The sequence below is a fragment of the Diplotaxodon limnothrissa genome, linkage group LG7 (assembly GCF_057381915.1).
Source record: "Diplotaxodon limnothrissa isolate DT_005_m linkage group LG7, D_limnothrissa_male_GT1.1, whole genome shotgun sequence".
NCBI classification, from domain to species: Eukaryota; Metazoa; Chordata; class Actinopteri; order Cichliformes; family Cichlidae; genus Diplotaxodon; species Diplotaxodon limnothrissa.
Window position 1 is genome coordinate 58,594,091 of NC_140602.1, and position 71,817 is coordinate 58,665,907.

General features: G+C 41.0%; 2 protein-coding genes across 3 annotated transcripts in view; both read left to right on the top strand.

The window, feature by feature from the left end:
• The window catches only part of LOC146629379 (SEC14-like protein 2), a 21,681-nt gene extending 6,919 nt beyond the window's left edge, over window positions 1–14,762 (top strand). Inside the window, exons 3-12 of one of the 2 annotated variants that reach the window (XM_085360049.1) lie at window positions 8,048–8,091; window positions 8,971–9,033; window positions 9,180–9,368; window positions 9,448–9,543; window positions 9,624–9,684; window positions 9,768–9,851; window positions 10,712–10,818; window positions 10,912–11,051; window positions 11,205–11,374; window positions 12,426–14,762. In XM_085360049.1, coding sequence (XP_085216175.1) covers window positions 8,048–8,091; window positions 8,971–9,033; window positions 9,180–9,368; window positions 9,448–9,543; window positions 9,624–9,684; window positions 9,768–9,851; window positions 10,712–10,818; window positions 10,912–11,051; window positions 11,205–11,374; window positions 12,426–12,556 — 1,085 coding nt within the window. In that variant the 3' untranslated portion in view covers window positions 12,557–14,762. The remainder of the gene's footprint in view (window positions 1–8,047; window positions 8,092–8,970; window positions 9,034–9,179; window positions 9,369–9,447; window positions 9,544–9,623; window positions 9,685–9,767; window positions 9,852–10,711; window positions 10,819–10,911; window positions 11,052–11,204; window positions 11,375–12,425) is intronic. The other variant, XM_085360050.1, reaches the window with a different exon arrangement.
• A 1,425-nt stretch (window positions 14,763–16,187) lies between these two features.
• Window positions 16,188–51,770, top strand: LOC146629380 (metal transporter CNNM4-like). Its single transcript, XM_085360052.1, has 8 exons — window positions 16,188–17,682; window positions 27,267–27,410; window positions 28,419–28,553; window positions 28,834–29,003; window positions 32,796–32,892; window positions 40,652–40,741; window positions 42,779–42,954; window positions 51,221–51,770. Exons 1-8 carry the CDS (start codon window positions 16,188–16,190, stop codon window positions 51,764–51,766), a joined length of 2,853 nt encoding a protein of 950 aa, XP_085216178.1. The 3' UTR covers window positions 51,767–51,770.
• The last annotated feature ends 20,047 nt before the right edge of the window (window positions 51,771–71,817 follow it).

Sequence of the window (71,817 nt, forward strand, 5' to 3'; positions counted from 1 at the left end):
AAAACCTTTTTAACCTACATATTTGAAGCATGGGTTCAGTTTGTATCAAAGACTGAAATGTTTTTTATTTCCTGTAATCTGATGGAAAACATGTATTAAAATGAAGTGCATTTACATGCTGTAGCTACAAATGTCACTCTTTTGTTTACCCTCCATTCCATGCAGCTCAAGAGGGAAAAACTGCCCAGAAAAACAGACATGAAACATGTTGTCCCGAAGACACTTGTGTTTTTAACAGAACTGCATTTTAAATTTCTTGTACTGATAAAAGCTGGAAAAGACTCACTGCTCACTGTTGCACTCTTTAACTGAAACATGATGCTCAAACTTGAAAAGACTTTCCGATAGAACATGTCTCCTCCAGCTTCTTAGCACAGACAGGCTACATGATGTATATAAAATATGGGCATGGATAAACCTGGACTCTTTCTAATGGCCAGCAGTGAGCCATTACTGAGTCAGACTCAAAAAAGTCTAAGCTATTGACTCATCAACTCTTGTGATCTGTGACCTCAGTAAACAGTTTGTGGTTTCAGTGGCTTACTGAACACATCATGATGTTTACTTTTAGTTCAAAGGGAGGATAAAGCACAGTGAAACTGACCATTGGGCTTGCAGTGTCCCTCTGTTTCTCAGTAAGATCCACTCAACTTTAATCATGACTGAGTTTAAACACCAAGATGCTGACAGTGAAAAATCTCAGCCTGAGTTCTCTGCTGCTCAGTTTTCTCCTGTGCTTTTCTCCTGTGCTTTAGTTGGTATTTGATGATGTAAAGACAAGAAATCAGTAATTAACTGTCCTGCTTTTGACTACTTGCATCTGTTCTGTGTCTGCTTCAAAAAGTTAACCATATATTTTATACTTGAACCAGAGCAGGATGATGCATTATGATGCATTCAGGGAAACAGCCCCCCCCCCCCCTTGAAAAAAACCCCTGTGAACTCAGTCATGCCATCTGTTGCCTCTCTTTCCGCTAGGCTAATGACCTACTGGCTGCCATCTTTACATGTGACCTGTTGTCTTATGTAATGTTTTAGCATTTAGTTAGATAAGCTTACCTTCCAAAAAAGTTGTGATATACTATTTTTATGTGAGATATAAAGTGGCATATATGGCATAACACTCTCTACTAAATTGCGGTGTAGTAACAACAATACCCTTTGTTTGTTTGTTTTTAATCAGGTTATTTATGAAAGCCTTAGTCGTCTTTCAGTTAATCATTGATTTCTTACCTATCAGTTTTGTCTGACAGTTTAAAGAGAATGAACATGGAGTCAATGCCATTCTCAGTGTAAATGTTTGTTTTCTGCTGTGCAAAACCAGACTTGGTCTTGGTCTCCAAGCTTGATCAAGAGTAAGCTTCAAAGCACTGACTGCTGCTGTTTCAGCTGAGCTACAATTTAATTAAGTTGTCCTGGTGATTTTTAAAAAGACTGATATTTTTTGTCTTCCTGTATTTAACAACACAAAAGTCAAACTGAGTTCTAAATCTTTATGAAGTATCATGAAATAGGTAGAGCTTTGAGGGCAGTCCCTGCGAGAATCTGACATAGTTTCTAATCATTTTGAAACTTGACACTAGCTTTAGGCAGCACGGTGGCACGGTGGTTAGCACTGTTGCCGCACAGCAAGAAGGTCCTGAGTTCAATTCCACCATCAGGCCGGGGTCTTTCTGTGTGGAGTTTGCATGTTCTCCCCGTGTTTGCGTGGGTTCCCTCCGGGTACTCCGGCTTCCTCCCACCGTCCAAAGACATGCAGCTTGTGGGAATAGGTTAATTGGATAATCCAAATTGTCACTAGGTGTGAATGTTCGAATGAATGTGAGTGCAAATGGTTGTCTGTCCCTGTGTGTTGGCCCTGCGACAGACTGGCGACCTGTCCAGGGTGTACCCCGCCTCTCCCCCTATGACAGCTGGGATAGGCTCCAGCGCCCCCCGCGACCCTGAAAAGGATAAGCGGAAGCGAATGGATGGATGGATGGACACTAGCTTTAGTTTTGTCAAATTGTAAACTGCAGTAAAAGTATCATGTCAGCTGGTCAGTGCATTCACTCCTTGATGCTACCATGTGAAAGAACACATCAGACTATACATTAGAGTTTGACTGATTAGTTTAAGGTATGGTTCGAGTGAAGAACAGATTACAGTCTGGGTGATCTGGTTTAGAAAGTTAGACACAGATTAGAATGCTCGTTTGGTGTTTTCACCTTTCACCAACTACAGCACCCATTGTACATGTGTACATGGGTGCTGGACGATGCTTCAACAGAAACCAGAACAGGGCCCTATTTCAGGAAGCCGGTTTAGAAAACCATATGTTCTGGACACTCGGGTAAAGAGAGGGGCTGAGCTGTCAACTGATCACCACCTGGTGGTGAGTTGGATCAGGTGGCGGGGGAAGACGCTGGACAGACCTGGTGCACCTAAACGCGTAGTGAGGGTGTGCTGGGAACGTCTAGCAGAGGCCCCAGTCCGCAAGATCTTCAACGCACACCTCCGGCAGAGCTTCAACAGCATTCCGAGGGAGACTGGGGACATTGAGTCCGAATGGACCATGTTCAGCGTCTCCATTGCCGAAGCTGCTGCATTGAGCTGCGGCCGCAAGGTGGTTGGTGCCTGCCGTGGTGGTAATCCCTGAACCAAATGGTGGACACCAGAGGTGAAGGGAGCCACTAGGCTGAAGAAGGAGTCCTATCGGGCTTGGTTAGCCTGTGGGACTCCGGAGGCAGCCGACAGGTATCGACAGGCCAAGCGGAATGCGGCTCGGGCAGTGGCTGAAGCAAAAACTCGGGTGTGGGAGGAGTTCGGAGAGGCCATGGAAAAAGACTTTCGGACTGCCTCGAAGAGATTCTGGCAAACCGTCAGACGTCTCAGGAGGGGAAAGCGGTGCTCTACCTGCACTGTGTATAGTGCTGGCGGAGCGCTGCTGACGTCGACTGAGAAAATTGTCAGGCGGTGGAAGGAATACTTCGAGGACCTCCTTAATCCCACTGACACGTCTTCCGAGGAGGAAGCAGAGTCTGGGGATGAGGGGAATGACCCGCCAATTTCCGGGGGCGAGGTCACTGAGGCAGTTAAACAACTCCTTGGTGGCAGAGCCCCTGGTGTTGATGAGGTCCGCCCCGAATTCCTGAAGGCTCTGGACGTTGTAGGGCTGTCCTGGTTGACACGCCTCTGCAATGTTGCGTGGAGATCAGGGGCAGTACCCGTGGACTGGCAGACCGGGGTGGTGGTCCCCATCTTTAAGAAAGGGGACCGGAGGGTGTGTTCCAACTACAGGGGGATCACACTCCTCAGCCTCCCTGGGAAAGTCTATGCCAGGGTGCTGGAAAGGAGAGTTCGTCCGTTAGTCGAACCTCGGATACAGGAGGAACAATGCGGTTTCCGTCCTGGTCGCGGAACACTGGACCAGCTCTTTATCCTCTCCAGGATACTTGAGGGTGCATGGGAGTTTGCCCAACCAGTCTACATGTGTTTTGTGGACTTGGAGAAGGCATTCGACCGTGTCCCTCGGGGTGTCCTGTGGGAGGTGTTGTGGGAATATGGGGTGTCTGGCCCATTGCTACGGGCCATTCGATCCCTATACAACCGTTGCAAGAGCTTGGTTCGCATTGCCGGCAATAAGTCGGACTCGTTCCCGGTGGGTGATGGGCTCCGCCAGGGCTGCCCTTTGTCACCGGTTCTGTTCATAATTTTTATGGACAGGATTTCTAGGCGCAGCCAAGTGGCGGAGGGCTTTCGCTTTGGTGGCCTCAGAATCTCATCTCTGATTTTTGCAGATGATGTGGTTCTGTTGGCTTCATCGGGTGAGGGCCTCCAGCTCGCACTGGAACGGTTCGCAGCCGAGTGTGAAGCAGCGGGAATGAGGATCAGCACCTCCAAATCTGAGGCCATGGTTCTCAGCCGGAAAAGGGTGGAGTGCCCACTCCGGGTCGGGGATGAGTTCCTGCCCCAAGTGGAGGAGTTCAAGTATCTCGGGGTCTTGTTCGCGAGTGATGGGAGAAGGGAGCCGGAGATCGACAGACGGATTGGGGCTGCAGCTGCAGTAATGCGGACGCTGCACCAATGCGGACGCTGCACCGGTCCGTCGTGGTGAAGAGGGAGCTGAGTGTAAAAGCGAAGCTCTCAATTTACCGGTCGGTCTACGTCCCTACCCTCACCTATGGCCACGAGCTGTGGGTAGTGACCGAAAGAACGAGATCGCGGATACAAGCGGCAGAAATGAGCTTCCTCCGAAGGGTGGCTGGCCTCTCCCTTAGAGATAGGGTGAGAAGTTCGGCCATCCGGGAGGGGCTCAGAGTAGAGCAGCTGCTGCTCCACATCGAAAGGAGCCAGCTGAGGTGGTTCGGGCATCTGACAAGGATGCCCCCTGGGCGCCTCCTGGGTGAGGTGTTCCAGGCATGTCCCACCGGGAGGCGGCCCCGGGGCAGACCCAGGACACGCTGGAGAAATTATATCTCTCGGCTGGCCTGGGAACGCCTTGGTATTCCCCCGGATAAGCTGGAGGAGGTGGCTGGGGAGAGGGAGGTCTGGGCCTCTTTGCTTAGGCTGCTGCCCCCGCGACCCGGCCCCGGACAAAGCGGATGAGGATGGATGGGTTTAGAAAACTCAGAGTGAAAAACGATACTCAGGGTTGAGTAACCCCGAACTGTCCAACTCGGAATATTCGGTTTCAGAAAGGCTGATAACAATTAGTTCAATCAATGCGGAGTTGCTTTAACCCCAAGTTAAGCGCGCGCACGAGGATACATAAAGCCCTGATCAGTGGAGCACAGATTAAGCGAGTCACCATGGAGACGGAGGGAAAGAAGGCGCGGTCAATGTATTTTACAGCGCTTGAGGCCGAAATTCTGATGGCAGCATATGCTGATAACATGCAAATTTTGCAGAAAAAAAGTAACACAGCCTCAGCTGCAAAAGAAAGGGAGCATGCATGGCAAAACAAAGCCGACAGAGTCAATGCGTGAGTGTTAATTTAAACATTGATCTAGGGATTTCCACCCATTTAACACGTTATTTTATTATATTTTATTTTGTATTTTATACATTTGATTTTGTGATGTGATGTGAGCGCAGGTGCAACCCAACAGGCCCCAAACGTTCCTGGCAGCAAGTAAAAATGAAATATAAAAATATAGTCCAAACAGGTAAGGTGTAATTGTATTATGAGCCATAGTGCTTGGTCTGTTTGTCCGATGTAAATCAATTGTAGTTAGAGGCTACATTAATTTTCTTTCTGTAAGCACTTATTGAAATTATCTGAGCACATTACAAGTACATATTTGCTTACTCTGTATGCTCATATGCGACCCGTTATAGCCAACAGAAAAAAAGCGGAGGCCCGAAAAACAGCTGGGGGTCCTCCACCACCACCACTCACAGAGGCTGAGCAGTTGGCTTCCACATTTGTGATAATGTTGGCAGCATCACATATGATCTTCACAGTGCAGAGAACACAAATTAGCATCCATTACTATAATGAAATAATTTGTTAGTTTGAAATGCTACAGGGAACTATGTACCTGTACATTAATGCTGTGGAAAGACTTCCTGTTCACATAGTCTCCTTCATTTACTGAAGGAGCAATGATTGGAATGTGAGTGCCATCTATACAGCCAATCACGCCTGGGAACCGTGAGAATAAATGTAAAATTTAAGTAGTAGTTCAAGTATCACCACATCATGAATTAAGTTTCGTTCATCCTGATACCTGCAATTTTGTGGAATCCCTCTTTGATAAATCTTGTGGGTCTATGACCGGGGAACACCACAAATGAGTACAGGAGACGTTTCAGTGCAACTGTAACATTCCTGACTGCCCGACAGACGGTAGCCTTGGAAACGTGCTCAGCGTCACCAATATTATACAGAAAGCTCCCGTTTGCAAAAAACCGAAGTGCAATACAAATAATATGTACAGAACTGAGAGAATGTCCGCGATGTGTCACATGAGCAATATTAGGCCTGAGGATGTTATTCAAATGAATTGTTTTTTTTTTTTTTTTTTTCTTGTTTTTTTGTGATAATATGTAACATTTACTTGCTGGCATTGAATACCGAATATATGTAGTTATTGAGATTTGGTCAATCTCGTGAGTTTATGGAAGTGTAGAACTCTTGTGACCTTTTTAGCGCCCCTTCTTTATATCGAGTCCATGAAGAAATTATTTTGTGTAACAACCTGAAATACATATACGTGCGATCTCACATTTATGGCTGCACTGCACTGTGCGTCTGTCCCTAGATCTTCAAAGTGTGCTTTGGAATACAAGTCATTAGATGGGAATTGCACAGATAAGTTGTGCTTTGCAGTACACAAGCGAGGAATAACCTGCGGAAATGACAGCAATCTACAATAATTACTAGTCTTTGAATGCAATTGCATTGAAAGGCGTTAGAGATGAAAAGGCATGAAAACAACATTGATGAAGGAGGGGGAAACTTGTCAATATAAAGTCTCTGTAAAAATGCGGCGATACATGAGAGATGATACATTCAAATGAATTGTAGATTGTGCTGAAAAACGGTAACGTTCACACAGAAAATCATCAGGAAATGATAAAATGTCCAAACGCGCTCTAATCACTCTCTCCCAGCGGAGAGCTCTGCGGAGAATTTGGGCTTCAACATCTACTGGCTCTTCAAGGAAGGAGCACGCCATGTCTGACACTTCCTACAGTCAGGTTTCCGACAAAGAGGCGGAGAAAGTCAGGGTTAGTTGAAGTAAACCTGCTAGGGGGCAGGTTAGCTTCACAGAGTGTGTCGTCATAGTGAATCACTCAGAATTAATCTAAACTCGCTTTGTGAAACCGAAAACCCAGTTTTCGTTAACTCAGGGTATACTTACTCAGAGTTTGCACTAAACCGGCTTCCTGAAATAGGGCCCAGTTCTACAACAACCGCAGTCTGACACTGCATATTACCATCAAGGTCTAAATTCCCTCACTCCACACCACGCATGAATTGATTCCCTGAATCCAGGAGAACATCTGGATCTGAAAGCCTGTGATATGTTCTTGACAACCTCAAGAAAATGTCTCACAATTTTGCTTATTTCAATTTGATATGTATTCCAAAAATGGTAAATAAATCTTTGGTGAATTTGTTGATTAGGATTGCGTCCAAAAGTCACATTGTTACCTTTTTTATTATAATTTTTAAAATAATCTGACAAAGAAACTAACTAAAAGACACACAACACCAATTAATTTCCCTGTTGAAGCTAATAATAGGGTAAAATGTTTGAAAGAAGACACTTTTCTAGCAAAAGTCAGCTCTGACTATTTCAGATCTTTCTGAACAGAGAGCACAAATGCTCAGAAACAGTGTTTTCTTGGTTGGAGATACTGTTACGGCATTTTGAATCAGTGACTTAGGTGATTTATGCTCTGATCAATAATGCAGGGCCCTGTCTGTTCACTCAGCTGTTTAAAGGTCCATAGTTCAGAGGGACTCAGATAAACGGGGTCTCTGTGTCTGCAGTTCAATATTTGTGTTAACCTTGGCCAGTCTCTTTGCTTGAGTAAAAAAAAAAAAAGTATCATAAGGTTTCTGTTTTATGATCATCAGATATTGTTGATGGTCTTTTAAGTTTACTTTCCTCTTCTGTATGCAATCATGATCAATCTACTTAAAGGGCTAATTATTTGTATTAAAATGTTTAATATTGCTTGGATAGTATCATGGCTAACTTTTTAAGGATTCTTTTTGAAAACATTTTTTTCTTTATCTTTTGGTGGTGATTTGTTGAGATGTTTGAGAAAAAAGGGGAGGGTGAAGAAAGATTTCTTTTCAGGTGTCCTATAGTTTTCCATTTAAAAAGTAATAAACTGGCAACCACAAACCAAATTAAAAAAAAAAAAAAAAACTATAAAGGAAGAAATGTATTTTCTTTGTTCTTAGTTAAAATAGGTATTTTATTTTCCCAGAAGATGGTGTCTTCTCATAGTGTCTCACAGTAACCTGGCATTTCAGTGTTACAGAAGTGGCGTTGTCAGTTTGATTGTATGTGTCTAATGTGGGATTTTTTTCTTTTCTTTTTTCCAGCCCGTAGCTTCAATGTTCACAAAGCTGAAAGCATGATCAGGAAGGTAAGCTCTGTGTTGTTCAGACGGTGAGAGCCTGTTTGCTCTTCAAGTACCCAACTAACACCCAACACGTATTTCTACCTGGTGCTGCTTTTCAAATCTCTGTACTAAATGTATTAAATCCATTAAAACTGTATTTACCTTTTAGATATTACATAAAATGACGAGTTTATATAACACAGTGCAATGTTAAAGATTAATCCAGTGTTTGATTTGTGGCCCTCTTTCTAGGGAATTTAGTTAGTGACTCTTTTCATGTTCAAGGACAAAGTAATATAGGACAATGTATAGTAAAGTAAATTCATGGAATTAATGGATCAGACTTTATGCCTATAGTTTTAGGGAACCTAGTGCACATATTTCCAGCTATATATCTTTTCAGAATTCACAGTTTAAAATAATCCTCATTGTGATTGGCTGAGTGATAAAGTGATAAAGGCACAGGTGAGTTGGGCTTATGAAATACACCACCAGAACTGTGTAGTTGAGATGATCATATTAGTGATATCTGCTCTCACTGACATCAAACAAATCCAAGAGTGGAAAAACTTAGTGAAAGCAGAATGTTTAGAACAGTCTGAGGGCAGAGCATTGGGCTCACAGAGGTTACTTAATGGACTCTTTGTCTGAAATTCTAGACATATTTAATATAAGCAGCCAACCATTGTAACAGTATATACTGTGTATATGAAACAGAAAATAAAGTAAAGCATGAAAAAAGCTTCTTCCATTTCAAAACATGAAATCATTTCTAGAATAATAGCTATAGAGTGTCTTTGACAGCTGGAGCATTTGTGGGGAAACACATTACTCTGTGTTTGCCTGGTTTTTGTAAGCTTTAGTCTTTAACTTACCCAGCCTTGTTGTCTTCGACCTCTGCAGCATGTGGTGTTTAGGGAACAGGTGAAAGTAGACACCATCCTATCTGACTGGAAACCTCCAGAGGTAACCTACTGCATTTTCTTTTTAGCTAATATTTGTGAAAAAGTAGTCTGAACTGAGGATGAAGGGGACTGTTGTTAAATGAGCAGTCTTTCAGACTCTTTAGTTTTTGAAGGTCACATTTTTTTCTTTATGAATCCATCTCTCAGGTGATTGAGAAGTATGTATCTGGAGGGATGTGTGGCTATGACCGTGAGGGAAGTCCAGTCTGGTACGATGTGATTGGCCCTCTAGATCCTAAAGGTCTGCTGATGTCAGCCACCAAACAGGACTTCCTGAAGACTAAGATCCAAAACACAGAGATGCTACGGCAGGAATGTCAAAAACAGTCTGAAAAGGTCAGCCAGGAGTTCTCTGTTCTTCCCTTTCCACTCCTCTCTGCTCGTCTCTTCTAATGTTACTGTGTCTCTCTCTCAGTTGGGGAAGTACATTGAATCCATCACTCTAATCTATGACTGTGAAGGACTTGGATTGAAGCACATTTGGAAACCTGCTATTGAGACCTATGGAGAGGTTTGTTATCAGCTTTTGTAACAATCACCCACTCATACACACGAAACATCTATGTGTCATTACTGCTTTCGGCCATGTAGATCCTCACCATGTTTGAAGACAACTATCCTGAAGGCTTGAAGAGGGTGTTTCTCATCAAAGGTACATAAGACCATTTGTCTGCATATTTGATTTCCACGTTCTGTTTCAGAATTTTGGTTGATAATTTGTATCTTTTGCTGCAGCGCCCAAAATGTTTCCTGTGGCCTACAACCTGATCAAACACTTTCTGTGTGAGGAAACACGGCGCAAGATCATTGTTTTAGGAAGTAAGACAACTTTTCTTTATCCCAGTGTTTTCTGAGTCTTTACTTGATCTTGATGCTAACATTAGCATGCTGAAGTAACAAAGTACTTGCAAAAAGCAGAAACGGGATTCTGAGACCACCCATGTGAAAGCCTTCCATTACTTGGCTACGTCTAGAAATTCTGTCCATAAAAATTACAAACAGAATGGATGACAAAGGGCAGCCCTGGCGGAGATCATCATGAACTTATCGCTGGCTATGCGGACCAAGCTCTTGCAATGTTTCTATAAGGACTGAATGACCACAGGTCTGGTGATACAATTATGAAATCGATCATCGACCTACTGCCTAGAGCTTCCTGGTACCATGTTTTAACTTATGCTAAAACATGGTTTTTGTTTTGGAGAAACTGTGGTTTGCACAGAAATCCAACAATAAAACACAGCTTGGGTTCAGATCCAGGAGGCCATTCCTCCCAATTATGCCTCTCACCCAGGGCAACTCTAGACTAACACAGAGTCCATCCCGGCTCCAGGAGACTGGTTCTAGAGCCCAAGCCGTGCGTTGAGGTGAGCCCAACTATATCTCATGAGGATGAGCTGGGACGAATCTCTGGTGGGCTCCTTCCCCGCCAGAGAGTTGACATCCCATGTCCCAATTTTGGTAGCTGGGGATCGATCCACCAGGGCTTCTGTGCTACCTGGCACACATTGCACCTGACCCCTATGGTCAATATGCAGTCTTTCTTATATTTACTATTTAGAGTTTATAATTTTACTCTTTTCATCTACACGAATGTCAACCTATAAAGGAACTAAGGTCATGAAACAAAGCAGTCTTATTAAACTAAAAAGTTTTAAATTACAATATTGTGTTTACAGGTAACTGGCAAGAAGTGCTACGTGAACATATTGACCCAGATCAGCTTCCAGTGGTGTATGGAGGAACTCTGACTGACCCAGATGGAGACCCCCACTGCAGAACCATGGTGAGAACAGAGGGAAAGACTGATTAAATACAATGCTGTTCCTCTAAAATTGGAGACTAAAGTGATGCGTGTTTTTGTGTATTGTGGTTGCAGATCAATTTTGGTGGTACAGTTCCCAAGTCCTACTATGTGCAGGATTCAGTGAAGGTTCAGTATAACAAAAGTGTGACCATCAGCCGTGGCTCTGTCATCCAGCTGGAGTTTGATGTTCCTGCAGCCAGCAGCCTCCTGAGGTACAGCAGGTTTATTCTGTGTTCTGAGAACAATGAATCACTGACTTGTAGTGTGTGTTTGTGGTGATTTAGTGATATAGACTTTAAAATTAAATTAAATTTAAAAAAAATACTAAAGCTGCCACTCATGATGAATTCATTATTGCTTGTCAGGTGGCAGTTTGCCAGTGATGGAGCAGATATTGGGTTTGGAGTGTACAAGAGGACTAAAGAGGGCAGCCAACAGAAGATAGCTGACATGCAGCAAGTTCTACCCAGCGAGCGCTACAATGCACACTTGGTCCCTGAAGATAGCTGCCTCACCTGTCCTGAGCCCGGAGTCTGTAAGTAACTCACAGCTGTGTGTACAGGTACTTTTGCAGTAATGTCTGCAAAATTAGTCTGTAACAATGAAAATTGCTCATTTCATTTTGCTTCCAATGCGCCAGACTTTCTTGTTATTTTTTCTTTAAGTGGACTTGAGCAACAGTCCTCCAGCTTTCTAAAGATCTTTCAAACTCTATTCAAAGACCGTTTATATAGGAATCCTTTTTGTTTGTTTGTTGAGGCACTTTAACAATTGACATGTGAATCATTTAAGCATATTCAAGGCTCCTAACTCAATGGACATAACGGATAACTTAAATTCAATTTTAAATTGTAACTTTACGTACCTCGTTACTAGCAGCCTGTTGTAAAAACACAAAGCACATAATTTATTCCCTTTTCCTTAGCTAAATGTCAGACTGCCTTTCAAACCACCAAAGATAACAGTTTAATAGGCATACAATAGTACTTTTGCACTAACAAGGTGATTCCCAAAGAGCTATTGGCCAAAAACTTGGCATATCTCAACATTGTATGCAGTGGGTCCTTAGAAAATGTGAGGAAACTGTCAAGTGGAGGACAAAAGAAAATGTGGCAGACCTAAAAAAATTACCTACAGCAGATGAGAAGTTGAGGTATACCAAATTACATAAAAACTGGACTGAAAATCAAGTGCCAATAAATGTTATGTAGTGATGACTCCAGATGTGAAATTTTGGTTTAAATTGTCATTGATATCAGGACAGAGGTACAACAGTGAGTGTCTTACAGTCATAATACAGTGAAGGCTCTCGCTAATCCAGTATGACCTTTATGTGAAAGCAGTGAGGGATCATCTGGACAGAGAATGTAGCAAAAGGCTAGCTCTTCTTTGGATGCTATAGGGTGTTCACATATTCAGAATCAACAAAATTCTTATTAAAACACAACCTGTCACATTTATAGAGTGATTTAGAAGTGTAGCTGTAACGCGGTGATTTCCCTTGTGGGATCAATAAAGTATTTTATGCGTTTACAGGATGATAGCTTTTCTTAGCTGTTAGTGACTGTATCCTTTGCTTTGTGCAGATGTGCTGTGTTTTGATAACAGCTACAGCATCCTTCAGTCCAAGAAAGTGAGATACAAGGTTGAAGTTATTCCACCGGCAGATGTTCTGATGCAATATCCACGCAGCAGTGGTGATGGAAGGCTACAGTGAGGACACCCACAGCTGAGAGGACACAGTTCTGATCTTTGTTACTAGTTAGCTATGTCATCCCATCGGGGCTAAATTACCTCCACTTCTTCCACTGCGTTCAGTATGTATGAATTCATGATACACACATGCATACATTTGTTGTAATTTTATTACGAAGTGACTTAAAACCAGGCTGAATTTGGGAGTCACAGCTGAATCTGCAGCTTTCTTTATCTTTATAGAACTTTTCACTGATTAAAACTTGAAGTTTACCTGACTAATTGCTAAACAACCCATGATAGCTGATTCTACTGGTCACTTTGAATCAGCAAAAAAGATGTTTTTGTATACATCTGATTCATTTTGAGCTCTATTTTTGGCATCTACCCCCTCTCAAGGGAATTATCGCTGGGGGGGGGGGGTTCAGCCCCATTTTGATCACAAACTTCATGTAATTCATCTATATGTAGTCTGTGAGTTAAGCTTGTGAGGGAAGTTAAACAAAATATCTAAATCATCAATCAATATATATTTCTCAATCAAACGCTAAATCATGAGATCATTTCTGAACATGTATTTACACATACATTTAGGACACTGTACACATTATAATTAAACACTGTTAGGTGTGTTTGGCTTGTAGTTAATGTAACAGATGAGTTACTTTAATTGGAGAGCTTTCCACAGACTTCTGAAGGTTTACTTCAGCATCTTTTAGTGGTAGCTTTAGCTAGTATTGAGTGGTACATACAGTATTATTAAGGGAAATATTAAACAAATTGAGAGAAATAACAGGGTTGGTTTGCCCACGGTGTAATGTAGCCATTGTTTTCCACTGCAAAGAAGAACCATTCAGAACAACAGTAACAAAAAGAAATGTTTACTTTATACAGCATTTCAAACCAGAACCACAATTAACTGTACAAGCTCATCATTTAATACTGAAGGACCACATTTGTAAAGATTTACTGTGTTCTAGTAATTTTTGTAATTAATATGGTAATATATTAGTAAGATGTTCATATATACGTGCTTTGTGAAATATAGTATAATATAAGTGCTTTGTATAAGTGCGTCAGTTTGGGATGGATACAAGAAAAAAAAGCCCTTAAGTTTTAAAAGGCCCACAACATCATGTTTTTGTTGCCATATTTGTCTCTTTATAGTCATCCTGTCTGTGTAGATGTGTTCAGCTCCTTGTGGTAGTTTTGCATCTTGTACATAGTTTCTCTGTCTTAATATTGACATGTTTTGTTTTTGTAATCTGGGCCTGTTCTATGAAGAGAGTTGAACATATCCAGGGTGTCTTTTTGTAATCTGGATTCATCCACTAACCTGGTTATTAGCTGGTTATCAGCTTGTACATTTCATTATTTTTTAAAAGAGAGTTTTAGGTTTTATTCTGCTGCCTGGATTGTTATTAGCTGTTTGAGAGCATGTAAAGAATAAATATAAAAATTGAATTCAAATGAATGCTTAGAGCTGGAATTTGGAACATATCCTGCTCAACAACAGTACAATTTACCATGGCAATATACCCTCATAAGAAGCTAACTACCTTCATGATACAAAACACGCCAGGATTAACCAGTGGAAATATGGTTTAAGAGGTTAAGTAATACAAACTTCCGTGTTAGAGAAAACACACTGTAAAGTAATACAGTATTACAAGTGTGCATTTTAGGCACTTTGGTGGGTAAGATTGGAACAGAGCTACTACATTTAAAAAAAAGTTTAGCCTATTTGAAAGAAAGGTGTCATAAATGTAGACTGTGTAAATTAACCAACTTAGCAATATCACAATTCTATCTTTTAGACATGTGAGAATAATGGATTGTAACTGACTATTTCTTTAAATTTATATTTAAAAGATAGTGTTAATTTTTCACCTATAGACTCAGTTGTGTTTAACAGCCTAAGAGTAAAAAAAGAAAAGAAAAATAACACCAGAACGTAATGGGTAGGCTTAGTTTATGTGCCAATTGCATATAAAGTCCACAAGTACAAATAGTTTTTCTGGTACAAACATGCACAGAGGCAAAACAGTCAAATTACTTTCTGGGGCTATTTATCAAATCAAATTCTGAAGTTTTGTTTGATAAGTGTACCTCCACTCTGCTCAAACTGGATAATAATGGCCTTTAAAATTACTGATTGCTGCACTATAATCTCTTGAAATTAAAGATGTACATAATTATAATTGATCCACAATCTAAAGAAGCATGACGTCATGATGTAAAATGATGCTGGTTTATTTCTTAATCATTGGAAACTCTGTCATTGTGGAATTTTAATAAATAAATTTTTATTCATAAATACAAACCTTTTGTACTGTTTTTTAATACAGTATCCCTTATGTTCAAGCACATGCAAGTGTGGTATTACAGAAACACATAATAATCAGTATGTGACTGCAAACTTTCAGCTTTAATTCTGTTTGTTTAACAAATACTTTAGATTAGACACTGTTGGGGAATTACATACATTTTTTTACATAGTCTCTCATTTTCTGAAGCGTCAGTGACTGCCTGAAGTCTAGAAGCCATAGACATCACCATGAAATCAAACCATGTGAAAGGAACAAACGTTCATTTCGTTTTAAAATTCGCATGCTGTGACTAAAGAAAAATGTCTGTGTCTGTGCACATCGCTTTAAAAGAGGAAATCGGTCAGAATGCTTCGTAATGTGTTCAGTTAGGGTTGTTCCCTGGACCCAGGCATCGGCAATACAAAATAACAACAAATAAACACAAAAAGACTCACATAAAGAGACAAAATAGACAAAATGGCACGGAGACAAGACGATATGATAACCATTGTATTTGTATTAATTTTGGCACGCTCGGCCCCTCAGAAATAATTTTACCTCAGACCTAAGTACAGTTTTGATAAGTGGTGTGGCCACTGGGTGACGCTACAGGAAAGGACTTTTAACGTTATTGGCTTATTACATAACAGCTAATTAGCGAATATTAGGATCTAATAATAAATAAAGATGGCTAATAAACACTGCACTGGGAAAAAAATCCGTGACAATGCAGTGATGCAGTAATGTAATAGTCAACCTCGGAAATTATTAGGCTTTTCCACATCTTAACTGAACTGATACAGACAGCTTATGTAATTATTATCATTATACAAACGGGCTATATCCTGGCTCCACAGAGTTTGTCTCTCAGGAAATAAATAAACGTCCCCTGCATCTAGCATCCCTGGCCGGGCATCGTGCCAGCGGGATGCAGGCTGGTGCAGGATGAGGATGGAGGGCGGGGGGATGTACACAGATGCCATGTGCCTTTACATAACCGCAACTGGCTTTGGATACAATTGGATGAGAAATCGGTGGCCAGGGACAGCAGCAGCAGCAGCAGCGTCCGTCCTGCTGTGTGCCGCAGTGCCCCGAGCCCAGCGGGGAGTAACGTGGCCGGGCACTGAGGCGGGGGGAGTGTGAGTGTTGCTGCAGAAAAATGATAGCGAAGCGTCACCAGGAGCGTGTGTGACCTGCAAGGAGCGTGAGTGTGTTTGTTTATCAGCTCTACATGTCGCTGTCCGGCAGTCGGTGTTAATGTGTGTATGTGTCCGTGTATGAGTGAGCGTATGTGAGAGATAGCGGGAATGGGGGGAGAGGGAGGAGCTGCTTGGACATGAGTAAATGACGTCAGCTCCCAGGTCGCCGAGCACAGAAACAAACATGGCGACAGAATGGAGTGGACAGCAGGGTTACATTCTCACCGTGGTTATCTGTCTGTGGAGCGGTCGGACAGAGTTGGTGGCAGCCGCTGGGCCCGGTGTCAGCGGTGGAAGGGGAGGCGGCGGCGGAGGCGGTGGGAGTCAGGTGCTCGGCATGAGGCTGGAGAGGAGCAACAAGCCGGCCAGCACCACTGACGAGGGTGTCATCCAGGTGACCGAGGAGAGCTCCGTGCAGCTCCGGTTTTACGGGGTCCAGCTTCACTCGGGCGCCTGGTCTGAGATCCAGTTCACAGAGGTCAAGAAGGAGGAGGAGGAGAAGGGGACGGTGGTGGCGGCGGCCCGGGGCGGCAGCGGCATGATGGACGCGCTCGATAAAACTTGTGCGGATTTCACGCAGGACATCACCGTCGGGAACTTCATAAACGTGAGCAGCCGGGGCACGTCGGGACTGCTCAACGTGCACATTAAGCCGCTGCGCAAAAGCGACCAGAAGAAAGAATACGCTCTGTGCACGTTGAGCACGGACGGCAGGTGGGTGCAGCTGGGGGACAGCGATGGCCGGATGCTGGTGGTGGAGGAGAAGAAGTCGCTGCTACCCATGTGGCTGCAGGTCATCATGATCTCGTGCCTGCTGGTCCTCTCGGGCATGTTCAGCGGGTTGAACCTGGGGCTCATGGCGCTGGACCCCATGGAGCTGCGGATCGTTCAGAGCTGCGGCACCGACAAGGAGAAGAAATATGCGAGGAAAATCGAACCGATCCGCAGCAAAGGCAACTATCTCCTATGCTCGCTTCTCCTGGGTAACGTTTTGGTGAACACCACCCTCACCATCCTCCTCGATGACCTCATCGGGTCAGGTCTGGGCGCCGTGGTCGCCTCTACAATTGGCATTGTCATATTTGGGGAGATCGTCCCCCAGGCGCTGTGCTCGCGTCACGGGTTGGCTGTGGGAGCAAACACGATCCTGGTCACAAAGTTCTTCATGTTCCTTACCTTTCCTCTGTCCTTTCCCGTCAGCAAGCTGTTGGATTTCCTGCTGGGACAGGAGATCGGCACTGTGTACAACAGAGAGAAGTTGGTGGAGATGCTTAAAGTGACAGAGCCTTATAATGACCTGGTCAAAGAGGAGCTTAACATGATCCAGGGAGCCCTGGAGCTCAGGACCAAAACTGTGGAGGATGTGATGACTCCCATAGCCAACTGCTTTATGATCCAGGCAGATGCTGTGCTGGACTTCAACACTATGTCAGAGATCATGGAGAGCGGATACACGCGCATACCCGTGTATGATGAGGAGCGGTCCAACATCGTGGACATCCTGTATGTGAAGGACTTGGCCTTCGTGGACCCGGACGACTGCACAAACCTAAAGACCATCACCAAGTTCTATAACCACCCTGTGCACTTTGTGTTTCATGACACAAAGCTGGATGCCATGCTGGAGGAGTTCAAGAAAGGTGGGTGTGCATTGACATAATCTAACACCTGATGATGTTTTGTTCTGAAAATCTGCAACCTTCATATCACCAGGGACCTAAACCTGTGTGAGCTCGACAGCCCCCCCTCTCTCTGTTCACCAGCACTATTGATTAGTGGAACACCACAGCCTACACACACACACAAAGCACATTTCATCATCGGGGCACATGTTGTACTACTCTTATAAGGGGTCAGGGTTGAGCTTTTAACCTGCACACACCTGATAAGGCTGTCATGAGGGCAGTGTATGTTTATGCATTCACTTATTAAAGATTGGAGAGCTTTAATTGTCCCATGCACAACAATACAACTAGCATAGCTGCAGTATAAAATTGAAACCCAATATGAAAAGGAATAAAAAGAAACTAGACAAACACTTATTTGGATAAACTGTCATATAAATGACAGTTTATTAAAAAAAATCCATAATATGTTTCTAACATGTGAAATAAGAAGTGCATCTAAGTTAATGTTATCATTGTGTCTGCTGAATATTTCTTTCATTAATCAAGTGATTAAGTCAAACATAAGGCCTAGATTAGTGGCTACGTGGCTGTTGGCCGTTTGGTGCCACTGGCTGATTTTGCAGGGTACAAAAATTAGCAGTAAGGTACATACATACATTTTTCACTGTATGTGGAAAAAAAGTAGTATCAAGAGATAACGAGATTAGCTGTGGTCCACCCACCCAATTTCTGAAATGCTTTTCTAATTCGGTGCACATCTGAATATTTGATGGTTTTCCCTTCATCCTAGTGACCAAAATACTACCCAGAGCTTAAACCACAATAAGATGGTTACAGTCAATGTGCGCTGCTGGTGGTCTGTTTGATATCCTAGCATTTTTTTTGTAATGATGTTAGCCTGGCTCAGTGTGGAAAAAGTTATTGACCACATAAAGCTAATCTGAGAATCTAATTGAGCTTTATGTGGTGAGGGTGACACCCCCAAAGTGTTGGGTCATAAAATTGCTTAGCAATATCTTGAACCCGCAGTTCACACTGATGTAAAGAAATGCAGCAACTTGCAGTTCAGACCTAAGAAAAAGTTATCTTTTCTATTATTTTTGTTTGAAAAACATTAACAATTAATTTCTAGAAAAACTGCTGATCTTGTCCTTTTCAGTGTCAGATAAGAAGTAGGGCAGCATTTACTTTTCTTATCAGTAAATACGCATATTTAGATCATTAATGGCAATTCATTTTTGCCTTCGAATAATTCAGTATACACTCTTCAGCCACTTGGAACACTAGAAATCTAATACACAGCTTATACTTTGTTTTCCAACATTTTAGTTCTTATGTCATATTCAGATATATATCAATACATTTTAATATAAGAAACAACAGTAAAAGGTCATGTTTCTGCTGTTATATTTTTATAACCGATAAATCTGTTCATTCTATATTTTTGCAGAGAACTGACACATCTCTATGCTATAAGAGTGCAGTTTCCTTGATTTCAATTATATCCACCCCTCATTTGTTCCAAGACACCATGATTGTTATGACAAAAATCTTCATTTAAGCCTTTGCAGTGGAACTTAATGACTCCCATGGGTGATGTCATGGTGGCTATCTCCATCTTTTCTGTTCATGAAGAATATGCCAAACTTTAGATGTTCTTAACATTTTATCCATTTTCAGTCATTTTTGGTTATTCTGGTAACATTCTGGCTGTCTGTCAGGGTTATATTGTTGATTGTCATTTATGCTTAGAAATATTTAACCATATATGCTTAGAGGTGTATAATCGATTGTGTAGTGATAGGATGTGTGATCCTTAGTAGTCTGCAAAGACTTTGTGTGCATTCCAGAGTGTTCTGGCATACACACTCACACCCTAGGGTCATGAGAGATCTCGTATCTTCTCTTACTGATATTCTGACCCCACAGTTGGCCATATTATTTTGCAAATTATTACATTAAAATGCTCCAGAAGGGATAGACAGTGCAAAGATAGTGTAGAGGACCAGTTCATTGACTCCAATCAGGTATAACTGATCCCGATCAGTTATACCTGATACCCAAATTAGCCACACCACTCCAGCATCCAAATGGATATATTGGGTTTTTTTTCTTTTTTAATGTCACCCACAGTACATTTGTTATGAAGGAGGAAAGGGTTCATAAAGGACAAAACCATTTTTATGCTAAATAGTAAAAATGCTTTTGATAATGTAAAGTTGGGTATCAACCTCAAGTTACTTCTAGAGGAACTGCAGTTTTTGTCACTTCACATTTACTTCATTTTTCACCCCAAAGTGAACATACTTGAGCTGTGCAAGTTTGCATATAAGCACAGCTCAGTGATAAAGATAAAGCAGAATCCGCACCATTTAAAACAATGTCAGCAAAAGTTAAAAATGAATTTGTGGCAGGGCTGTGATGTTAGATTGCATTGAATCTGCCTAGTAAAGTGGCTTTAAGTGAATGTAAAAGTAATTTTTAAAAAATGGGGAAAAATCAAGAATACAAATGTCACCATCAGAAGCATTTCAGCTTACCAGAAACGACAAACTAAAATATTTATAATTGTGTGCTGCAATGACTTAAACCTAAGTGGCCACAAGTTACTCCTTTAATTAAATCTGGCTGTGGATACCACTGATCATCTCTAGTCAGAGATCATCTCTAGCCTAATCACTCAAATCATCTGATTTGTGCTGTTTGATGGGACGAAAATCGGCACGTTCAGCCGTACAGGAGTAGTGCCAGAAATCCACTGATATACACACCTTGAAAGCTGAGCTTAATATCATAACAGCCTTGGCGCTGCAGCTGATTGTGATGGTCTTGCAACATATCAATGTGGTTTTTTTCCCCAGAGACATTAAAAACATTGCATTTCATTCTTTGACATTACATTTATAAGACTGTAGATATGAAAAGAACTACATTATGAAGCTCAGTCATTGTGGAACTGGCTGCATGCCTCATTTCCACCTGCTGCGAGATCGATCAACTTTAGACCAGACAACAAACTACGGAGGCTCCGGAAAAGTGCAATCAAACGATGAGTTTTATTATCACAGGAGAACAACCAACCATCAGCATACGGAATGGGTTGCTCTGACAAGAATACATTGGGTTCTGGTTTTATAGGATAAAATATCACACCTACGTCAATACAGTTCAAAAATACATGGTGACAGACGGGCAAAAGTTCAACCCGTGCAGACAAGGGTACATCACGTACACTTCTAATAACCATACACTGACATATTACTTCTCTTTTCTACATTACTTGCCTTTTAGGGTAATAACTTCAGGTCTCAGCATCTCTGAGAGCTAATAATGGACCCTCGTCCTTAATCACTAAGTAGAGTCCTTTGCAGCCAGTCTCAAACTGAAGCAGAAGACGCTTAGGCCTTCGCTCAGACCTGCTACTAGATTAATATGTGTATCGTAAGCGTGCATGCAATTAACCTGCTATGTTCTCATCTCCCCTCAGCATGTATCATCTGGACACTCTCACCAGTGAAGCTTAAAACCTTCTAGAATGGAACATCAACTCTAACCAAGCACATTTATGCATTGTGTATAAAATGAACTCAACCTGTAAAAATAGAAAGGTCAATGTGATGACAGACATATTCAATGCAATATAAACCCTGTAGGAAATATTACTGATAAATGATACTGTGAAACATGTTATTAATACATTCTTCATAAGGCAAATTATATGGTAGCAATAAAAGAATCTCTGAATCCCAACACACCCCAAATTGCAAAAGAATTAGTGTAATTTCAGCTGTCATTGCAAATAAGCATCACCTTCAGCTGTGGCTTTTTATAGCATCAAAGCCCAAGTCCTGCATGCATGATGCATAAGCCTAAATAAAGTGCCATTTGTCAAATTACCATGATAATAGCAAAACAGGAAATCAAGGTCTCCATAGTATTTTAGGCAATCTGATGTCAACAATTCAGTTTAAAAAATTGGATTTTTATATTTCAGCCCATTAATCTTCAACAACATGAGCACATTTTTGATGAGAGACACTTTTTGTTTAAGGTTAGAAACTGAACTTGTCTGCTAAAAATGTGCTGCAAGGAGATGGCGTTCAAACCTTCTGTGGGGGGTGGGACTGATGGTGGTAGTAGTGCTGTCTGATGTATGAGTCATGTTTTTGGCTGCTGGCTACCACATTGCTAGGACTGCACACTACAGTGCTAGCAGTCGTGGCTTTGTTTGGTCATGGTAGGCTGTCTTTATGATGGGTCATAAGAGACTAATTCTCACTTTAATAGTTTCATAGTTCCAGGTGAAATATTTTGAGTGGGAGGGAATAATTTATGGGAGCTTGAAGCAAATTAGTGAAGCATCTGTGGTTTTGTGAGTTACCCAGTGGTCTATTTTCCTACCTTTACAAGTGGGTACAAGTGGCAGGAATGAACTTGCTTTGAAGGGTGCCTAGGCTCAGCATTAGAGATCATCAGGAAGGGCTCAGAGTAGAGCTGCTGGTCCTCCACAGTGAAGGGAGTCAGTTGATGTTGTTCAGGCATCTGTCTAGGAAGCCTCCTAGGTAAGGTGTTCCAGGCATGTCCAAGTAGCAGAAGACCCTGTGACAGACCCAGGACATGCTGGATGCGAAAACCTCTGTCTCCCCAGGCGTGGAGGAGGGAAGTGGGCATCTCTGCTTAAACATGTCAGAAGAAAATTGAGGGATAATTTTTTTTTTTTAAATTTTAGAATCATTTCTTAACACAGAACATTTTTTAAAATGTTTTTAAAGCACATGTAGGAAGAAGAAAGCTGTTTGATAGAAATCTTGATGTCAAAGTCATTTTTTTTGCCTCATGGGGCAAATGTTTGAATCTGTTGGCTGAAGCTGCTCACTATTCAAACTACTGATGATATATTGATGCACTGAAAGCACTAAGCCTCAAACAGTGGCTGTTTGAGTACATGAAGAACTATAAATTATATAATATATTTATATGTATGCCGTGAATCATTCAGTCATATTCAGGCTCTTAACACCAGGGATAAACCAGTGTCATGTCTACACGTAATGGACAGCTTGGCAATTAATCAATTTTAAATTAAATTATTAGGCACCTTGTTGCTTGGGGCCTTTTGCAAAAGCACATACGGTAAGTTGTTTCCTTGTATTTACTGAAACTATAAAACTTGTGAAAGATAACAGTTTCACAGGCATGCAATAGTATTTTTGTACCATTAAGATCTCAAAAAGCTATTAGCCCAAAATCTGGCATATCTCAGCATGGCATGCAGAGTGTCCTGACAGAGGACCTGAGAGATACATCAGCCTATGGTGTCAAGGTTGCTGGTGAAAGAGTGGCTTTCAAGAAGCTATACTTAAGGATGGGAAATGGAGAGAAAAAGCTGAGGTATGCCATTACACTAGAAATGGATTGAAATTCAGTGGTAACAGGTTTATGGAGTGATGAATCCAAATTTGAAACTTTTGGTTCAAGTCACACAGAGGAAGTTAGAAAAGAAGTACCACAGTGAGTGTCCACAGACATCTAGAAAACATGATGGAGGTTCTTTCATGGGTTGGGGTTGCATTTCAACAAGTGGTATTGGGAATATGGTCAAAAGTACAGTCCCAATTAAAATAAATTAAAAATTTTGCATGGTGGTAGAGCTTCAACATGCAACAAAAAGAAATGGGAGTGAGACAAAAAAAATTTTGAGCATTTTACAGCTGATCAAAAGTTTAAGATCACATGCCTTTAAAAGGCCAAATCTGTGCAAAAATGTGGATTAATTGTCATTTTCTGTCAGGTAGTCACACTGACATTCTCATTGCAAAGGCAAAAAAAAATTTCCCTTTTTGAATGTGTTCGGTTGTTGAACTGCATAAGCAGTTTCTCTCACAGTGTGCCATCACTGCTGAGGTGGGACGCATTAAGACAGTCATTTGGAATTCCTTAAATGATCCGGAGGATTATGGAACAAGAAAGTCAAGTGGAAGACCCCCAAAAATTTCAGTGCTGGTGTCTTGACAGACAGCCACTGGACGATTCTCGACCCAAATTAAAGCCGTTACTGGTGCAGGCTGCAGCCCAATAACCATCAGATGGCATCTGAGACTGAAGGGCTTCAAAAACAAAAAACGTCTTCAAAGGCCTCGTCTCCTTGAACTCCCACAGAACCGACAGTTTGGACTTTGCAAGAGAGCAACAAACATGGGATATTGGAGGTTGAAGAAAGTTTTATTCTCTGACGATAAAATTTTTTACCTTGATGTTCCTGAATGTTACCCACCCCAGCCCGCCACCTCTCACCATGGGGAAATTCCAGACTGAGACAGAGTCCAGCCCCTCTCCAGGAGGCTGGTTCCAGAGCCCAGGCCATGCGTTAAGGTGAGCCCGACTATATCTAGCCGGTACCTCTCAACCTTACACACTAGCTCAGGCTCCTTCCCCACCAGAGAGGTGACATTCCATGTCCCAATAGGTACCGACATGCAAAGCGGAATGCGGCGCGGGTGGTGGCTGAAGCAAAAACTCGGGTCTAGGAGGAGTCCGGAGAGGCCATGGAAAAAGACTTTCAGGCTGCCTCGAAGAGATTCTGGCAAACTGTCAGGCGACTCACTAGGGGAAAGGGGTGTTCTACCTGCACTGTGTATAGTGCGGGTAGAGTGCTGTTGACTTTGACTGAGAAAGTTGTTGGGCGGTGGAAGAAATACTTCGAGAACCTCCGCAATCCCACTGGCTCGTCTTCCGTTGCAGAAGCAGAGTCTGGGGATGAAGGGGATGACCCGCCAATCTCTGGGGGCGAGGTCACTGAGGCAGTTAAACAACTCCTTGGTGGCAGAGCCCCTGGGGTGGACGAGGTCTGCCCAGAGTTCCTGAAGGCTCTGGATGTTGTAGGGCTGTCTTGGTTGACACGTCTCTACAATGTTACGTGGAGATCAGGGGCAGTACCCCTGGACTGGCAGACCGGGGGTAGTGGTCCCCATCTTAAAGAAAGGGGACCGGAGGGTGTGTTCCAACTACAGGGGAATCACACTCCTCAGCCTCCCTGGGAAAGTCTAAGCCAGGGTGCTGGAGAGGAGAGTCCGTCCGTTAGTCGAACCTCGGAAACAGGAGGAACAGTGCGGTTTTCGTCCTGTTCGTGGAACACTGGATCAGCTCTTTATCCTCTTGAGGATGCTTGAGGGTGCATGGGAGTTTGCCCAACCAGTCTACATGTGTTTTGCGGACTTGGAAAAGGCATTTGACCGTGTCCCTCGGGGGTCCTGTGGGGGGTGCTCCAGGAGTATGAGGTGTCTGGCCCATTGCTACGGGCCATTCAGTCCTTATACAACAGTTGCAAGAGCTTGGTCCGCATAGACGGCAATAAGTTGACTCGTTCCTGGTGAGTGATGGGCTCTGCCAGGGCTGCCCTTTGTCACCCATTCTGTTCATAATTTTTATGAAATTATAATTTTTATGAACGGAATGTCTAAGTGTAGCCAAGTGGGAGAAGGCTTTCACTTGGGTGGTCTCAGGATTTCATCTCTGCTTTTTGCAGATGATGTGGCTCTGTTGGCTTCATCAGGTGATGGACAGCTTGCCTTGGAACGGTTCGCAGCCGAGTGTGAAGCAGTGGGAATGAGAAACAGCACCTCCAAATTTGAGGCCTTTGTCCTCAGCCGGAAAAGGGTGGAGTGCCCATTCCGGGTCAGGGACGAGTTCCTGCCCCAAGTGAGGGAGTTTAAGTATCTCGGGGTCTTGTTCACGAGTGATGGGAGAAGAGAGAGGGAGATCAACAGACCAATTGGTGCAGCGGCTGCAGTGATGCGCACACTGTACCTGTCCCATGTGGTGAAAAGAGAGCTGAGTGTAAAAGCGAAGCTCTCAATTTACCAGTCGATCTACGCCCCTACCCTCATCTATGGTCACGAGCTGTGGATAGTGACCGAAAGAACGAGATGGCGAATACAAGTAGCGGGAATAGGGTGGCTGGCGAGAAGTTCGTCCATTCGGGAGGGGCTCAGAGTAGAGCTGCTGCTCCTCCATTTCGAAAGGAGCCAGTTGAGGTGGTTTGGGCATCTAACAAGGATGCCTCCTGGGCGCCTCCTGGGTGAGGTTTTCCGGGCATGTCCCACCGGGAGGAGGCCCCAGGGCAGACCCAGGACACGCTGGAGAGATTATATCTCTTGGCTGGCCTGGGAACGCCTTGGTGTTCCCCTGGACAAGCTGGAGGAGGTGGCTGGGGAGAGGGAGGTCTGGGCTTCTCTGCTTGGGCTGCTGCCAACGCGACCCTGCCGCGGATGAATGGATGGTCCCGAATGTTTCCAACGTTATTGGCATGACTGGAGGTGTGGAGGTGTGGTCCAAAACTTTTAATCAGCTGTATAGCAGCCTGCTTCAGTGTAAGAGTTGTTTTCAACAAATTGCATGCTCAAAAAATGTTTTTTCTCTCTCCCATTTCTCCTTGCTGCATATTGAGGCTCTACTTGGAACCTTGTTAAGATCCAAGCATGCATAATATGCTTTTTTCTTTTTGTTGTTGTCATTTTTCGTGTGGTCTTAATCTTTTGATTTGGGCTGTATCATCAGATTTTAATCTACCATGCAATACGAACTGGAAAGTGTATGATGGGCAACTGCTTCGGTTTTCAGTATGAAAATTATCCAAAAGATATTGTCAATGCAGTAAATGCATAACCTGGACATAAAAACACACAACACTTCAGTAAGTCACTGTGCCTGTTTCCTTGCAAAATATAAAGAAGTAATGGGTTGCTCAAGACCTTTTCAAAGCAGATCAGGTGAAAAAGGCTGGGAATGAAACACTGTTTAAAGGTTCACCACTGGAGTTGATGAAACCTATTGAAACAAAATAAATGTTTTCTTGCTGAAAATGGACGTTTCTGTTTCTTTTACTTCATACAAATCAGTGAGCACCATGGAGGCCAAAAGTAGATAGTGCTTCTGCTTCTGCTGGTGTTTGATGACCATGAACTGTGACAGGTTTCCATCCTGCTGACCTGATAATGTTTTTACTTAACTCTTACTGGCAGCCATTGCTCATCATGTTGTATCAGGTTTAGTTGTTTGCACACAGTGCTGCATGCAGTCGGTGCATGTGGGGAGTGTTGTGAGAACAATGCAGAGTCATGAGTGCAATAATGCTTTGTGTCCTCTTGTTATATACCTCTTTCTACTTAGCTTCGTTCTCCTCCTGCCTCTCTCTCTGTCTCACTTCTCTTTATCTCATTCTGGCAGTCCTTCCAACTCTTTTCTCTTCAAAGCTCTTAGCCTAGTCTGGGCTATATTAAGGCATGAGTCTGCCCTCTCATCAGTCAGGATAAATCCACTGACAGATCGAATAGCAGTGTGACTTTTGTAAAACAAAAAAGGATGTTTTCTTGTAGCAGGAGCTAAATCTGTCTAAAGGCTAGATGCTGAAGTTAAAGATGCAGCAGCTGCACTGAAACTCGCTAACTTCTTCTCCTCTGTCGTGTTTGATGCTGCCCCACTTTCATGTTAAATGATTTCTGGAAACATAGGGAATTTAAAATGATGAGAAAAATGATATGCATGTTCTACAGTGCTCTTGTTTCTCATAACCTTTAGGTGATCTGTGTCCTCACCAGGTAAATCTCATTTGGCCATCGTCCAGAAGGTGAACAATGAGGGGGAGGGAGATCCTTTCTATGAGGTGCTGGGATTAGTCACCTTAGAGGATGTTATCGAGGAGATCATCAAGTCAGAGATCCTGGATGAATCTGACCTCTACAGTGAGTCAGCTCTTGCTAATTGCTGACTGCAGCACTCACATAAATGTTATAACACATAAACACTCACTCACCGACAAAAGCACTGGTACAGTGATACAGCAGCACATGTACACAGGACCTGTACTTAGAGATGATTGCTGTGTTGTCCTACTCATAATATATATAATTGTATATAATTTAAATGTTAAATAAAATCCCCACAGCCTCCCATGTTAAAGTGTCCAACTTTATGATATTTATATTGTTAATGATCACATTAACATGACTAAGGTCTGAAAAGCTCAACCTTTAATAACTCACATGATGGAGTGTTTTTATGTCCCTAATAATTTGACTTGCTGTAAGTTGCAGACCACAAAAGTTGTTCCTTTAGTTTTAATGAGTATATTTTTAATATTTTATTATTCATTTGCCTGACACGTATTGCTTTGCGTTACACCTGTATAGCTTATGAATTCACCTTGGTAAACAAGCTGACTAGCATTACCTTATAACTTCTCAAAGTCAAAGTAAACTTTATTGTCATCTCTGCTATATACAGTACAGTACAGACGAGGCTCCAGTTCCATTCAGTGCAAAAGACAACAATAAATATAAGAAGAGAAATAAATATACGCTTAGGTACGTAAGGTAAAAGGATCAATAACAATTTAAAATTTACAATTTACAGGTTTAATGATTTAAAGTGACCAGTGTAGCAGCTTGTAAACATGAGATTCTTGAGGGTAGAATTGTCCATAGAGCAGCATCTGCATTACAAAGGCAGTGGTATGTGGAGTGCAATAGAGTCAGTTAGTTAACGGTTTGTGTGGGACACCGTAAAAAAACACTGAAATTGCCGGAGTGCTATCAGCTGGTGCCTGCTCGTGCTGCCTCCTCCTCTTTGACTTTCACCTTTCTAAGTTTAAACTTTTTTGAAATTTTAACAGAGCAAAACATGACTTTTCATTTAATTTCATTCATTTTTACTATTATTTAAACTCCTATTTCTTTTCTTTCTTGCCACAGCTGACAACAGGAACAGGAAGAAGGTGGATCCCAACAAAAGCAAACGCGACTTCTCAGCGTTCAAGCAAGAAGGGGACAGTAAGGTGAAGATCTCTCCTCAGCTCCTACTGGCAGCTCATCGTTTCCTGGCCACAGGTGATATTCACTAGGCAATAATCTTACATTTAGCCAGCACACATTTGTTTCAGTGCCACTGACTATTATCCTCTGCTGAATCACAGCCACTGTCTGTACATGCTATCTTTTAGTATGCAAATTAACAGGGCTTAAACTAATCAGCTGATTTTTATTTATTGACTGTAAAATGCTATAAAGTTATCTACTAAAAACCTCTCAGTCAATAATTAGTCCAAGGCCTGTATTTTCTGCTGTTTTAATTTGATCGTTTACAATGCCTTTTTTTCTCTCCCATTAGAGGTGAGCCTGTTCAGCCCATTCCAGATCACAGAGAAAGTCCTACTGAGGATCCTCAAACATCCGGATGTCATCCAGGAACTAAAGTTTAATGAAAATGATAAACGATCGCCACAGCACTTCCTCTATCAGAGAGGCAAACCTGTCGACTACTTTGTTCTCATTCTGCAGGTAAAAACACATTCATATAGTCTGTAGAAATGGTGACATCACCTATATGATTTGGTGGTAATCAGGAGTATGTCTGGGACTTTTGAAATACTGTTTCACTACCAGTTGGTGAGTAATTGGTGAGTGTTTGCAGACAAATTGTCATGTTCCATACAACCTATTGACAATCTCCTGAACACCAAACACCGTTTTTGATGCAGCACCATAAAATTCTTTATGACCAAGTACACTTTGGTCAAGTTCTCACAACTGGCTGTGGAATAGTCATTTTTTCCCCTAGGGCATAGGTGTCAAACTCTGGCCCGCGGGCCAAATTTGGCCCGCAGCCTAATTACATTTGGCCCGCGAAGCCATACCAAATTACTATTAGAGCTGGCCTACTGGTATTATACAGCTAGTATATATATTGTTTAGTATTAAGCTTTGCTTGTTCCATATTCAGTTTTTCAGCAAAACGTGTTTTAGTCCATAAGAAAAGATTCATTCTTATATCTGGAGGAATAAATATATTTCAATAAATATTAACATTAGCCCGCGACTTTGTTCCAGTTTTGAATTTTGGCCCACTGTGTATTTGAGTTTGACACCCCTGCCCTAGGGACTGGTGGTTCCCAGCTAGTCTCTATGAGATTTCTGCCCAAGTATGCTAATAAGTTAAAAACACTAAAGTTGCACACCACTCCAAACCTAGCTGACTAACCAAAGATAAAGTGACTGTCATTGCTAACAGAGTCTGATGGCTTTGAAGCTAGAGATAAAGCCTTGAGTTGCGCATTGGTGAAAATATTGCAAAAATATCATACACTTAGACTGATAAAGATCATTTAAGGGGTGACTACAATAACAGTATGTTTTGTGGTTTTACCACTGCTCATTCATCTTAACATCAGTCAGATAATAGGCAAAAATCTGACTCCATGTGACACTTTCACTCATTGCCTGCTTCATTTATATATCAAAAAATAAATGCACAAAGAAATGTAGAAATAAAAAATCAGAAACAATGCATGTGGAGAATGATACAGGCAGAGAAGTACAAAATCAAATGAATGAATACATAGTGTAAGTGTTCACTTCAATTCAATTGTATTCATTTAGCATCAAATCATAGTTATCTTAACGTGCTCATAGTCTCCTCAAACCACTGAAAATGTGAAAGTTTATACATTTGTAAACCAAATGTCAATTAAATTGACACTAAATAAAAAGTACTCTACATTATATTTTTGGGATTCATGATTTATTCTTTTTTGAGTCTCTTATTGATTTATCGATTCATTTATCTATTTTCATTTTGGCATAGATTTCAAGGGTCATAATGTAGTCAGACTGGATGACGTAGATTGACCTGCTTAATCTGGTGACCAACAGGTTTATCTCTGGTTGTTAGAGTGGTTGGTGGGTGTGTGTGTGTGTGTGTGTGTAGGGGTGATTTGCACACATGCAGGCTCTAAACACCTTTCGAGTCTGTACCTGACTTAAGGTACTTACAGTGTACAACAAAAGTGTGCATGCCCTTAGGAGGGTATTTGGAGAATTGAGTACGAATTCTCTATTTAGTGTTTCAAAGCAAGATGCAGATGAATACACATACGATGGCTGTGTCTGCTGTGCTGAGGCGAAACTGTTGTTAGTTTCTGTAGGCTTTGTTGTCAACACCTGAGGTGTGGATAGAGGGACTCTACATGCTCAGTGTGCAACCTGAGCAGAACTGCTCCCATTCCATCACTTGGCAATGTGTGTGTGTGTGTGTGTGTGTGTGTGTGCACGTGTCTGTCTTGGTGAGGACCAGTTTGATCCTTATACCTTGGAAAATGTAGATTTTAGCTTGTCTTTATTGACAGACCTCGTGGCGCTGCATTGAGTTTTAGGTTGGAATCAGATCAGTGCAGCATTTATGTTAAAGGTTAAATTAAGGCAGTGTATTATCGGGAGTCCTGAGAGCAAGGAAAGCACAAACGTCTATGTGTTGATTTGTTTGAGGTAAAGAGACACTGAACCCTACACTGGAGTGCCTGCGGCAGGATGTAATATTTATAGGAGGCTAAGGTGTTTCTCTTACATGCCATAAGACCCGACTCGTGGATTTTTCACTGCAGAGGCTCCAGGTCACACATGTATCACATAGACAGTCTGGTTCCTGCAGGTCCTGGAAAGCCTGAAAACCTTTTGAGGTTTTGATTTACTGCCCTGGAGGACAATCCTGGAAATAAGGGAAATAGTAAAATGTCCTGCAAAACAGGGTGTGAGGAAAGATGTTCAGCAACATGATTAAGGTAATATAGCTGGCTGAGAGTATTACTGGAAATGTGATACATTCAAAAGTGCAAAAACATTTGGGCTTTTGCATTACTAATCATGCCAGTTTGGTAAAGGCAACATGGATCATTAAACAACAACCCAAAACAACAACTAATGAAATGCTATGGAAGTAACTCTATTTTACGCCCTTTTAAATTCAGTAAAAGGACTAGATGTTGTACTCCCTGATAATGCATAGCTTTAAATGGCGAGAATCTTGAGGGATGACTGTTATGAGGAAAGGCAGCCCAGAAACGTTACCAGCAGCACACATCGTTGTGTGCCTCAACTTTTGGTCTTTTACCAAGCTAATCTGCCATTGTTTGGGGGGGGGATTAGAGATCTGATCTAGGTTATCATATTAAGATTTGGGACACATCATCAGTAGTGGACAATCCAAGGAGGTCCTGCCAGGGTTGATCAGGCCCTGCAGTGTGTCACTGGTTTATGTTAAGTTGTTATTTCTCCTATTCTTTCTTCTGTTTATTTTTGTACAGTTTATTTTCTCCTATCTATTCACTGCAACTGAGAAATAATACTTACCTCTTTAGCATTTATGGAGCTTCACTTCTTCAAAGGGATAGAAAAGGTACAAGATAGGAGAGAGCAGAGAGGAGAGCCGGAAGGGGGGCATCCGATCTGGCTTCCCACAGCTGCCCGCTGGATTGGGCTGTACGCTCTACCTCCCCACCGCCTCCCAGAAAAGGGAAGAAGAGCAGAGGGGAGAAGAGCATAATATTTTCTTTTCTCTCGCGGTTAGCTGACTGCTGTAGCTGCCCAAGTGATGTCAGCCCTTTTTAACCATATCCAGTGACTGGTCCTCTCAGCAGTGTTAGCTAGTTCTCTTATAGCCTGCCGTTGCGCCTGTCCTCTGATCCCAATCTCTCTAAGCAGTTTTGCTGTTGTACTGGCAACAAAGTCCGTGCACTCCACTTCCACCGGGCGCACCTTGATCTTCCAGCCTCTGTCCTCTGCCTCAGCTGCCAAGTTGGCATACCACAGCTTCTTATGCTGAAATGCTTCCTCTAAAAAAACATTTTGGATCTTTCAGACTTTATATATTCATAAAAACAAATTGACCATTTCTCATAAACAGTAGACCAAGCCTAGCGTTGCTGACATATTGAGTCAGGATGTAGTGGTTTTAGATCTTAATGTGGTCTGCATGGTAGAAGTGGAGGCTGTGTAGTTACAGAAGCCAGTAAACAGGCTGATGCTAAAGTTGTGCACAAAATTTTCTGCAGGAGTCAGATGTGGTTTTCAAGGAGATGTCTCTGTTATTGTCTGATGGAAAATCTCTTTTGGTCATTAAATGATAGACATATAGAAGACCTTTCCACAAAGATAGTTTTAGCTTAGCAGCCTGGTCCCCATCTAAGCCTTGTGTTACTGAAAATGTTTGGAACGGTCACTTCTTCATCAAAGATTTCCCTAGTTTGTGTTTGTCTCTGTGTTTGTGTATTTACGTTTGCATTCGTATTTGTATTACAGGGACGGGTGGAGGTTGAAGCCGGAAATGAGAACATGAAGTTTGAAACTGGCCCGTTCTCCTACTATGGAGTCATGGCTCTAAGCACACCAACAATGGGTGAGACACACGTATACCAACACATGTGCATTTACATTTGTACCATTTACTGACCCAAATACAAAATTGAAGCTGTGTTCTTCCTATCCCAGACAAACTTGTCAGTTCAGATAAAACTGAAGTCTCCGTGATAGTCACTGGGTTAGAGTGTTATAAGCTGTTTCTGCCCCTGTTCTTTGTGCCAACTTGGAGGTCTTGATATTCGTGTGTTTCAAATATGAGCATAAATGGCTTTGAACTTGTGCAGCACTTCAGTTTCATGGTCTGTAATGGAACAACCTAAGAATAAATTGGGAATTGATAAGAATTTAGCTATTCTGATTCCATCATCCATATCACTTATGTGTTGGCAGTATAATGCAAGTGTTTCTGTTCTTTACACTTTACCATTGCACTCTTGTAAAAATAAAAGTAATCTCCATATCCACACAGTAGACTGGGCCATTAATTTCCTTCTCCAGCACACAAACTGAAACCAACTGACAGACTAAATATTCCAAGGAATTGAATTTCTGGGTTCTCAATTTCCATCATGGAAGGACCGGCCCCTGCATGTTATGCATCACCGGCAGATGGAAGAAGTGGCTGACATCCAGAAATCCTACCAGGGGCTGGACTGAAAGACAGCACAGGAACAAGCTCTAAGTATAAAATCCATAGAGGCTGGAGTCTACCACACCAGGCAAGACCCCAGTTGCAGGCTGTGTAAAGATGCCCCTGAGACACTCCAGCACATCACAGCAGGATGCAAGGATGTTGGCAGGCAGGGCATACGTGGAACGCCATAAACAAGGCGCCGGCATAGTGTACAGGAACATCTGTGTTGAGTATGGCCAGGAAGTCCTGAGGTCAAAAGGGTGGTCGACAATGAGCCATGCTAAGATCCTTTGGGGCTTCCAGATACAGATGGAAAAAATGGGGGTGGCTAATCAACCAGACATAATAGTGGTGGACAAGCAGAGGAAAACGGCTGTAGTGATACCGAATGACAGCTACATCAAGAAGAAGGAACACGAGAAGTTTGAGAAATACCAAGGCTCAGAGAAGAGCTCGAGAAGATGTGGAGGATGAAGGTAACAGTGGTCCCAGTGTTAATCAGAGCGTGTTATATAGCGCTCACTCCGATGGATGAGCAATTTGGGGTTAGTATCTTGCCCAAGGATATTTGGCATGTAGACTAGGGGAAGCCAGGAATCAAACCACCAACCTTCCGATCAGTGGATGACCTGCTCTACCACCTGAGCTACAGCCACCCCTATATATACCAACTCTTCATGTGAATCAAAAGGAATGCACATTGCAAGAACTAAACACATTTTCTTGGCTCAAAGTTTCTGGGTGATAACTATGCACATAAGAATAATTAGTCACATGTAATTATGTCTGGTACCTTATTTGATAGAGATCTTTATGTTTTCCTGGAGGCTTATGGAAGCTGAAAGTTTAGAATCCCAATTCCCCGATTCCAAAAGAACTTCGATGCTGCTTGAAATATTAAAAAAATAATATTTCCGAAACTCATAAATCTATATTTATGTGTTCGCAAAGATTATGACATGTGGGGAAAAAAGGCAAATGTAAACATGATCCAGATCCTGATTCAAAGCTCATTTAGAATGGATTTAAGCAAAACCAAAAACTGTTTTGCGGTCAATGAATCAAAATGAGAAATTCTTTTGGAAAACATGGATGCAGCATTATTTTGAATTTTGTGCTTCATATGCAGGTAAAACTTTGATTAAATTTGAGTAAAGTTACGCAAGGCTATGTAAAAAATTTCTGAGTTCATGTAAAACTTATTGTCAGATAATGTAAAAGTATACCAATTAAGGCAAATCTTATTTGGAACTGGCACACAAATCTTTTGAGGAACTTACGTTACCTTGTTGAAAGGTAATGTTTGCAAGGTAACTCTAAAATGTTGTAGAGTTATGTTAAATTTACCATGAAGTTGTGCAAATACATTCCCATGTACAGATCTCTCACTTGGTTTTGGCTCTCACTTCACTATCTCATTACCTTCTTTTATAACTCATAGTAATGTTTTGTGTAGCTTCATCTGTGTAGATTAATTAATTTCAAACTTTCATATAGTGACTTATTTCATATAGTAACCTATATGGGATTTATCAGAGATGTTCCTATCACATTTATCAGCTGTACATTCTTACTGTTCACCTGTTGTGTCACAGGTAATATGGCCTGCAGTTCTCCAGCTGTAGACTCATCTGTGTGCTTCCATAGTGTTGTCTGTTTGCTACAAAGATTTAAATGCATGATGATATTGCTTGGGTTTGAAGCATATCTATCTGACAGATTCCAGTTTGTGTATGTAAATGGGGAGTCTTCTTCAGCAGGGTTTTGTGCTGGGACCAATACTTTTTACATTATACATGCATTCCTTAGACAATACTATTAGGAAACACTGCATAGGTTTTCATTGTTATGCAAATGATACCCAGCTTTATTTATCCATGAAGCCATATGATACAAATCAGCCTGTAAAACTACAGTCACGTCTTAAAGATATAAAAGCCTGGATTTATCTGTTTTTTGTTTTTTTTTTAACTTTTACATTTCAATAAAACGGAGGTTATTGTACTCAGTCCTAGGAATCTTAGAAACACGATGTCTCACTAAATACTTGAGATGACATTACCGTGGCCCATCACTGTGTCAGAAATATGCTGAAAAGCTAGCTTACATTTATTACATCTAGGCTGGACTGTTGTAATTCAGTATTTTCAGGTTGCTTGAAAAACTCCCTTAAAAGCCCCTCAGTTGATCCAGAATGCTGCAGCGAGGGTACTGACAGGGACTACAAAGAGAGAGAATATTTCTCCTACATTAGTGCTCTTCACTGACTCCTTGTTAAAATCAGAATTGAATTTAAAATAATCTTTAGATTCAAAATCTTGAATAATCAGGCCCTGTCATATCTTAAGGACCTCATAATACTTCAGATATATCATATCATATATCATCCTATGAAAGCACTTTGCTCTCAGACCGCTGGCTACTTGTGGTTCCTAGAGCTTTTAAAAGTAGGTAGAGCTTTTAGCTGTAAGGACCCATTTCCACGGAACCATTTCACAATTTGGATTCAGAAGACAGATACCATTAATATTAAACTTAAAACTTTAATTTTAGATAAAGCATATAGTTAGGGTGGGTCATATGACAACAGGCTGAGGCTGCAGTGGGTGCCCATAATACATTTTTATCACTTTTTACTATCTGTGTTTTTATACACCGCTTCTGTATTTATTAATTAGCAGTTAATTGAATTAAACTCTTGCGCTCTCTCTCTCTCTCTCTCTCTCTCTCTCTCTCTCTCTCTCTCTCTCTCTCTCTCTCACTGTACTTTGCCCTCACCCACAACCTGTTCCGATGAATTGCTGCTCCTTTTCCTTCCAAGTGCTTGCTCATAGGGGGGCTGTGTGATTGTAAGCCTTACTTTGAGGCAACAGTTGTTGTGAATTGGGGCTATTTGAATGGAATTGAATTGAATCTCATGTTCCATCCATCCTATAAATTGCGTCTCCTATTGTATCTGGAACCTACGTAGCTTGAATTGGATCTGTAGGAAATTGTCATTTCTGTCATGAGTGTGTCTGTACCCCTGTTAACAAAGGGTTGACAGGAGACCAACATGTTAGACAAGCTGCCCCTGACTCTGCTTGGAGATCAGTTACAATCTGCATGTTATTATTCAAATACAAAAATATGGAAACACAAGTAGCATTTGCAAGTAAATTAATCAGTTACTCAGTGACTTGTAATCTTAACACATGAGTTTTCTCACACCAAACATATTGGTTAACTTGTGATGTAGAGGAGTTAGAATGTAGTCTATAGAAGCTTTTAATAACTCTTTCAGCATAATATCTGTTTCTTTCTGTAAAACTCACTGCACTCCATCCTGTGCTAAAGTTGCAAGTTGACGCAAAAGAATTATGTAGTAATACAAGTGTTATTGTAGTAGTTATGCATGTATTGCATGATAATGTCAACGTAGTCCTCAAAAGAACTCTAGAAAACTGTTCTAGCTTTACATTTTTTCAGAACTTGTTGAAAATGTCTAAGAAATGAGAAATGGCCAAAATGAAGGCTCTAAAAAAACCAAAAGAAAAACCAATAGTCTGGTGGTATTTTCTGTGGCCAGTTTACAGATTAGCTGATTGTTTCTCCTGAGTTGAACCTCCCAGGCTGTTGAGAGGATTTCTGTTATAGAAGGTTAAAAGGTTAATCCAGCAGTTTAGCACTGCACTTGCCCTGCAGTGACATATTCTGTCCATAAGTGTGTGTCCCTATCCACACCTGCTCTTTTATATGCTTTTTGTTGTAAAGTCATGTTACTGCAGCCTAATTAGAGAAAAAAGCACCTTAAGGTTCGCCTTTTTGAGAAGTTTACCTGAACTTGTGTGGATGAAAGAGAGTCCTTAACACTGAAGCCTGTTTTTCATTGTATAAAGGAAGCATCAAATACATTAACACTTAGACCCGAGCTTTAGTCCAATTAAATGGCGTCCCTTCAGTGCTGTATTACAAGTTTTATGAACTAGGTCATGGGTTCACCATCATTGCTATAAAAACAAGGTATTTTTGATCAGTGTATCACAGGGACAACTAACAAATCATTTAATCTCACTTTTATACCTATGGCCAATTTAATATTCCCGCTTAAGCTAATCTATGCATGTCTTTGGATGGTAAATGAAGGTTGGAGTGCCTGGAGAGAGCACACTGAAATAATTTCCCCTGTATTTTTGTAGGGTCTCTACCTTGGAATAAGCATCTTGAGGCTACTACTGTTGTAATTCGGTGGTGTATAAATACAGTTGAATTGAAACAATTCAACAATTGAAAGCACGGAGAGAACATGCAAACTTGACGAGTTGACGAGTGAATTTGAACACAGAACCTTCTTGCTCTGAGGCAATAGTGCTAATGACTGTGGTTAGCACTGAAAACAGGTTGACTCAATGACTGCAAGATGCTCAGGTCCTATGGTTGCAAAACAAGTCCAAATCATCACTCCTCCACCATACTTGACAGTTGGTATGAGGTATTCGTGCTGGCATGGTGTGTTTGGTTTTGTCCAAACAGTTCACTGTGCACTATGATCAAACATTCCTACTTTGGTCTCATCTGTCTCAAGAATATTGTTCCACGAGTTTTGTGGTTTCTTTAAGTGCAGCTTTGAAAACTGAAGCCATGTTCTTACTCTACTTACCCTCTTAATTCCTGTGGAAGCAAGTAAGGATGTACTTGGTTTTTCACAGGGCTCCACAGAGTCATGTGAACCAAATAGACCAAGTAGATCATAAGAACAAAGTACTTTTTCACATGACTGTAGGTGACAAAAATAAGGAAGCAAGGGATGTTGCCCTATGGAAAGACACCTACAGACTCAAGCTAAGTTTGCAAGCTGACATTAACATGTATTTCAAAGTTTGCAGTGGTACATAAGCTTTTATTAAACTTTGAAACAAATCTGCATAAGGAAAATGAGAATGAAAGATTTGTATTTGGAAAAAAAGATTCAACTTGTCCTCCTTTCTGTAGTTTTCCATGCACACTTGAAATATGCCAGCAGAAAATATATCTCATATATCTTACACTTATTATAGTTAATATAATCTATAGAACTGCAGAAGCTACAGACACTGAAGACTGGATCAGTGCCAGCACCTTTTTTTTAGATCAGCAAGTCACAACAGTTTCCTATATAATGGCTATTAAATGTGACAGCTACTGTTTGTCCGACAGAGATGGAAACGGGGAGATGTATTAGCACACTTGAGTTGAAACAAAAGATCCATTTACAGTATGAGTCAGTGCCACCTTACATCCTGATAATATGTCCTGGAAATTTGCCTTGGGGCTCCCACAGAGAGAACAGCTTACCTCCTCATTGTACCACTGTGTGATATTCCAGTGGCATGGGAGGGTGTCATAGGTTTCCCTTAAAAGGAAAGTAAGTCTGGATTGTGGCATCCTCCAGATGTTAATAGCGGCATCCCATCTTGTCCAGGGTCCTTGGTGCCATGGAGGCAATGAGAACCCAATGACATCAAATCGATAAGTGAATCGGAATCACTAAAGTCTTATCAATTCCCATCGTTTGATCTTGTCCCACAGCTCCTTCAAGTGGCTTTCTCATCTGGTGCAGCTTTCCCCCAGTTCTGACAGAGCTGCCGGGTGTCTTTGATAACGTTTTTCTCTCTCTCTCTCCCCCTCTCTCTCTCTCTCCCCCTCTGTCCTTGGGGCTGTGGGCTCCATTCAACTAACCTCACCAAACCTCTCTCTGCATACCTTGAAGATGAACTTCCCAACCCTGTCATAATCTGTAATAAATTAGAAACATGGACGTGAAGGTCTTAAAGTGGATATCCTGCAAAGTACTGTTAAAAGTTTGTTGTCAGTGAGAACATATATCCCTAATATGGTCATCTGTAGCTGTGAGCACAGAACCTGCTTTTCAAAGCTTAAGTTTTGTAAGGGGCAGCCAATCAAAAGAAAGTTGGCTGAAAGCTTGAAAAGCTTGTGTCAAATAAAGGATGAACTGATGGGCTCCATCAAGGCCCAGTATGAATACAAATTTATCTTAGACTTATTTTGAGTTGTGAATCATGCAAAGCTACTCTTGTGCAATCCAAGAAAAATAATGTTTTAAAAAATGTTGGTCAGTGCAGTCATGTTTTTTGAAAGACTTTTTTTTTAATTTAATGAATTTCTGTTCAGACAGTCCTTGACTGTCTATAGCAGGTTACACTGTGAACATTTCATCTTTGTGCCACTAGTCACAAAATTCCAGACATTTACATTAAAGATTGAATCAGGTCACAAATATCTAACACTGTCAGTGACTTGTGTCATGGTAATAAGATGTCAAACACTTAAAGGGAGCTGTGATATAGCTACTGTCCCTTCTTCTCTTGTTTCTCTTCCCTGTTGGCCTGTTTCTGTTGCTCTGTCACCACTTGATAAACCGCTGCTTTATGTGCACGTTATCCACCTCAGTGTGTGGGATGTAAATGTCAAACACTTGACCATTTCTAATCCTGAAAACAGAGTAACTTTTATTCCAGTGATGCATTCAGATATCATGTAATCTAGACAGAGAGAGAATTATAAACTTGAACATTCCATTTATGTAGAAATTGTGGTGGGGTTGTTTTTCTGTAGGACATTATCTAATGCTTTGTCTGTTGTTTGTTGAATTTTACAATTCTCCCTTTTTAAGGGCTTTGAGTGTGTGAGAACTCGGATGTTGTGGTGTGTTGCTGAATAAGTTGGAAGTTGAAAAATTCTGAGTCTGAATTTTTTTGTGGAACGCCCCCTCAACTCTGAGGGGGCGTTCCACAAACCCAAAATTAGTAATCCAAGATGGCAGCACTGAACATAAACAGTAGTCAAATTGTAAACTATTAACTGTCCATTTTCCCCATTTGGGCACAAACCAACAAAATGAGCATCATGTTACATTTAATAGGACTTTAAACTAGCAATTGAGAGAATAAAGCCATTTAGAAAGTGTTGAATTATAGGTCAAGGGAGTAGGAAGAAGAATGAAGAAGACATTCAGAGAATCTCCTACGTTATCCTCAGAGTTCAATGGAACAAACTTCCAAGCTCTATGGTAATAAAAAATGAGTACGTAGAGTGATCCAGTCTAACTAAATCAGGAGAAAAATCATAAATAAATAAATAAACCCGCTCATGTCTCTCTCTGCCCCCTTTCTTTCTCTCTCAGCTGTCACCCCTCCTCTTTCCCCGTCAGTGGCCTCCCCCCCTCCACGACGCCTCTCTCTTAAGAGATTTTCTCTGTTCTCTCGTTTCCCAGGTAAATACTTGCATGGACCTGTGGAGGCAGAGCCCCGGGGGCCTGTATTTAATCAGATTTTCTCACCATCACCCCGCCCCCTTTCTTTTCTTGCATCATGTTCAGAGTCCTGATCCAACAAGTCAATGTTTTAGAACACATGTTTTGTAGGAAGTAAAGGTGTTTTGCTTTTTTTTTTTTTTTTCATGCTGTCCCTTTTTTCTGGGTTTTTACTATTTCTACCAACAATGATTATATTTCTAAAAGGGTTATAAGGTGTAAGGTTTTTACACTGCTCAACCAAACTCATGCTTTCAAATATTTCAAACTTCTCCAAAGTTTGTGTCTTAAAGCAAGAGCTGGAAGTAAGAAAATCCCAAAAAGGAGTTGGTTAGAAAATTTTAAATCATAAATGAACCTTGGAAAGATTCAAAGGTTACAAAAAGCATGGTAAATTAAACATTTTTGACCTCTGATTTTTTTATTTAGCAGAAGAAGTTAAATGAAAACTGTTTGCTTTCAGCTTTGAAAACTCACAATAGGTATTTGTGATCATTTTCAGACATCTTATAAAGTAAGCTGATAATATAATGTCCTAAAATGTTGACAAACAGCAGCTTATCATGTCTTCTAATTGCTTGTGTTGTCTGATATACAGAGCGAGGATATTTAAAAAAAAAACATTTAATGGTCTCACAGGAACACTGCAAAATGCGACTGAAAGCTATGATCAGCTTGTAAATGGACCTTTAGTTAATATTTGGTTTTATTGTCCATATTCATTGATAGATAATTGATTATTCTGTAGTAAAATCAGTAGCTGGGTGCTGCTGTATATTTTGAACATGCTGAAGCGCTCACTGCTGATGCTGCATGTGGTCTGTTTGTGTCTTCTTCTGAAGGCAGGTGTGACAGTTAAATGAGCAACTTGTTGGATGGGATTCTTGATGCTGTGACCTCTAATTTCTAACCCTGTCAAAACTAACACCTCCTGCTAACCACTGATCTACGTTCAGATGGTTTTCCATCACTCTTGTGATATTTACCAACAGCTACACTAATCTGACTGCAGAACTCTGGTTAACAAAATAGTTTTGACACTTTGAAGAATGTGCTTATTTGTCTTTCTGAGGGCTGAATGAAATGTGCAAATCTCCTGTGATTTTGCCCATTTCCTCTACAACAGAAATGGGAATAGTATGTATTGTAATGGGAAAGCTTAAGAGCTTTGAACTGGATATCATTAATTTAATGGAAAAGCTCACCTCTCATCCCAGAGACTTTAGCTCTTCTTAATTGAAGAAGCTTCTCAAGCTAATCACACATGCAGTTTTTGCTAAATCCCACTGCAGGTGGTATCTGCCATCTTATGAAAGTGGGAGTTAATTTCTAAGTCTGAATTTCAGTGCCTCTTAGCTGTAATGTTCACATTGCATGAAAGCTTTTGTTCATAATCATCTGTATTTGTGGGTGGAACTTTGTAGAGTCTTTTTTAAGTGGCAGATTCTGTGATTTTTCTACAGAGGTAGGCTAGCTGTTCAACCCTGTTCCTAGTCTTAATTATAAACTAAGCTAAGCTAATTTTTATTACCTAACTCTAAAAGAAAGAAAATCAGCATATTTTTTTTTTTACAGTATCTCCTCACTTACTAAACTTGCTCATCCAATTATGATAGGCCGTCCTCTACCCTAAATCATCTGTAAAACCAATGACAGAAATCTGTTCTCAGAGCTCAGCTGTAAAATGCTCAAATGATGCTCTTTGCATCATCACACAGCATGTTTGGCGCATTCTTTGCGTGACAAACAGTCTCCCCACATTCATGCAGTCATAGCACAAGTATGACATTTATATGTTTTGTGTGTGTTTGTGTGATCTGTTGCACTGTGTACTCATTACACCAGCCCTCACCACCTCATTCACCCAGCTGCCTTCACTTTTTCCTTGCTCATAATTATTTTTGTTTCCATTTTTCATTCATGTCAGCTTTGTTAATTACTTTTCTTTTAGAGACCCCTTGTCGTTTTTTGCTCACTGTTTTCTCTGTTAATCCTTAGAGTTCCGTTCTCCGTCACATGGGGGCAACCTCAACCGCTCGGCATCTCTGAGCTGCACCGAACGGGCTCCAGAGAGTGGCTCCGTCTGTGGAAGCAACACTCAGATCCCAGGCACACCCTTCCAGTACATACCAGATTTCTGTGTTCGAGCGCTTTCAGATCTTCAGTTTGTCAAGGTAACTCCCTGTTTGACTGACAAACATTTTTATATAAGCTGATTTTTAACTTACTATACTTCTGTATAACACAGACACCCATAGGAAATGAATTATTTATAATGGTTCTATTTCAAGTATAAGAAAAAAATATTTAAAAATTGCTTCCCACAATGCAAAATCTAAACATTTCTTCTAAAAGCTACATATTGAACAGTATTTAAATAACACTGAGCAGATGGAAGAAATAAGATTTTGTGGCATTTAAATCAGGCAAGTACAAATAAATGCTTGAAGTAGATGAAATCTTTCAAAATATCAAATTGTGAACCACACAATTTGTCGACACTCTCTCTCTGACATAACTATGTCCTTTTTGTGGATCAGTGAGTCAATGTCTCACTTACTGGCGAATGGTTTGACATCGCTAGTGTTCACTCCACTCCTGAATCTATATATTCGTATCCACTTTTCATGAAGAGGTGAATTAGGGGGTTACATTCACACAAAATGGCATAAGACTGGAATAAAATTTATTCATTAACTGGAAGACTCTATTAAAGAGACCGTGAGTTTACGCACCAACACACAGCAAAGAACCCAACAACCTCTAAAAGCAACTGGCTCCATTTTATACTCTACCTGATTCCGGTGAGCATCTAGAATAGCCCAAGTCTAGAGTTAGCAAACCAAATGAAAACATAAACATCCACATGAGCCATCATCAAACCACAATACAACACATGAAAGACACATTTATATTTTTACCAAGTCCTATAAATAATTAAATAACATATAGACTTCAACCACTTCTTTATAAATTAAAACACCTTAACCACACTCCCCTAACTTGGGATATTGGTTTGCTCCAGGAGCTCATAAGCAGGTGATTGAGCTGCTTCTACTCTTTTGCTCCACATCCTGCAAAAGAAACAACCAGGAAAGGTGAGTACTGTTAACACACTTATCTTAATACTTATATAAAGAATTTAGGTTACAGACAAATGATAATGATAAAATGTGAACAGCTCTAACTAAGGTTCTTTTTCCTGACACAGGTCGGATGGCCAGTCCCCCTGTTTCTTCACCTTCCACAAGCGATTCACTTAAATACTAGAAAATGAACCTAATAAAGAATCACTAACCACAAATGTGTTTTCTTTCTTTTATGTAGTTTTTAAATATGTAGTTTTTAAATACAAATCACTAAAATTAATAAAAATACAGGTAAGGGCTTCCAGCACTGTCACTGCCCACAGTGAATTTCATTAGCTTTTGTGTATTTCTGTGTAGGTTCTCAGTTATCCAACTCATACTAGTTTAAGGAGATTAGTAAGAATGTGACTAGATGTCTTTAAGTTTTGTGAAACTTGCAAAAGTCCTGCTACTTTTTTCCTAAGCTCCTTAGAAAAGCTTACTTGTAGTCAGTCCAGGCAGTGCTGAGATTGATATGTCTTGGGGTCCTGATCTACTGCTCTGTCAACCAGGAGCTGGTGCTTTGGTGTTATCTGCCATGCCCTTTTAACTGTGCTGTGTGTTGACTTTTGCCTAGTCAGCTTGGTTGCTATGATAGGAGCTTCCATGTTGTGGCGAGGTAGGTAATTCGCATGTGTCATACCTTTGTGGAAAACCTTAATGATCAGGATAATTCTTCTTGTTCTAGGAAGTTGTTGTTCTCTTAGGTTATTCAGCTACTTTCTCTTAATTATTCTTACAGGATTGGTCAGTGTCAGCTCTGGGTGAATCAGTATTGGTCCCTTTCAGCTGAGAGTACACTTTGGATGGCTCTTTGGAGAACATGCTAGTTATTTTCTTGGCTCTTGATTTTCTGGGTATCTCTTCAACATAGACACTATGGACACTTGTTTGGCCTCTGTTATGAACACATTATGGTGCCTGGTATTCATCCTGTTGTTCTGTAGCCTGTCTGTCATGATGGCGTTTTGCACCCTCTGTTAGCTGACTAACGTTCTTCTGGGCTAACAAGTTGAAATGAAAGCAGGTAGAATATCACCCTTAGGATGTTACATGAATAGGAAATTGTATATTTGGTAGTATTTGTGATATAGCACAATATTTTAATAAGGAAAAAAAATCTCAGTTATGTATGTAGCTACATTACGTTGAGCTATAAATTAGGTAGATCTCTAATGGAAACAGTTACATATCTGTTCTATGGGAAGCAGGGAAAGCTGTGATGAGAGGTAAAATAATTTCTTTCTCATCACATAAAAAGAAAGAAGAAAACAAAAATATTCAGGAATTAGAAAAAAACATTAAATCACTAGAAGAAACCTACGCGTCCCACCAAGATCAGGAAACATTGAACAAAATACGCAAAACAAAACTAGAATTAAATGAGATAATTGATAAAAAAAAACAAAATTCTTAGTACAAAGACTACACTTACAAAATTATGAACATGGTAATAAATCCGGTCAATTTCTAGCAAACCAGCTAAAAATAAATAAAGAAAAAACAACTATATGTGCTGTTCAAGATTCATCTGGGAACACAGTATATGACCCGAAACAAATAAACAACATTTTCAGGGATTTCCATAAAAGATTGTATCCACCACAAATAAACCTGTCTAAAAAGGAAATTGATCAGTTTTTAGACAACATAACTCTTCCAAAATTATTAGACACTCAAGCAATGGCACTATCCAGTTATGTTGTCTAAAAACTGATCGCCACTGACATCAGGTGAACTCCAGGAAGCCCTGATAAGTATGCCCAATAATAAGGCTCCAGGTCCAGACGGCTTTCCTGCAGAATTCTACAAAGAAAAACGCACAAACCAATATCTCTGGGGTGATTTAATTGATAAACTCTTTTGCAAGAATATCAGATTACTCAATTAACTGGTCAAAATCTACAGTCCTTCCGATTAATTGCTCCTTCCATAATTTTTCTTCTACACCACTGCAATCGGGAAATATAAAATATTTAGGTATTAATGTTTCTCCCACGCTTGCAGTTCTAACTAAATTAAACCATACCCCACTTTTAAAGAAGGTAGAAGGCGATCTGGCTAGATGGAAATGTTTACCCGTATCACTCATGGGAAGGGTTGCCGCTATAAAAATGATGGTCTTGCCAAAAATAAATTATTTATTCTCAATGATCCCAACTAAACCTCCACAAGATTGGTTCAGATCTCTAGATTCATACATGTCCAAATTCCTTTGGAAAGATAAACCCCCACGTATAAGCTTAAAAACACTACAAAAGACCAAGGATAAAGGAGGATTAGAACTACCTAACTTTCAGCACTACTTCTTAGTCAACAGGCTTCAGTTTATCTCAGGATGGCTAAAACATACCTTCTTAGATGAACCTTGGCTAGATGTAGAACAAGCACTTTGCAATAATCTAGAGATTTCAGATCTACCATTTATCAGCTCAAACATCCAACGACATGAATGCTTCAAAAGCGTCAACATCAGTTCTTCTCTGACAGCATGGTGGGAGTTTCTAAAATTGACAGAGTCTTCATTAATCCCATGCAAACATACACCTATCTGGAACAACCCTGACATATTACATAACAATAATATGATAAACTTTTCAGATTGGAGTGGTAAAGGAATCAAATATTTAGAACATATATTAGAAGGAACAGAATTTATTTCATTTGACAGACTAGTTACACAATATGGGATCAACAAGAATTTTCTTTTTAGAATATCAACAAATTAAATCCATAGTAAAAAAAAGAAATTTAAACTGAGTCAAGTTGAACGACAAACACCACCAAGTGTGGTTCAATTTCTTACTCTTAAAACCCCCAAATTACTTTCCAAAATATACAGAATGTTCTCGTTTGGCTCTCAGCGAAGGCGGTCACACTTTTTCTCCTCTCCTCCTTACCCTTATCTTCCCTGCTTAGCCTCTTGTGTCCTTGTCTTGTCTCGTGTGTATTACTTTCCCTCGAACAGTCTCTCACTGTCGTTCTCTAAAACCTAAAAGAGAATTATGGATTTGATCAACTGGTCTCTGAATGCTATTGACACCGTTTTCTCAACGAGAAGTCTGGGCTCGGGAGAGCCCGAGTGCCCTGGAGGGACTTTCCCTGCCGGATACACGATGGACGGGTGGCAGAACTGGAGGGTCATGTGCCTGGCGGGACTGTCGATCGAGGACGCTGAAGATATCTACCTATTCGGAACCATGATAACAGGGTTCTTGCTGATCGGAGCTGGCTTGGCCCTGACTTATCGGAGAAATAAGAGAGTGGAACCAGCTGTTCAAACCCCCCCCCCCCCCCCCCCAAGGCTGACCGCTGGAATTGAAGCGATGGGATGAGGCGCGACCTCTCACAACGAACGCAGCATGGTTAACACCCTGGAGACGCTTACGGCTGCCGTGAAGACTCAACGGTGCCAGCTGCTCAGGCCCAAGGCTGGAGCCAAACAAAAAATCCCTGATAACGACTGTGTGATGACTATTCTTCCCATTCCATGCAAGGCCAACTGGATTGGCTAGCAGACTGTTTACTTAGCCTGATAGGGCGAAGGACACTGTCTCAGCTGAACTATGGACACGCACACACATACACTTACACTGATAAGCACTCACACATCCCCCATCCCCTTCCAACGCCTTCAATGCTTGTTGCCTCCTGGGAACACGAGGCGGGTCTGAGCCCGCGCTGGAGAGTCGGCGCAGTGGCAGGATGGCTGCTGTGTTGCCTGGGAGAACTCCTTATCCCCTACCCAACCCTGTTGCTGGTCACGTGCTCTACAATGTTGTACTGTGGACATTTATGTGCTTTTCTGTGCAGAGGAGTTTTTTTTTGTTTCCTGTTCTCATGCTGTCCTCCTGTAGCCCAGCATGAGTAGAGGTCTCTTTTTTTCCTCTTGTACCTTTCCCACTGTAGTGTACATTTCAGTGTTTTTTCTGTAATGCAACCGTTCTCCGACTTGTATACCCATGTGATGTCTGTGTTGTATGTGTAAGGTCGGGGGGCGGGTTCATTCCACTGCAGGGCAACCTGCCACTGCATGTGGCGAATAAACTTTGAACTTGAACTTGAACTTGAGAATGCTTTCTAAAACAGATGAATCAATATCACTTCCTATTGCAAAATGGGAAGCGGATTTATCAGTTAACTTAGACTAAAACTTCTGGTCTCAGATTTGCTTAAAAACCTTTCATCTAATTAGAAATCCCAGTTTTCAATTAATTCAATACAAAATATGCACTATAAAGGTCATCGGATGTTCAAGATGGGCTTTACGTCTACCAACAACTGCTCACACTGCCAAACGAATTCACCGGACAATTATATCCACGCTCTTTGGTTCTGTCCACCAGTTCAGAAGTTTTGGCGCGAGATATGTGAAGACTTATCAAAGTGTCTGAAATGTAACATTCCAACTTCCCCTTTAGTGTTTTTGTTGGGCAGCTTAGATAATGTCACTACAGAAAAGAATATAGCCCATATGGTTTTCACTGCCCTATGCATAGCCAAGAAAACAGTCCTCATGAACTGGAAAAATAAAAATAATCTTAATTCTAACCAATATAGAAATTATCTATTAGATTACATTAGTCTTGATACAGCCTCTGCCACCACATCAGATCAATTGCTCTGGGCTCCTTTGATCAGCTCCATCACTTAGTGGGGGTGGGGGGTCATAGTTTAGTCCCACCTTTGCTGTTGTGATTGGTGTGGGGGTAGGGACAGGCTTAGGGCGTCGGGGGGTTCCCCAGGAGCATCTTCCTTGGAGGGCTCAACCCGGGGTAGCGGTCATGGCCTATTAAGGGCTCTGTTGGCTCTTAGGTGACGGTTTCCTCGTGGCTGCGTGCAGCAGGGCTAGGGGAGGGTCTGTGCTGACGGACGTGGGTTACTGACCTGGTAGCCTGGCTGGCTGCCCCTGGGTGGGTCCAGGACGGGCGTGAGGTTCTGGGGGCGCTCCGTCTCTGGGCTGGGGCCCTGGCTGGGCCTCGGGGGCTTGGGTCCTGGTTGGTGTGTTGCCGGGGTTGTGGGCGGGTGGGTGTATGGGGGCCCAGTCCTGGCGCAGGGTGCCGCCGGTGCATCGAGCCACCTGGGAGGCTCTTCTACTGGTGGGGGAGGTTGTTACATCTTGCAGGAGCTCTCCTCTCTTCAGGAACTCACTATGCAGGAGGGGGAGATACAGGAGAGGTGGAGGAAGATCTCAGCCTGGGTGTCTATTGTCTTGTGTAGTGTGGAAGATGAGTGGATGACGGGGTGGGTGCAATTTTCTCTGAGGTGGGGTCGGGTGGGCTGTCCCGGGCTCTGTGGGGCCGGGCGGCGCTGCTGTACTGGGCCCCGGTCCAGATGGGCCTGGGCCCCCTTTCCCTGGCGGGTTGCAGAGTATGGGGGTGCCTACTGGGGTCAGTGAGGGAGCTGGCCCCAGGGAGGGGTCACTTGCCCCTCCCTTCCTTCCCTCCCCATCTCCAGCTGCCTCCCTCTTTCCGCTCCACCACAATCACCCACATATGCAGGGCCTTGGGGTAAAGATGTGTCACAAGGGTGCAGGGGAGGCATCCGCCCCTCTGTCCCCTTCTGGCTGCCTGTGCCTCAATTTTATCTCACAACTTAAACATTCACATTACTCACACTCTCATAACACATACATGTAGGATCTTGGGGGTGGGCACGCTACACGGACTCCAAAAGACCATCAGGGTGTACAACCTCACCCCTGGCGTCGTTGCCCACCTCTCAATTTTAAATACACGTAGACATTGAGGGCTAGCAGGAGGGGCTATGCGGTTACCTGCTGCTCTCTGGCAGGTAGCTCCATGCCCTCCTGGGTTTTAAAGGCACCTTAGAACACACATGCATCAACACTACATATGAGCGGGCGGAGGGAGGTTTGGAGTCTTCTCTCACCCCCATTCTCTGCGGCCTGCTGGAGCGGGGGGGCTAGGAGGAGAAGTTGGCCGTCCGACTGGGGTCTGGAATGTGGGGCCTCCCTGCTGCTGCGGAGTCGGGGCGGTCTGCTTCTCCCCACCCCAGTGAAAAGGGTAACACCACCTGGGTCTGGGTGCAGTTCCCCCCTCTAGGGGCAAGGTTACCTAGACCCGGGGCTTAGAGTACACTTGGGGAGTGTGATTGTGTGTACAGTGTCTCTCTATGTCTGTCTCCACGTTGGGTGAGTGTTGAGTAATTGCATATGAGAGCATGAGGGTGGGAATGGATGTTTGTATCTGTGTGTGCCTGTTTGTCTGTGTCCATATGTCAGGTCGGGTATCAGACGCCACCTCTCTGGGGACATCCCAGGTCCTCCAAGGTATGGAGGCCTATCTCCCCCACCACTTCCCCTACCAGTGGCAGACACCCTCAGACATCGGTGCGTTGGTGGTTCTTTGTGTCCGGGGATGGGCGTCCAGGTACACACCGGCTCACTCCTTGGTGGCCCGCTTATCAGGGCCTGGAGCCTGGGGCTCGCTCGGGCCACTTCGGGGGTGGGGTGCCCTCGGGCTCTCGGTCTGGGGCTCGGTCACTCTGGCACAGCTGGCTGCCGGCGGAGCTCACGGGCACATCACTGCAACCCCCCCTGGCTTCTGCTCCGCGGCTGCTGAGTGACCCCTCATTTGGGACTCTCGTCAGCTCTTTCTGGGATAGTGGCGCGGCTGCCCCTCTGTTGGTCTTCCTTGGTCTCTTGTGTTCTGAGGGCCTTTTGATCTCCTCCATACCTGCTTGATGCCCTGGTGGACGGGGCTGTGGCTCCCCACACCCTCTAGCAGATCATTACATGAAGGAACCTTTTAAAACAAGCGCGTTCATGCTCACAGGTGTACACACACACAAACGACACCCTTTTTGGCTCCTACCTCAAAGCACACTGTGCGCTGTCGATCTTACGTGCTGCACAATAATGTTTAATATTTAGTATTTACAGTTATATTCCCATATATGTGATGGTGTTGTTTTTATTATGTTGCTCTTTGTTGATCGTGGTGATCCAGGTGTTTTGTTTGTTTTTCTTTTTTTTCTTCCCCCTTTCTCACCATCTCATCTCCCCTCTATTTTTCTTTCTCTCCCTCTCATTCTTTCATTCTTTCTCCCTGTCCTATCCCCCAGTCATGTCTGTCCCGTCTCTAAAAAACGAAAATAAAATAAATACATAATTATAATAAAGGTCAATCAAATGGACCAATATGGCAAGGCCATGAGGATCCACTTGGTAAAGTAAATCCAATTGGCATCTTTCTTGGCTTTCAGACAGCAATTCTGATGGCTAAAGATCCAAACGGGACAGGCAAAAAAAAAAAAAAAAATCTATTCACCTTTGTTTTGTCTTGCATAGATCACTCGTCCTCAGTACCAGAATGGTCTGCTGGCATCGAGGCTGGACAGCACACCACAGTCTCCAGAGGGCAGTCACACACGCCTGGACACGTCGGTTTCTTTGCCCCCTGTGACGCCACCAGGGCCACACACCCCACTGCCGCTGGCCACACCTCCTGTGAAGCGCCCTGCATCCAATTCTCAGCCTACACCTCTGAGTGACCGTACCACACTGCCCCAAACCACCTCTTCTTCCTCCAGCAGAAGGCCAAGCCATTCTTTGCCCCAGGCCACTCCTTCTCCAAGCAACCACGCCCCTATCTCCCAAACTCCTCCTTCCTCCATGAGCACCGTCCTGTGTGCCCAAAACCCCAATCTAACTCTGAGCTCCACCCTTTCCTCCAAGTCTCCGCTATCTCCGCCCTCTGTCAGCCCAGAGAACGGGCCAGGAGAGACTACTTCTCTGCTCAGTGAGCAGCAGAACTGCATGGGCCCCCACCGGCCCAGCCACCCTCACCCACATGTTCACACAATCAGTCACGCACATACTGAAAGCACCATTTAACTCAAATCCCTCTGGGATTACCAAAACTACCTGTGCACTCACTATCTCACATTACATACCACACGGGCACTAATTCTGGTTCCTGTTTGCTTGCTGTCACCTGACCCTTCCTTTTGACAAGAAGCTGAGGAGATCAACAGTCTGTGAGACCAATAGACTTCCTCCTCTGTACCTTCCTGCATGTTTCCCTACCAACACTGAAAAAAGACCAAGGGGAGAGGAGAGAAAAAGGAACCCTAATGAGTATGGTATTGTATTCTTTACATGTTAAAATAGTATAACAGAGGAAAAAAGAGCAAACAAAGCAAGACAGAAGGAAAACAAAGCAATAATAATTATAAATAAATTGCATGTTCATAAAGGAGTAGGAAGAAGCATAAGCTTATTTAATCCCACTCACTTTCCAATATTTAGTAATTAATAGTCTACACTTTTTTCTGTTTATGCCCTGTCCATCAGAAATTCTTCATTACAATTACTTTACATGTTAAATGTATTTTTTAAATTATACATGTATATATGTATAAGTATATATATTAGTATAGTATATATATATATATATATATATATATTTCTTTTAATTATATATATTTTTCATTTACACAGGGTTGTGTCTGTACATCTTTTGAAGATTACTTCCCTTAAGTTGTATCTGTTATGCATATAGTTGTGGGTTTTTCCTCTCTCCAGGTTTTTGACATTTTTGCTCCCACATTATTATAATAGGGTAAAAAGAATTGGGGCCAGGCAATAAATACAATTTTGTTTTTGCTCATAATTTTGGATTCTAGCAGTTATGGAAGCAGATCAACAAAAATGAGCACTACATGTGTTTTGGAAGAAAATACTAAAAAATCTCTTCAAATAGAACTAAAGCTTTGGCTGTTAACATCATCACATTAATAGAACAGACATCCCTACTATAATCCTTATCCCTACTATGCAGTTTAACATAAGACGTTTTTGCTGTTGTTTTATTTCAGTTGCATGGACGTTTGAGTTTATCTTTATCAAGATTGACATTTCCAAAAGTACTAGAGTTAACAGTTGAGGCTTATTCCATTAGTGATCATTTATTCAGTTTCTTGTTAATGACAGCCTTCTTGACTTGTTTTTTGAAACTGAGGCTGATTCTAAGAAGTCATTGTTGTGACAGATGAACACTTTTATTTTTCTTATTTCAAAAGAACCAGATTCACTGTATTGAACCGCTTCTTCAGTATAAGTATAAGTAAGTATAAGTTGACACATACTGAAAAACTGGTGGTGATGCAAGTTGTAACTTGTTTTAAACCAAATAGACACATTCTATTATGTCTGATCTTTTGGGGGGGAAAGGCTGGACTTTTCCTTATTTCAGGAAGCCTATTTTTTTTTTTGAAAAAGTCGTTATGTCAGGTAAATCAATCAGCACAAAAATTACTTATGTATTTATTTTATAAAACAAACAAACAAAAAAACCCTGTGGCTTCCTGAAAAAAAGCTCGAAAATTGTAGCTTCAAATTTGTTAATTGGTAATAAAAATCACGAATTAAGGTGTAATTAAGGTGCTAAAACACTGGTACGGTCCTTTAATGCAGTGTCACTAGATCTGTGAAGGTGGGTGTCGGTTTGTGCCTACCTCCTTAATGCATTTTTTAAAATTTATTTAATTTCCAGGAGCAATATTAAAATATTTATTTTGAATAATATCGATCTATGAGTATTTGACATTTAATTTGTTATTTATTTGACTTTTATTTATTTTTTGCTTACTTTTACTTTTGACAAGTTAGAGGACAGGCAGGACAGATAATATTTATCTTGACTGTCTTCCACTTCCAGTACATATCCCTCACTGTGAATATAGTGTCCATCCAAAAGAGGCTGAAAGAACTGGACATCAACTGTTTGCAACACTTTGTGTTCACTGTCTGATCTCTTTGTTATAAATTCTCTACTAAAGCTAAGTTTGATGCTGCTTAAACCTCAACAACATTGAGATGAGGATTTAAATATTCCAGAGCAAGTAGCATGTGTGCTCATGGTTTTTCATAGCAAGTGTATTCACAGCACATTTGGCTGCTTAAAAGAAACATTATCTGTTATCCAAAACTCCCAACCAAAGTCTGTGCTAGCTTCGAATGATCTTAAATAGGACTATAGTTAATTAGAAATATTGGTGCAATTTTTAGAATTAAACATTACATAAGCAGGTTAAAATCTGTTAGCTTTTCAAAAGACTGGAAACTGACTACCTACAAACATCTCTGAAGCCTTTGGAATAAAACAAAAACAGACTAACTGGAATCTACAGTGTATTTTCCTTTAAAACTGTAGTATGTTTATTTGGTTGGTTAACATTGTTTAGTTTTTAGCACCTTTAGCATTTAGGTCTTATAAAAACACAAAAAGGCAGATTTCCATTGTGATTTTTTGGTAATGTTTTCAAATGTAAGTCTTATTTTCACCCGACTACACACTGCACTGTAATCAAGTACATTTGAGACGTAGTACAAAGTACAGTTGTACAGTCAGACACGGTGTAGATCGGTTGTAATCTCGAGGTGTTGAAACACAGTCTCAAACTAGTGCTGCCCCCACTTCGCTGCTCTAGAAAATTGTTGAGTTGCCAGTAAGCACAAGGTTAATAAGCGATGGGCAAAAGTCGGCTTATGACTTGATCTTAGAATGTAGCTTGTTTGAATTTAATGGACAACAAACACTGCATGTCTTCACGGTGATTCACACCAGTAGTTTTAACCTTTCCCTTAAAAATCCTCTCTGTCCTTGTTCAGTATTCTAGACCAGAGATACATTCATATCCTTGATACAATGTGAACTACATTTTAAAGTGTATTTGTAAATAGTACTGTTCAGCCCATGTTAAGAAGAATGACAATGTTAAAGCTGCTAGTATGTAATCTATCTTTTTTTCCATCTGTCTAAAAGACAATTGAACTGACTTTAACGATAACATAAGAGAGACTATTTTTTTGAAGATCTAGTGAAAGATATTTATTTGAAAAAATACCGACGTATAAGCTAGTTTTACAAAAATGCATATGAGTTACGTAGCATAAAACTCTAAAAGTAAAAATTCCAAAACATTGGTTTTTTCCCCCCCAGAGGGCTAAAAACTGGGTTCCTCTCCAGGAACCAAAAGGCCACAGATTTACTGTGAGTCAGTTGTTTTGGGTGTGAATTAATTTTTTTATCCTGCGATCTTGTTTTGAAGTGGATTCCATTGTAGTTTAGACCATCTTCTTAGGGCTGTAAGGGTACACAAAACTCACTGTTGGTCATAAGTGCAAATGAATACTTTGTTTAATTTATACTTAAAACTAATAAGTGTTTAACTCACACGATTTCCAAAACCAAGGAAGTCTTATCATGAAATGAACTTTTTATACCCTTACACCCATATTGTCATCATTTCAGTTTTGTACCTCAATGATGCATATTGCAAAACTGATTTTTGAGCATAGAGCAAAACTGTAGCCTTGTAGTATTCCATTATCAGCATACCAGACACTAGGGGAGGTCCGGGCAGCTAATTTTTGCCCAGGGGACAAATATAAGTAAAAACTAGCCATGGAAAATAGCTGCACTATGTGAAAATATAGAGTTTATTTAGCAGGATCTTTCTGACCAGGGCAAAAAACCTGTCTGTTTAAAGCATATATATGTATAGTCAAACTAGCCTTATGTTCTGTTTCAAGAAAATGTCCACTTCTGGTTAATACATGTCATGTAGCAATTAGTTTTACTGGTTTCCAGTAAAGCCACTGGTTGGCTGTTTGACTACCAGTTTGTGTACTGGGAAATGTGAAAACTTACTAAGTAACGTTGTATTTATTGTAAACGTTCTATTTATAATTTGTTTGTTTTTATGTGCACAAGGTATCTGTCAAAATGGGCTTCCGGCTGTAACACGCAGCTTTTATTGGGTTACTTTGCCCAGAAACACTGTGTTCATTTCTTCTTATTGTTGCTTGTGTTATATTACTGTAAATATTCTGTACATGAAGAGGTGCTGGGGACACATGGAAAAAAGAGCTTTACTTGTAATGGAAGATGAAACATGATTTTTCCCCTTGTTTTACTAGGAGGGCATTGCATAGCAATAAACAATGCACAAAGTTGGCCTCAAATAATAATTTACTTCTACTGTCTTCTATAGTATTCTTCATAAATGGCATGAAAACCAAAGCTAATTTTCTCTGCCAAAATCTTTCTTTTATTTTCTACTCTCCTCCTACACTTCCTTGTCACTTTTCCTCATGTTTTTTTTTCCAGCCTGTCTTATTTCTGTTCATCTCCTGCTGGATAAAGCTATTGAAATTCCTTTGGCTACTGGCTTATCAACAACACCTGCTGTGTTGGTTTTAACACTGCATTGGTGCTGGGATTAAACCTACACAAAGCTTAAACGTTTTATGAAGCACAGTGAGGTTTCCTGCACTGTGTATCACTTGAAATTGTTTGAGGTTTCATGCATTGAGGGTGAAATACATTTAGCAAATTCCAACTGCATGTTTGCTGTTTGATTAGTTTTTCTGAGTTGCAGACCAAATGTAAGAAAAGTCAGTGACAAACTGACAAATACAAAACTCCAGGCCCTGAAGGCAAAAAAGTCTGCTTTCCCTTTCCTTCTGTGCCCAGAATACCTGTTTAGCAGGTTTAAGTGTAACGATACATTTTTCTTTTATTGCAAGGGTTGAGCAGAGATGGAGCACTTCCAAATAAGGATTGTGTAATTAAAGCAATGTGTATATATTATTTTCTAACTACTGTAAGGCATAAAAAGCAAAACGAAATCTGAGGTTAATAAAGCTGAGATATATTTCTCTACAGAAAATCTGTCTGACTCTGTGTCTGCAGGAAAATGAGCTTATTTCACATTAACTGTTGTGAGAATTGTTAGAAGACATCTGAGAAAGTCCCGAGGCAAAGTCCAGTCCAAACAGTGGTTGCACACATGAAGCAAAAGAAGATTATTTCCATCTTCCAGTGCCAAGGCCCCAGCACAGAACAGAACAGGCCTCAGCGACAACAGATATGATATTAAGTGTGAGGTAGTACAAAATGAAGATCTGAGGTGGGCTGCAAAGTGGATTGCAAATGTATAGCAACTGTGTGCACACTGAGGCTAAAGCAGCCTAAGTAGCACGTCCTATCTGAGATTTACTGGATGGGTGATTTATTAGTTGTGTAGAAGGTCATAACCGAAGTAATCAGCTATTACTGTCCCCAGCTGGCTCCCTCACACCACCACAGATGCAGGGTCTTGAGGTACAGGTGTGTCACTGAGTTGAAGGGGAGACATTCCTCCTCTGTCCCTTTCTGAGTGTGTTAGTGTGTCTCCATGTTGGGCAAGTGTTGAGTATTTGCATATGTGTGCATAAGGGTGGGATTGCATGTTTGTGTCTGCGTATGACTGTTTGTCTATGTTTATGTGTCAGGTTGGGTCTTAGACTCTACCTCTCTGAGAACATTTCAGGCCCCCCCATATGTAGGGACCTATCTCCCCCCCACCACACTCTGGTGATTCCTTCTTGGGCTCTTGTGCTCTGGGGGGCCTCTAGATGTCTGGGGCCTGGATCTCCTCCAGGTCCTGGGGGGCAGGGCTATGGCTCCCCACACCTCAGCTGTTTGTTTGCTGGCATTGAGAGCAGCAGAATTAACTGGGATTGCACCTGAGGTTGATTTTGTGGCCTACCTGAAATACTTCTTTGTTTGATTTACTGCACAAATATAAAAGAAAAGGAGAAAAGGGAGCACACATTGCAGGGAGGCTTTTATTCCTTTATATTAAACAGCATGAGAAATTAGTGAAAAATCAGTGACTTGAAATAAATAAAATTATTAAAAGCTTTACTGAGACACAAAATCATGTCACCAGGGGCGCTGCCTGAAAAATAGAAGATGCTAAAATATTATTTTAGATGATTAGACATTTGTACGGACTTATGTGGTAGGGGTTATCAAGTCTGAAGTCTCGCACTATGTTGAATTCAAAAAGTTCATTAATAATTACGAACCTATAAATGCTGTTGACAAAGCTGATTAGAAATAGGGTTATCTGAAGTTCAGGGTCAGGACCACACATCAAACATTCTCTACCCTATAAGTTTCTGTTGTGTTTTCATGCCATAGCCATTGCAGGGATCTGCAAGAAGCCTTTCCCCCCCCCAAATATCTTAAAATGCTTTAACATGTGTGGTGTTGTGGTCCTTATTCATAATTTTCTGATAAGTCTGCTCATGGTAAGTAAAAAAACAGCAGTACAGCCTAACAGGGATGTGAGAGTGTTCACATTCTCTATCACAAGATTAGACCGTTATCACGCCTGACTTTTGCCCTCATCAATCCTGTCTCTCTTTAGGGCTAGTTAATGGTGTAGTTATTAGTGGATAATACTGATACTGAAGTTGAGGCTGCTTTGTTCTTTGCTACATGTAGAGATGCATGAAACACTCTCAGTGCAGTTGCTCAAGACAAAACTAGACCTACAGTCAGTGTTAAAATAAAATTGCTATAGTTTTTATTGTTGAATGGATAATGTGTAGACATACAGTCACAAAGTGTATATATATCTATATCTATCTATCTGGTTTGTTCCATGGTTCATCAGTTCCAAATGTCATTATAATGAGTTTCGTTACTAACGCTGCTCTTTTTAAGCCAAATGTTTTTCATAAATGAGAGAGGTTTTCATACCTTGGCTTGTTTGGAACAGGATTTGTTTGGGCATGTTGAGAGTATGATAGCAAAGGTTGAAAGGTTTTGGCCTGAAGAAAGAGAGGTATGACATTCCTTGCTGCTTTTATCAGGTAGGCTACTGCAGTTTGTCAAGGAGCAATAAAAAAAGGGACTGGATGTCATGGTCCCTGTGCCTGCCCAGCCGGCCTCACAAGGCTCCACTTGTGTTTTTGCTTTTTCTCTCTCTCCCCTACCTCTCTGCCTGGGCGGAGCTCACAGCTGGCTCCCACCCTTGGCTCACACAGCTGTTGGCGATCAGCTGATGGCGATCAGCTGATTACCGATCTACTATTTGAGGCTGGGTCACAGATCCTCTCATCGCTGGATGATTGAGCTACTGACGTTAGTCTTTCTTTTGGTCTTATACCTTTACGCCCTACCTTCGTGATTTGTGAGTGATTTCTCCCTTCCCTATTCCAGTTTATCTTCCCGGACCTGTGACCTCCCCGCGGTACGGACGTGTGTGAGTCGGATGTAAGGACGTGAGCGAGTGTGAGAGAGAGAGAGAGAGAGAGCCTTCCCCTAATCCCCTGGAATCCTGGACTTTCCCCCGTCACTGTATATAGTATTGCACTGGTGTGTAAATAAATCGTGTTCTGATACGTCAACCTGCTCTGCGCTTGAGTCCCTGCTTTCAGTTTGTGACACTGGAGGGTAATGCAATAATGCTGTGGCTCTGAAAAACTGACAAAGTTGATCTGTATAATGGTCACACTGGTTGCCTTGGATTTATATTTGCATTAGTTCTTGGTTCAAATGTCACATTATTTACAGAGTGATTAATTTTTCACATTAAATAAAAATCAGTTTTAGAGTCTCCTCATTTCTTATTTTTGGAGAAGAAAAACTGATGGCCTTAAGTTTTATTAAATTCTGACACATAAGTAATATACTCGAAACTGAGATCAAGACATTTTTTCAAGAGACACCTGTGTACAAAAAACACATAGAAAAACTGACAAAGACAACTCAAGACATATTATACATGATCACAATAAAGAAAAAAGTAGTTGCAGACAGACAAATACAACTTTTTAAATGCTTATAGGGAGTTTTTTCCAAGTCCAGTGTGAACAAGAGGCATGGCTAATGTTAAAATGTCGTGCAACCTGACACTGAAATGTTTACCCTTTTAACTAAACATCATACAATGCTACTGTCTTTGATTTTCTGGTCACTAAAAATCCTGCCGATGGCTTGTATAACAGAAATGTGATTTCCTTGTTACCAGGCTTACTTATGAGGGACAGTGCTCATGTTCTCTATGATAAGCATGTACAGGGAGTGCAGAATTATTAGGCAAATGAGTATTTTGTCCTTATCATCCTCTTCATGCATGTTGTCTTACTCCAAGCTGTATAGGCTCGAAAGCCTACTACCAATTAAGCATATTAGGTGATGTGCATCTCTGTAATGAGAAGGGGTGTGGTCTAATGACATCAACACCCTATATCAGGTGTGCATAATTATTAGGCAACGTCCTTTCCTTTGGCAAAATGGGTCAAATGAAGGACTTGGCAGGCTCAGAAAAGTCAAAAATAGTGAGATATCTTGCAGAGGGATGCAGCAGTCTCAAAATTGCAAAGCTTCTGAAGCGTGATCATCGAACAATCAAGCGTTTCATTCAAAATAGTCAACAGGGTCGCAAGAAGCGTGTGGAAAAACCAAGGTGCCAAATAACTGCCCATGAACTGAGAAAAGTCAAGCGTGCAGCTGCCAAGATGCCACTTGCCACCAGTTTGGCCATATTTCAGAGCTGCAACATCACTGGAGTGCCCAAAAGCACAAGGTGTGCAATACTCAGAGACATGGCCAAGGTAAGAAAGGCTGAAAGACGACCACCACTGAACAAGACACACAAGCTGAAACGTCAAGACTGGGCCAAGAAATATCTCGAGACTGATTTTTCTAAGGTTTTATGGACTGATGAAATGAGAGTGAGTCTTGATGGGCCAGATGGATGGGCCCGTGGCTGGATTGGTAAAGGGCAGAGAGCTCCAGTCCGACTCAGACGCCAGCAAGGTGGAGGTGGAGTACTGGTTTGGGCTGGTATCATCAAAGATGAGCTTGTGGGGCCTTTTCGGGTTGAGGATGGAGTCAAGCTCAACTCCCAGTCCTACTGCCAGTTTCTGGAAGACACCTTCAAGCAGTGGTACAGGAAGAAGTCTGCATCCTTCAAGAAAAACATGATTTTCATGCAGGACAATGCTCCATCACACGCGTCCAAGTACTCCACAGCGTGGCTGGCAAGAAAGGGTATAAAAGAAGAAAAACTAATGACATGGCCTCCTTGTTCACCTGATCTGAACCCCATTGAGAACCTGTGGTCCATCATCAAATGTGAGATTTACAAGGAGGGAAAACAGTGCACCTCTCTGAACAGTGTCTGGGAGGCTGTGGTTGCTGCTGCACGCAATGTTGATGGTGAACAGATCAAAACACTGACAGAATCCATGGATGGCAGGCTTTTGAGTGTCCTTGCAAAGAAAGGTGGCTATATTGGTCGCTGATTTGTTTTTGTTTTGTTTTTGAATGTCAGAAATGTATATTTGTGAATGTGGAGATGTTATATTGGTTTCACTGGTAAAAATAAATAATTGAAATGGGTATATATTTGTTTTTTGTTAAGTTGCCTAATAATTATGCACAGTAATAGTCACCTGCACACACAGATATCCCCCTAAAATAGCTAAAACTGAAAACAAACTAAAAACTACTTCCAAAAACATTCAGCTTTGATATTAATGAGTTTTTTGGGTTCATTGAGAACATGGTTGTTGTTCAATAATAAAATTATTCCTCAAAAATACAACTTGCCTAATAATTCTGCACTCTCTGTATATCAATGACTTTTATTCTGACCAATCCTGTGTCTGTTTAGGGTAAAATATATTTAATATGTTTAGAATTTCATGAGTACAGTGTCATTTCATAGAATTGTCATGTTTATTATAACTAAAATAAACTGAAGTCAAAATTAGGCCTACAAATAAACATAATACAATGCTGCTGTCTTCGTTTTGCTAGGGAGCACCATCCCACTTTTTCATATAAGATACATGTAAGTAAGAAAACAATCACCTGTGATTAATCACGATATACAAAATGAAGAGGCTTCAGCATTCATATAAACAGTACTACAATAACCAAATGCAGACAAAATCTGGTCTGTAATATGATCTTACAACTTGTGAATGACAAACAAAAATTAGTTTCAATATAAAAATCGTCATCTTTAATTTTCTTGAAAAGTGTTCCACGTGGTTTTCAAAAGTGAATCTAGCATCCAGCCATAGTCCTAAGTATTTATATCAGTCACGAGTTTCTATGTTATCACCATTAAAATCAATTAAAATCAAATCATCAAAATAACACAGCACCCTTATAAAGTGAAATAGCTGTGACTTAGCTCATGAATGGATACTGGACATATAATACTAACACAAAGACTCAGTATAATGATATGCAGTTTCAGAGTTATAGTATTTCCTGGATTAAACAAAAATTACCTGTCATACACGAGAGACAATTTGGAGACACAATAAAAAAAAAGAAGCCCCAACATATACAACAGCACCACAGTCACATCTGTTTGTGTGTGTGAAACCAAAATGGCCGCCACATAGCTCAGCCCCTGATAAGAGACAGCATATTGAGTAAATGTATTTACTCTTCAGTGCCCTTCTTGACTTCATTGTAGCTAAAAATTGAGAAAGCCATCTGTTCAATTTCACTGTTATCCCCACGCTCCATTAAACATGCAAACATCCCATCCCCAATGTAAACCAGGTCTGAATAACTACTGGCCCTTTGTTGATGATCCAGGGTGAGCTCCAGTTTTTTTGGCTCATGTGGAGTTTTGTTCAGATATACTCCTAGATCCTTTCTTTTGCCCTTATCATTTGGGTGTGAAAAAAGTAGCTATCTGGGGTCCTGACTTTGAAAATGAACATTGAAAGATAGTCGTCTTTTCTGTGTTTAGCTCCTGATTTGCTGAAGGTTTGTTGCCCATGGTTGCTATATGTGAGTACAATGAACATACAGGTGTAAGAAAGAAAATCTTGTAGGTGCTATTTGAGGATTATTAGATTGGCAACTTGCAGCTCTTATCAGTTGAGATCAGTGTCAACTGTTACTGGGTGTTGGTAGTTGATTATATATGGATTATATAGATAGCGTCACTTCTTTATGTAAAAAACAAAATCTGATAAAAAAAACAAAAAAACATTAACAATTATCCAAAATCTGCTGCCTGTGCTGCTCAAAGCAATGTTAAGTATGTTTTTATTTCCTGAACACAAATAATTCTATCCATGCAATTATGGATTTACACAAATTATAATCCAACATTATTCTTTTTTTAGTATTTTTTTGTGTCTGCTTTCTGTCATATTTGGCTTCTTATACAAGTGAGAGATATAACAATCTGTATTGTAAATATATCCAATCTTACTGTAGTAGTACAGTAGTTCTGTAGCTTCAAATTCAAATTGGAAAGCAGAAAATGTAACTAATATTAACCCCCAAAAAGTGTAATTAAAACATCCCACAACTGTAATAGAGCTCAATACAAACTCTGTGCAACAACTCACCTGCCTGAAGTGTAGACGGGTTGTGATTTACCGCTGAGTAATGACAGAACCTGTCGCTGCGTAGGAAGTCATGTATAGTTAATGATGTTTCTGTTGCTCTGGTATGTTTATAAATGTGCAAAACAGTGGTACTGCATGCAGATTAAGCCTGAAACTGACGGGGTGTGTCATGAACTTTACTCACTGGTTTAATCTGGAAAGTGCCAAAGATAATTCATTAGCTGCTAATGAGATCAGAATGCACAGAAAGAAGAACGCATTGAATCCTAAGTAGGAACATAATCACAGTAATGGCCCCTGAAAGATTTGGAGCTCGTTGCTAAAGATGAATGGGCAAAAAGCTGATCTGCAATTATAGGAAACATTTGATTGCTTCTCTATTTATTATTCAGAAAGGTATGAATAATTCTGGACATGACACCTTTTGCCCAAATGTAAACACAAGCTGAGAAATATATATTTTGTTTCCACAATGATGCCTCTTGTACATCGTCATTATCTTTTGGGAGACATCTGTGTCATTTCTGGTCAAAAAAAACTTGCTGGTTGAATAAAAGTATCTTTAAGTCAAATTTGCCACGGGTATGAATAAGTATGGGCTTGAGTGTGCATGTGTGTCCTTATTGAACTACAGTTATAGTTTAATACATTTGGCCTTATTTCTCAAAATCAGACTTCAACCATCCAGAGTGGGTTTGATAAAGTTCGTTCTAATAAAAGTCAGTTTTCCTCAATGTCCTAAAATTTTCTAAAAAATTTATGTTGTTTTCTGGACACTACCTGGTCAGCCAGCAGTTGAAGGGTGATAATTAACTGTCGCTTAGCTAGTCAGAATGGAGAATGTATCAGAAAAAACTCGAGTCCAATTTCACTTTAGAAGTTACACACTGATTCAGTGTTAATTTTAGTGACCTCTGACTGATGTAATTGGGTTTCATTACTGCCGATGTGAATTGCATGTTTATTTATGCTTATCTTTAGGCAGCAGTTTGTAATTGGATTCATTCTTGCCTGTTTTGGCCCCTGGAATGAATTTTACAAGGGTTTCTGGAGTTTCTAGCATTTCTAGATTAAAATTATAAATATATATTTAACTCAAAAGTAGTTTTTAAATTTAATGTTGCTGAAACAACAAAATAAAAAAAAATAAAAAAAATCTATCTGGTCGAGGAATCACTCATCTTTGGAAAAGAGAGTTTATTACAGAGAAATGGCTCTTTCCAAAATAAAAGCTATACTATACGCTTCTTCTGGGCTATATTCTCAGCAGCATATTAAACATCAGGTCCCCATAAGGAGAATCATGTGCTAACGGCTGTCTAAATGACTCGGGTAAAGTTTGTAGCATGTGTGCTTGTTGTTTTTGTCTGCTTCCACTTGTCTTTGCACTAGGATGATGTTGGCGTAAATGTGCAGTCATATTTGTTGTGTTCCCACTAGTGCTGTCAGTGTTAATCTCGTTAAAATGACATTAACGCCATAACGTGGCAAATCTCTGTTAACGAGTTACCGCGGATTGCCCTGTGCGTTGGGCTGGACGGCGTCAACAAGCTAACTGCGCTAACGCACTAGTTCCCACCAATTGAGCATTGCGTGGCACATCCGACATACTGTTTTACTTTTGTCCATGATGCGCTTACCATCAGGGTCATGCTTCACACGAAAATCAAGATAGTTCTGAATGAGGGTGGTGGAGGTTCAATTTCAGGTAGCGTTGAGGCAGTTGCCATCTTGCAACGAGCTTAGCTTCTGTCTTGCTAGCTTGTGCTGTGCTCAGTGGATCTGCACTCGACAGTACAGCCTAGGTGGGCGGAGTAAATGGTAAATGGCCTGCATTTGTATAGCGCTTTTCTAGTCCATAGGACCCCAAAGCGCTTTACACTACATTCAGTCATCCACCCATTCACACACACATTCACACACTGGCGATAGCAAGCTACATTGTAGCCACAGCTGCCCTGGGGCGCACTGACAGAGGCGAGGCTGCCGGACACAGGCGCCACCGGGCCCTCTGACCACCACCAGTAGGCAAACACGGGGTTAGTATCTTGCCCAAGGATATTTGGCATGCAGCCAGGATGCAGCCTGGGATCGAACCACCGACCTTCTGATTAGTGGCTGACCTGCTCTGCAACCTGAGCTACAGCCACCCCAGTAGTCGAACGCAGATCCACTGAGCGCTCAACACACACAGCATCATCAGAAGAAAAGTTGATAAAATAAATCAAAAATTTTGTATTGTTCGATACATATGTGTACCGAACCGAAAGCACTGTATCGAACGGTTCAATATCGATACGAGCAGAGGCGGAGGCAGACATTTGATACACCCGGGGCTTAGCCCTAAAGGGTAGTATGCATGTGGGATTGGCGGGAGGGTTAAAAATGACTTAAAGATTAATAGGCTCTGTTTTGAGTTTTGTTAAAAAAAGAATAACTTCATATAGGGAAAAATATATATCACATGTGCAGGACACCTTAAACTAGTTTTTTTAATTAAGCAGCAAGGCAGAACAAAGTCGGAGCTGTATCAAGACACGAGGACTAAACCCCAATTCAACCAGACCCAGAACTGATCCGGAATTATAACAGGACTACAACAGTTCAAAATCAGGACTACTTAGGATTTAACCAAGACAGAACCAGAATCAGAACTAGATGATAGTAGCACTAAAAATCATCATAGACCTGCACTACACTTATTTTTTAATTCTACCAAAGTCCACTATTTAGATTGAGAAAAGTTTATATAATTATTTAGCATTGTTGTGCAAACAAGCCTGCAATGAATATGGAATTTGAAAAATAACAAACCTAAAAAGAAACACTAGGTACGAGATACATGAGTACTATGATACGGTGATACTTTTGGTAAACAACCATTTGACTAACATGTCTGTCTCACCTGCTCTTGTTCCATCTCTGTTCTGTCCTCATTCTCTATCTCCCTCTCTGTTCCTCTCTCTCCCTTTCTCTCCTTCTTTGTGCTGACAATCAAGCCAAACACCAACATCCTCAAATATACAGTTGAAACCAGATATTCACATTCTCTTCAGATAAAAAACACTTTTTTAATTGTAACATCAAATCAGACAAAATGTTTATTTTTTTTAGATTGATAAATATAAAAACCATTTTTGTTAACTTTAAGAGTAAAGAGAGAAACTATCTGTATTTCTTAATTGTAAATGGCACCAAATTGTATTAAAAACTGAGCCACACTTATGGAGCTCCACAATTCTTTTCCTGGTGTTTTGGTTGATATCTCTTGATTTTCCCATTTCAAAGAAACGGGCTCTGTGTTTTGCTTTATATGCATCCACAGGTGCCACCAGTTTACTCACATGGACTCTACTAACCTATCAGAAGCTTCTTCAGCTCAGAATGGAGTCTGGAGTGTTCTTATTAATTAACAATAAACCTAGAGCAGGGGTCTGCAATCTTTAACACCCAAAGAGCCACTTGGACCCGGTTTCCACGCAAAAGAAAACACTGGGAGCCGCAAATACTTTTTGACTTCTAAAATGAAGATAACACTGCATATATTGTTTTTTATTTTACCTTTATGCTTTGTGTGAACAACTAAAGTAAGTAAGTAAAGTTTATTTATTAAGCGCTTTTCACAGACAGGCAGTCACAAAGCGCTGTACACAAATATTAAAATAAACAATACAATCAATAGACATTATACACAATGTAAAAGATCAAATGTAAATAATGTAAAGAATATAAAATACGTAGATCAACAAAAGGCTTGTTTGAAAAGAAAAGTTTTTAACTGCTTTTTAAAAGAATCCACAGAGCAACTAAGGTGTGTTGCTTATGAAATCCATGAAGTGCTACCGAGAAAATTACATTTTATTTATGTAATTAACACATTTTGAACTCTTAAAGAAATATAACAAAAGGAAAGACACCCAGCTGAACTAAAAGGATCCAGCAAACAAAAACTGTTGTGAGCCGCCACCCTTATATCGCCTTTGGGCTTTTGGAGCATTGACCTGACTTTTAAAAAGTAATTGGAAAAAAAAGCACTATGCTGCTAAAAAAAAAAAGATATTTGCAAAATTCTGCCTAAATATGTACTTTACCTGGTTAATGTGTGTGGCGGGACGTGGTCTGAAGTGCCTCTGTATGGAAGTCGGACGCACCTGAGCGGCATCCGCAATCATGCCTCGCCGCCTTAAAGTCTGTGTTCTCTATGCTGTTGTGTTGGTATGTGTCGGGCTGTGAGCTGAAAAGCTACAGCCGGCTGTATGCGTACAGCAACCGTGTGTGAAAAGCGGTCAATAAAGAGATGCTGAAAAGCATGTTCATGCAAATATCGTCGGGTCTGTCGTGATATGTTTACAATAAGACTTATGGTCCTGAACCTCTGCGCACAGCGTCTGCAAAACAGGGCTTTCATCTTTAAGCAGGACTGTAAGCTGTCATCTGTGGGGCGTGAGCGGTGTTTGTTTTTAACATAGTTCACGGTGGAGAATAGCTGCCAACATAATGTGGATCCGAAGATCCATAATTGGCCTACCTGGGGTCGAAAGTCTCGATAAATGCACAGCGTTTCGGCGGGTATACCGGCTTCCGCGAGTGTGACGCGTATTTTGAGCGATGCAAAAATAATAAGATATAATTTTATTTTTATATTTCAAAATCACAATAATCTTCCAATTTAGAACTACAAGTTTAAAAAAAAGAACTAAAAACAAATAAAATACACTTCAGCTAAATACTTCTAATTTATTTTCCCAAACCACCCGGAGCCGCAAAATAAAGACTAAAGAGCCGCATGCGGCTCGGGAGCTGCGGGTTGCCGACCCCTGACCTAGAGTATATGTACACCTAAATTTGATGAAAGTGATCAAAAATAGACTGCTCTGTCTCTCTTTATTCTGACATTTAACTAATTCAAAATATATTTCAATATTTATTTATCCAAAACAAAACAAGTTTACTCTAAATTGATCTTGTACAGTAAAAAAAATGTTTTGTGTTTTCCATAAAGTGTATGTAAATATCTGGTTTAAACTGTGAATATACTGCTGTGTATTGAAATTCCTCTTGTTTTGCATAGGAATATACTGAACAACATACAAAGCATAATATATAAAATAACATCTACCAGAGTTTTTTCTTTGAAAGAGGCCCCTTATGTCCATTCTTGTATATCAGTACATTACTGAAACCGATTTATTTAGCCGTGGAGGGTAACAACTGAAAATATGAAATAAACACACATGTAAGCTAAGACTCTCTAACGAAACAGCATTGTTGTTCGGCTTTTCATTTCGCCATTTGTTGATTCACTTTAAGAGCAAGTAACATAATATGGGTCAAGTGATCAGTTTGGTATCAATCTTTCGTGATACACTGTCATATTTACATTATTTGTACAGTACGAATGATTTGCTTTGGTACCTGGTCGAACTTCAGTTCTGTTCTGTCTGCCTGGCTGCGCTTCTCCAATAGCACACTCGCAGGCAGCAGCTCCCCCACCCCCTGGCTCAGTCGCTTAGTGTGTCTGAGCTCGGATCATACCAATATTAGGGGGGATTTATGCACAGTTGTAAATTCCCACAGTGTGCGCTATGTGCTTCGAATATTGTGTGTAGTTTTTGTTTTATACAGTTGTCAGCCAGGCATCTAACTATGAAAAAACTAGCTAGCATGACGGAGTTTCTCAGCTGGGTGGGTGCTATGTTACTGATGTTGAACTTTATTTTGTTCATATGGTTAATTATTAGAGTTGCCAACCATCCCGTAAAAAACAGAATCGTCTCGTATTCAGAGAAAATATTACGCGTTTTCGTATTGAGGTGAAAAGGAACATTTTGTCCCAGACTTCAGCTACAATGAAAAAGACACAAAGCTGGATTTATTCTGTGTTTACGCTGCACAGCTGCCTCTTCTTCTCTCATTCTCTCCTCTCCTGTTTCTACTTCAATCATAAAACTGATCAGTGATCAGCTGATCGGCTTTTCTCTCTTGTTTATTTATCGCCCACTTTGCGCCAGAAAGAGGAAACCGCGGGTGTCGCGCTAAACAACAGCAGCACGTTTAAGCTTGATCAGCTGTTCTTAGAATTTATGTAATATTAATTTCTAGTACAGCTGATGTTTGCTGGAGCCACAGCTGTAAAGCTGCTTGTCATGATGTCGGTTTGTATATGTGGTGAGAGGGAAACATGAAGATGAAACCAGGAGATGTCCTTACTGGATCATCAGAGCTGAACAGGTGATGGAGAAACAGGTTTACCTTTTAGGTGACAGGAATGAGTTGAAGGGAAGTCGTGAACTGTTTCTGAGAAACAAATAACACCAGGATCCTTTTCTAAGTAGCTGACAGCTGCTAACTGTGCAGGGGCGGGTCTAGCAAAGTGTTGCCAGGGGTCCATGTAGGGCATTAACGGGGAAAGGGGGGCACAAGGAAATACTTTTCTTTCTTATTCTCATTTAAAATGTCTCGCTTTAAAAAATTTTTTTTATCTGAGTCTTACAACAAACAATTGATAGATTGATACATATATACCATCAGAACAGTGTACATCACTGCCACAACATCACTGCAAACTACACAATAGGCAGCCGCTAAAGCGTTTAAGTTTCAAAATAGAACAAATGAAACAGACTACTAAATTGTCAATTCCACTTAGAAACAAAATATTAATTCTAAAAATAAATCTTAGTTTGTTTTACAGAAGAACAGACAAAATTGACTAACTTTTGTCAATATCAAATAAACTGAGAACTAAAAGGAAATTCTCAATCTCTCCTTGTTGTATAGCTTAGCTTTTCAAACTGTTTTAACAGTTACTTTAGTCTGACAAAAGCCGAATGGCGAATTAGCGCTTCCAGTCAGTGATTGAGCATGCACCGGTTTATTGTATTTCCAGACTTGCTTTTGGCACAATTTACCGTGTGCGCTACTCTGTTTTTTTGTCAGACTTGAAATAGCCGAAATACCTTCACACTACGGAACTTCTATGGCTCTTCCGTTCGACAATCTCTCCGGCATTGGAACCATCATCTGTTTTCTCTTCGGTAACCTTCGGTCACGCTCTCGGCACACTCATTTCCTCTCGGTAGATTTTTCTCTAGTCAGCACACTCATTTCCTCCATTACCCAGGCGGCATGGCGGCTGGCTGCTTGCCAAACAAATACACATGTGCGGCTTGGCACTTGTGCTGTACGTAACAAGTCACGTGACGTGACGCTGCGGCTGTGATTGGTTTGGCTCTGCGCTACTTGATTTGGATTGGCTGTTCTTCTTTTTTTTTTTTTTAAGAGGACAAGAGAGATGAGGCCTATCGCAATAGTTTAACTTTTCCATCGAGAAAAAGTTATTTCGCAATACATATCATTATCGTTCTATCGACCAGCTCTACCTCTGATCGAAAAGCAGATTTTTCTCGTTTGCACAAATTAATTCAGATTCACACTAATTCTGTTCACAACAACAGAATGAGGAAGAGGGGGGGAGGAACACAATTAGATTGAGTTACAATTGGATGGAAGTCGAGGACAAGGAGAAGGAAGCTTAGGATGAGGAGGAAGAAAAGCAGCAGGAGCATCTTTAGGGATCTCTATGATGTCATTGAGGTTGGTTTCATTAATATGGTCCTCTCACAAAGAAATATGACTTGTTTTAGTTCACCTACTTCCTGTATTAAATAGTGATGTGCAAAATATTGTGGAAAACCACAGAGCAGGCACGTATAGGGCATCTGCAGTAGGGCTGGGCTATATCATACCATTCACGATAATACCGGTGTAATTTTGGGCAACGATAGCAAAATGAAATATAGTGATAGAATATGGGTAAAACGCGCATGCGCAGTGCCTATGTTTACATACGCACATGGCGGCGACGCAGAATGAGAAGAGTGAAAGTGGATCGTTAAATGAAACGGATGAACCAGAATTGGTTTGTAAAAATGCTGCAACTTCAGTGGTGTGGAACTGGTTTGGCTTTTGTCCGTCAGATACACAACAAAACACTATTTTTGGTAGAGCATGCTAGCGGGCCGTCGTTATTACCGTGTTGTTTGGAAAATACGGCACACTTAAAATCAATCCTTTGATTTTTCTGAAAATCGACAGTGCCCCTTATAATCCCGTGTGCCTTATGTATGAATTCTGGTTGTGTTTACTGACCTCGAAATGATTTTATGTGGTACGCGGCGAAAATCTGTCAAATGTTTCAGTACGACTTTGCTAAGCTACGAACCCGCACCGCTTGATGGATTGTCAGAGCATTACGGCTATCGTAGGCAGGAGCCTCGCAGAGTGATACGTACTGCGCTTCAACATAATATTACCGTATTGTGTGTGTATAACCTCTTTTTAAGTTTTGTGGATATTATACATGGTTATGCTGAGGATATGTCGGCCAATTTCCACTGGAAATGCCTTTTGGTTAAACTGTCAGCAAGGAATTTGCACTGTTACATTTTTATATAACTCTAATGCACATAAAAAACAGCTGCTTGTTTAAGTGAAAATACATTGATGGGGTTTTTTGCACTAATAAAGTTGTGGAGTTGTAAAGTATTTTGTCTAGTGTCATTTATATCGTCAGTTATATCGTTATCGCAAATTTTCAAATGTATATCGTGATAAATATTTCTGGTCATATCGCCCTGCTCTAATCTGCAGGTAAATGAACATCAAATTTCTCAGGCTAAAATCTGTATTATACTTTTAGTCTTAAGAACATA

Bases quoted from the DNA above. Each gene is read 5' to 3' on its own strand.
- LOC146629380 (XM_085360052.1), top strand. From the start codon at position 16,188: ATGACGTCAGCTCCCAGGTCGCCGAGCACAGAAACAAACATGGCGACA. The intron at 29,004-32,795 runs GTAAAAACACAT...TTTGTATTACAG, and splicing joins ACTTTGTTCTCATTCTGCAG to GGACGGGTGGAGGTTGAAGC. The intron at 40,742-42,778 runs GTAAATACTTGC...GTTAATCCTTAG, and splicing joins TCTGTTCTCTCGTTTCCCAG to AGTTCCGTTCTCCGTCACAT.